Genomic DNA, 72,089 nt, shown 5'->3' with positions numbered 1-72,089 from the left:
AATGTTCCAGCAAAAACGGCTGATTTTCGACAAAAGAGATAACACCCCCCTATTACGTCATGCTTCAGAAATGTGGAAAATGGTCCGTTTTCAAATGTTTTATTTTTGAACGTCAGTTCACATTTGTAGGTGGATCATCAGTGTTAGAGCTAAAATTAGCATGTTTAAAGTGATTTTCATGCTTCCAGGGGCTCGGGAAGTGAAATAAATACCATTTGGAGGCATTTAATGTTCGAGCAAAAACGGCTGATTTTCGACAAAAGAGATAACACCCCCCCATTACGTCATGCTTCAGAAATGTGGAAAATGGTCCGTTTTCAAATGTTTTATTTTTGAACGTCAGTTCACATTTGTAGGTGGATCATCAGTGTTAGAGCTAAAATTAGCATGTTTAAAGTGATTTTCATGCTTCCAGGGGCCCAAAACACAAGATTTATGGAATGGTTAAAAGTGCATGAAAATGGCCAATTTACTCACTCTGAGTTCTCAAAAAGGGTTTCTTCACCCCGGGAAGTTAATTAAATACCATTTGGAGGCATTTAATGTTCGAGCAAAAACGGCTGATTTTCGACAAAAGAGATAACACCCCCCCATTACGTCATGCTTCAGAAATGTGGAAAATGGTCCGTTTTCAAATGTTTTATTTTTGAACGTCAGTTCACATTTGTAGGTGGATCATCAGTGTTAGAGCTAAAATTAGCATGTTTAAAGTGATTTTCATGCTTCCAGGGGCCCAAAACACAAGATTTATGGAATGGTTAAAAGTGCATGAAAATGGCCAATTTACTCACTCTGAGTTCTCAAAAAGGGTTTCTTCACCCCGGGAAGTTAATTAAATACCATTTGGAGGCATTTAATGTTCCAGCAAAAACGGCTGATTTTTGACAAAAGAGATAACACCCCCCCATTACGTCATGCTTCAGAAATGTGGAAAATGGTCCGTTTTCAAATGTTTTATTTTTGAACGTCAGTTCACATTTGTAGGTGGATCATCAGTGTTAGAGCTAAAATTAGCATGTTTAAAGTGATTTTCATGCTTCCAGGGGCTCGGGAAGTGAAATAAATACCATTTGGAGGCATTTAATGTTCGAGCAAAAACGGCTGATTTTCGACAAAAGAGATAACACCCCCCCATTACGTCATGCTTCAGAAATGTGGAAAATGGTCCGTTTTCAAATGTTTTATTTTTGAACGTCAGTTCACATTTGTAGGTGGATCATCAGTGTTAGAGCTAAAATTAGCATGTTTAAAGTGATTTTCATGCTTCCAGGGGCCCAAAACACAAGATTTATGGAATGGTTAAAAGTGCATGAAAATGGCCAATTTACTCACTCTGAGTTCTCAAAAAGGGTTTCTTCACCCCGGGAAGTTAATTAAATACCATTTGGAGGCATTTAATGTTCGAGCAAAAACGGCTGATTTTTGACAAAAGAGATAACACCCCCCATTACGTCATGCTTCAGAAATGTGGAAAATGGTCCGTTTTCAAATGTTTTATTTTTGAACGTCAGTTCACATTTGTAGGTGGATCATCAGTGTTAGAGCTAAAATTAGCATGTTTAAAGTGATTTTCATGCTTCCAGGGGCTCGGGAAGTGAAATAAATACCATTTGGAGGCATTTAATGTTCGAGCAAAAACGGCTGATTTTCGACAAAAGAGATAACACCCCCCCATTACGTCATGCTTCAGAAATGTGGAAAATGGTCCGTTTTCAAATGTTTTATTTTTGAACGTCAGTTCACATTTGTAGGTGGATCATCAGTGTTAGAGCTAAAATTAGCATGTTTAAAGTGATTTTCATGCTTCCAGGGGCCCAAAACACAAGATTTATGGAATGGTTAAAAGTGCATGAAAATGGCCAATTTACTCACTCTGAGTTCTCAAAAAGGGTTTCTTCACCCCGGGAAGTTAATTAAATACCATTTGGAGGCATTTAATGTTCGAGCAAAAACGGCTGATTTTCGACAAAAGAGATAACACCCCCCATTACGTCATGCTTCAGAAATGTGGAAAATGGTCCGTTTTCAAATGTTTTATTTTTGAACGTCAGTTCACATTTGTAGGTGGATCATCAGTGTTAGAGCTAAAATTAGCATGTTTAAAGTGATTTTCATGCTTCCAGGGGCCCAAAACACAAGATTTATGGAATGGTTAAAAGTGCATGAAAATGGCCAATTTACTCACTCTGAGTTCTCAAAAAGGGTTTCTTCACCCCGGGAAGTTAATTAAATACCATTTGGAGGCATTTAATGTTCGAGCAAAAACGGCTGATTTTCGACAAAAGAGATAACACCCCCCATTACGTCATGCTTCAGAAATGTGGAAAATGGTCCGTTTTCAAATGTTTTATTTTTGAACGTCAGTTCACATTTGTAGGTGGATCATCAGTGTTAGAGCTAAAATTAGCATGTTTAAAGTGATTTTCATGCTTCCAGGGGATCGGGAAGTGAAATAAATACCATTTGGAGGCATTTAATGTTCGAGCAAAAACGGCTGATTTTCGACAAAAGAGATAACACCCCCCCATTACGTCATGCTTCAGAAATGTGGAAAATGGTCCGTTTTCAAATGTTTTATTTTTGAACGTCAGTTCACATTTGTAGGTGGATCATCAGTGTTAGAGCTAAAATTAGCATGTTTAAAGTGATTTTCATGCTTCCAGGGGCTCGGGAAGTTAATTAAATACCATTTGGAGGCATTTAATGTTCCAGCAAAAACGGCTGATTTTCGACAAAAGAGATAACACCCCCCCATTACGTCATGCTTCAGAAATGTGGAAAATGGTCCGTTTTCAAATGTTTTATTTTTGAACGTCAGTTCACATTTGTAGGTGGATCATCAGTGTTAGAGCTAAAATTAGCATGTTTAAAGTGATTTTCATGCTTCCAGGGGCCCAAAACACAAGATTTATGGAATGGTTAAAAGTGCATGAAAATGGCCAATTTACTCACTCTGAGTTCTCAAAAAGGGTTTCTTCACCCCGGGAAGTTAATTAAATACCATTTGGAGGCATTTAATGTTCGAGCAAAAACGGCTGATTTTCGACAAAAGAGATAACACCCCCCATTACGTCATGCTTCAGAAATGTGGAAAATGGTCCGTTTTCAAATGTTTTATTTTTGAACGTCAGTTCACATTTGTAGGTGGATCATCAGTGTTAGAGCTAAAATTAGCATGTTTAAAGTGATTTTCATGCTTCCAGGGGCCCAAAACACAAGATTTATGGAATGGTTAAAAGTGCATGAAAATGGCCAATTTACTCACTCTGAGTTCTCAAAAAGGGTTTCTTCACCCCGGGAAGTTAATTAAATACCATTTGGAGGCATTTAATGTTCGAGCAAAAACGGCTGATTTTCGACAAAAGAGATAACACCCCCCATTACGTCATGCTTCAGAAATGTGGAAAATGGTCCGTTTTCAAATGTTTTATTTTTGAACGTCAGTTCACATTTGTAGGTGGATCATCAGTGTTAGAGCTAAAATTAGCATGTTTAAAGTGATTTTCATGCTTCCAGGGGCTCGGGAAGTGAAATAAATACCATTTGGAGGCATTTAATGTTCGAGCAAAAACGGCTGATTTTCGACAAAAGAGATAACACCCCCCCATTACGTCATGCTTCAGAAATGTGGAAAATGGTCCGTTTTCAAATGTTTTATTTTTGAACGTCAGTTCACATTTGTAGGTGGATCATCAGTGTTAGAGCTAAAATTAGCATGTTTAAAGTGATTTTCATGCTTCCAGGGGCTCGGGAAGTTAATTAAATACCATTTGGAGGCATTTAATGTTCCAGCAAAAACGGCTGATTTTCGACAAAAGAGATAACACCCCCCCATTACGTCATGCTTCAGAAATGTGGAAATGGTCCGTTTTCAAATGTTTTATTTTTGAACGTCAGTTCACATTTGTAGGTGGATCATCAGTGTTAGAGCTAAAATTAGCACGTTTAAAGTGATTTTCATGCTTCCAGGGGCTCGGGAAGTGAAATAAATACCATTTGGAGGCATTTAATGTTCGAGCAAAAACGGCTGATTTTCGACAAAAGAGATAACACCCCCCCATTACGTCATGCTTCAGAAATGTGGAAAATGGTCCGTTTTCAAATGTTTTATTTTTGAACGTCAGTTCACATTTGTAGGTGGATCATCAGTGTTAGAGCTAAAATTAGCATGTTTAAAGTGATTTTCATGCTTCCAGGGGCTCGGGAAGTTAATTAAATACCATTTGGAGGCATTTAATGTTCGAGCAAAAACGGCTGATTTTCGACAAAAGAGATAACACCCCCCCATTACGTCATGCTTCAGAAATGTGGAAAATGGTCCGTTTTCAAATGTTTTATTTTTGAACGTCAGTTCACATTTGTAGGTGGATCATCAGTGTTAGAGCTAAAATTAGCATGTTTAAAGTGATTTTCATGCTTCCAGGGACCCAAAACACAAGATTTATGGAATGGTTAAAAGTGCATGAAAATGGCCAATTTACTCACTCTGAGTTCTCAAAAAGGGTTTCTTCACCCCGGGAAGTTAATTAAATACCATTTGGAGGCATTTAATGTTCGAGCAAAAACGGCTGATTTTCGACAAAAGAGATAACACCCCCCCCATTACGTCATGCTTCAGAAATGTGGAAAATCGTCCGTTTTCAAATGTTTTATTTTTGAACGTCAGTTCACATTTGTAGGTGGATCATCAGTGTTAGAACTAAAATTAGCATGTTTAAAGTGATTTTCATGCTTCCAGGGGCTCGGGAAGTTAATTAAATACCATTTGGAGGCATTTAATGTTCGAGCAAAAACGGCTGATTTTCGACAAAAGAGATAACACCCCCCCATTACGTCATGCTTCAGAAATGTGGAAAATGGTCCGTTTTCAAATGTTTTATTTTTGAACGTCAGTTCACATTTGTAGGTGGATCATCAGTGTTAGAGCTAAAACTAGCATGTTTAAAGTGATTTTCATGCTTCCAGGGGCCCAAAACACAAGATTTATGGAATGGTTAAAAGTGCATGAAAATGGCCAATTTACTCACTCTGAGTTCTCAAAAAGGGTTTCTTCACCCCGGGAAGTTAATTAAATACCATTTGGAGGCATTTAATGTTCCAGCAAAAACGGCTGATTTTCGACAAAAGAGATAACACCCCCCCATTACGTCATGCTTCAGAAATGTGGAAAATGGTCCGTTTTCAAATGTTTTATTTTTGAACGTCAGTTCACATTTGTAGGTGGATCATCAGTGTTAGAGCTAAAATTAGCATGTTTAAAGTGATTTTCATGCTTCCAGGGGCTCGGGAAGTGAAATAAATACCATTTGGAGGCATTTAATGTTCGAGCAAAAACGGCTGATTTTCGACAAAAGAGATAACACCCCCCCATTACGTCATGCTTCAGAAATGTGGAAAATGGTCCGTTTTCAAATGTTTTATTTTTGAACGTCAGTTCACATTTGTAGGTGGATCATCAGTGTTAGAGCTAAAATTAGCATGTTTAAAGTGATTTTCATGCTTCCAGGGGCCCAAAACACAAGATTTATGGAATGGTTAAAAGTGCATGAAAATGGCCAATTTACTCACTCTGAGTTCTCAAAAAGGGTTTCTTCACCCCGGGAAGTTAATTAAATACCATTTGGAGGCATTTAATGTTCCAGCAAAAACGGCTGATTTTCGACAAAAGAGATAACACCCCCCCATTACGTCATGCTTCAAAAATGTGGAAAATGGTCCGTTTTCAAATGTTTTATTTTTGAACGTCAGTTCACATTTGTAGGTGGATCATCAGTGTTAGAGCTAAAATTAGCATGTTTAAAGTGATTTTCATGCTTCCAGGGGCTCGGGAAGTGAAATAAATACCATTTGGAGGCATTTAATGTTCGAGCAAAAACGGCTGATTTTCGACAAAAGAGATAACACCCCCCCATTACGTCATGCTTCAGAAATGTGGAAAATGGTCCGTTTTCAAATGTTTTATTTTTGAACGTCAGTTCACATTTGTAGGTGGATCATCAGTGTTAGAGCTAAAATTAGCACGTTTAAAGTGATTTTCATGCTTCCAGGGGCTCGGGAAGTGAAATAAATACCATTTGGAGGCATTTAATGTTCGAGCAAAAACGGCTGATTTTCGAAAAAAGAGATAACACCCCCCCATTACGTCATGCTTCAGAAATGTGGAAAATGGTCCGTTTTCAAATGTTTTATTTTTGAACGTCAGTTCACATTTGTAGGTGGATCATCAGTGTTAGAGCTAAAATTAGCATGTTTAAAGTGATTTTCATGCTTCCAGGGGCCCAAAACACAAGATTTATGGAATGGTTAAAAGTGCATGAAAATGGCCAATTTACTCACTCTGAGTTCTCAAAAAGGGTTTCTTCACCCCGGGAAGTTAATTAAATACCATTTGGAGGCATTTAATGTTCGAGCAAAAACGGCTGATTTTCGACAAAAGAGATAACACCCCCCCATTACGTCATGCTTCAGAAATGTGGAAAATGGTCCGTTTTCAAATGTTTTATTTTTGAACGTCAGTTCACATTTGTAGGTGGATCATCAGTGTTAGAGCTAAAATTAGCATGTTTAAAGTGATTTTCATGCTTCCAGGGGCTCGGGAAGTGAAATAAATACCATTTGGAGGCATTTAATGTTCGAGCAAAAACGGCTGATTTTCGACAAAAGAGATAACACCCCCCATTACGTCATGCTTCAGAAATGTGGAAAATGGTCCGTTTTCAAATGTTTTATTTTTGAACGTCAGTTCACATTTGTAGGTGGATCATCAGTGTTAGAGCTAAAATTAGCATGTTTAAAGTGATTTTCATGCTTCCAGGGGCCCAAAACACAAGATTTATGGAATGGTTAAAAGTGCATGAAAATGGCCAATTTACTCACTCTGAGTTCTCAAAAAGGGTTTCTTCACCCAGGGAAGTTAATTAAATACCATTTGGAGGCATTTAATGTTCCAGCAAAAACGGCTGATTTTCGACAAAAGAGATAACACCCCCCTATTACGTCATGCTTCAGAAATGTGGAAAATGGTCCGTTTTCAAATGTTTTATTTTTGAACGCCAGTTCACATTTGTAGGTGGATCATCAGTGTTAGAGCTAAAATTAGCATGTTTAAAGTGATTTTCATGCTTCCAGGGGCTCGGGAAGTGAAATAAATACCATTTGGAGGCATTTAATGTTCGAGCAAAAACGGCTGATTTTCGACAAAAGAGATAACACCCCCCCATTACGTCATGCTTCAGAAATGTGGAAAATGGTCCGTTTTCAAATGTTTTATTTTTGAACGTCAGTTCACATTTGTAGGTGGATCATCAGTGTTAGAGCTAAAATTAGCATGTTTAAAGTGATTTTCATGCTTCCAGGGGCCCAAAACACAAGATTTATGGAATGGTTAAAAGTGCATGAAAATGGCCAATTTACTCACTCTGAGTTCTCAAAAAGGGTTTCTTCACCCCGGGAAGTTAATTAAATACCATTTGGAGGCATTTAATGTTCGAGCAAAAACGGCTGATTTTCGACAAAAGAGATAACACCCCCCCATTACGTCATGCTTCAGAAATGTGGAAAATGGTCCGTTTTCAAATGTTTTATTTTTGAACGTCAGTTCACATTTGTAGGTGGATCATCAGTGTTAGAGCTAAAATTAGCATGTTTAAAGTGATTTTCATGCTTCCAGGGGCTCGGGAAGTTAATTAAATACCATTTGGAGGCATTTAATGTTCGAGCAAAAACGGCTGATTTTCGACAAAAGAGATAACACCCCCCATTACGTCATGCTTCAGAAATGTGGAAAATGGTCCGTTTTCAAATGTTTTATTTTTGAACGTCAGTTCACATTTGTAGGTGGATCATCAGTGTTAGAGCTAAAATTAGCATGTTTAAAGTGATTTTCATGCTTCCAGGGGCCCAAAACACAAGATTTATGGAATGGTTAAAAGTGCATGAAAATGGCCAATTTACTCACTCTGAGTTCTCAAAAAGGGTTTCTTCACCCCGGGAAGTTAATTAAATACCATTTGGAGGCATTTAATGTTCGAGCAAAAACGGCTGATTTTCGACAAAAGAGATAACACCCCCCCATTACGTCATGCTTCAGAAATGTGGAAAATGGTCCGTTTTCAAATGTTTTATTTTTGAACGTCAGTTCACATTTGTAGGTGGATCATCAGTGTTAGAGCTAAAATTAGCATGTTTAAAGTGATTTTCATGCTTCCAGGGGCCCAAAACACAAGATTTATGGAATGGTGTCAAGTGCATGAAAATGGCCAATTTACTCACTCTGAGTTCTCAAAAATGGTTTCTTCACCCCGGGAAGTTAATTAAATACCATTTGGAGGCATTTAATGTTCGAGCAAAAACGGCTGATTTTCGACAAAAGAGATACCCCCCCATTACGTCATGCTTCAGAAATGTGGAAAATGGTCCGTTTTCAAATGTTTTATTTTTGAACGTCAGTTCACATTTGTAGGTGGATCATCAGTGTTAGAGCTAAAATTAGCATGTTTAAAGTGATTTTCATGCTTCCAGGGGCCCAAAACACAAGATTTATGGAATGGTTAAAAGTGCATGAAAATGGCCAATTTACTCACTCTGAGTTCTCAAAAAGGGTTTCTTCACCCCGGGAAGTTAATTAAATACCATTTGGAGGCATTTAATGTTCGAGCAAAAACGGCTGATTTTCGACAAAAGAGATAACACCCCCCCATTACGTCATGCTTCAGAAATGTGGAAAATGGTCCGTTTTCAAATGTTTTATTTTTGAACGTCAGTTCACATTTGTAGGTGGATCATCAGTGTTAGAGCTAAAATTAGCATGTTTAAAGTGATTTTCATGCTTCCAGGGGCTCGGGAAGTTAATTAAATACCATTTGGAGGCATTTAATGTTCGAGCAAAAACGGCTGATTTTCGACAAAAGAGATAACACCCCCCCATTACGTCATGCTTCAGAAATATGGAAAATGGTCCGTTTTCAAATGTTTTATTTTTGAACGTCAGTTCACATTTGTAGGTGGATCATCAGTGTTAGAGCTAAAATTAGCATGTTTAAAGTGATTTTCATGCTTCCAGGGGCTCGGGAAGTTAATTAAATACCATTTGGAGGCATTTAATGTTCGAGCAAAAACAGCTGATTTTCGACAAAAGAGATAACACCCCCCCATTACGTCATGCTTCAGAAATGTGGAAAATGGTCCGTTTTCAAATGTTTTTTTTTTGAACGTCAGTTCACATTTGTAGGTGGATCATCAGTGTTAGAGCTAAAATTAGCATGTTTAAAGTGATTTTCATGCTTCCAGGGGCTCGGGAAGTGAAATAAATACCATTTGGAGGCATTTAATGTTCGAGCAAAAACGGCTGATTTTCGACAAAAGAGATAACACCCCCCCATTACGTCATGCTTCAGAAATGTGGAAAATGGTCCGTTTTCAAATGTTTTATTTTTGAACGTCAGTTCACATTTGTAGGTGGATCATCAGTGTTAGAGCTAAAATTAGCATGTTTAAAGTGATTTTCATGCTTCCAGGGGCTCGGGAAGTTAATTAAATACCATTTGGAGGCATTTAATGTTCGAGCAAAAACGGCTGATTTTCGACAAAAGAGATAACACCCCCCCATTACGTCATGCTTCAGAAATGTGGAAAATCGTCCGTTTTCAAATGTTTTATTTTTGAACGTCAGTTCACATTTGTAGGTGGATCATCAGTGTTAGAACTAAAATTAGCATGTTTAAAGTGATTTTCATGCTTCCAGGGGCTCGGGAAGTTAAATACCATTTGGAAGCATTTAATGTTCGAGCAAAAACGGCTGATTTTTGACAAAAGAGATAACACCCCCCCATTACGTCATGCTTCAGAAATGTGGAAAATGGTCCGTTTTCAAATGTTTTATTTTTGAACGTCAGTTCACATTTGTAGGTGGATCATCAGTGTTAGAGCTAAAATTAGCATGTTTAAAGTGATTTTCATGCTTCCAGGGGCCCAAAACACAAGATTTATGGAATGGTTAAAAGTGCATGAAAATGGCCAATTTACTCACTCTGAGTTCTCAAAAAGGGTTTCTTCACCCCGGGAAGTTAATTAAATACCATTTGGAGGCATTTAATGTTCGAGCAAAAACGGCTGATTTTCGACAAAAGAGATAACACCCCCCATTACGTCATGCTTCAGAAATGTGGAAAATGGTCCGTTTTCAAATGTTTTATTTTTGAACGTCAGTTCACATTTGTAGGTGGATCATCAGTGTTAGAGCTAAAATTAGCATGTTTAAAGTGATTTTCATGCTTCCAGGGGCTCGGGAAGTGAAATAAATACCATTTGGAGGCATTTAATGTTCGAGCAAAAACGGCTGATTTTCGACAAAAGAGATAACACCCCCCCATTACGTCATGCTTCAGAAATGTGGAAAATGGTCCGTTTTCAAATGTTTTATTTTTGAACGTCAGTTCACATTTGTAGGTGGATCATCAGTGTTAGAGCTAAAATTAGCATGTTTAAAGTGATTTTCATGCTTCCAGGGGCCCAAAACACAAGATTTATGGAATGGTTAAAAGTGCATGAAAGTGGCCAATTTACTCACTCTGAGTTCTCAAAAAGGGTTTCTTCACCCCGGGAAGTTAATTAAATACCATTTGGAGGCATTTAATGTTCCAGCAAAAACGGCTGATTTTCGACAAAAGAGATAACACCCCCCCATTACGTCATGCTTCAAAAATGTGGAAAATGGTCCGTTTTCAAATGTTTTATTTTTGAACGTCAGTTCACATTTGTAGGTGGATCATCAGTGTTAGAGCTAAAATTAGCATGTTTAAAGTGATTTTCATGCTTCCAGGGGCTCGGGAAGTGAAATAAATACCATTTGGAGGCATTTAATGTTCGAGCAAAAACGGCTGATTTTCGACAAAAGAGATAACACCCCCCCATTACGTCATGCTTCAGAAATGTGGAAAATGGTCCGTTTTCAAATGTTTTATTTTTGAAGGTCAGTTCACATTTGTAGGTGGATCATCAGTGTTAGAGCTAAAATTAGCATGTTTAAAGTGATTTTCATGCTTCCAGGGGCCCAAAACACAAGATTTATGGAATGGTTAAAAGTGCATGAAAATGGCCAATTTACTCACTCTGAGTTCTCAAAAAGGGTTTCTTCACCCCGGGAAGTTAATTAAATACCATTTGGAGGCATTTAATGTTCGAGCAAAAACGGCTGATTTTCGACAAAAGAGATAACACCCCCCCATTACGTCATGCTTCAGAAATGTGGAAAATGGTCCGTTTTCAAATGTTTTATTTTTGAACGTCAGTTCACATTTGTAGGTGGATCATCAGTGTTAGAGCTAAAATTAGCATGTTTAAAGTGATTTTCATGCTTCCAGGGGCTCGGGAAGTGAAATAAATACCATTTGGAGGCATTTAATGTTCGAGCAAAAACGGCTGATTTTCGACAAAAGAGATAACACCCCCCATTACGTCATGCTTCAGAAATGTGGAAAATGGTCCGTTTTCAAATGTTTTATTTTTGAACGTCAGTTCACATTTGTAGGTGGATCATCAGTGTTAGAGCTAAAATTAGCATGTTTAAAGTGATTTTCATGCTTCCAGGGGCCCAAAACACAAGATTTATGGAATGGTTAAAAGTGCATGAAAATGGCCAATTTACTCACTCTGAGTTCTCAAAAAGGGTTTCTTCACCCCGGGAAGTTAATTAAATACCATTTGGAGGCATTTAATGTTCCAGCAAAAACGGCTGATTTTCGACAAAAGAGATAACACCCCCCCATTACGTCATGCTTCAAAAATGTGGAAAATGGTCCGTTTTCAAATGTTTTATTTTTGAACGTCAGTTCACATTTGTAGGTGGATCATCAGTGTTAGAGCTAAAATTAGCATGTTTAAAGTGATTTTCATGCTTCCAGGGGCTCGGGAAGTGAAATAAATACCATTTGGAGGCATTTAATGTTCGAGCAAAAACGGCTGATTTTCGACAAAAGAGATAACACCCCCCATTACGTCATGCTTCAGAAATGTGGAAAATGGTCCGTTTTCAAATGTTTTATTTTTGAACGTCAGTTCACATTTGTAGGTGGATCATCAGTGTTAGAGCTAAAATTAGCATGTTTAAAGTGATTTTCATGCTTCCAGGGGCCCAAAACACAAGATTTATGGAATGGTTAAAAGTGCATGAAAATGGCCAATTTACTCACTCTGAGTTCTCAAAAAGGGTTTCTTCACCCCGGGAAGTTAATTAAATACCATTTGGAGGCATTTAATGTTCCAGCAAAAACGGCTGATTTTCGACAAAAGAGATAACACCCCCCCATTACGTCATGCTTCAAAAATGTGGAAAATGGTCCGTTTTCAAATGTTTTATTTTTGAACGTCAGTTCACATTTGTAGGTGGATCATCAGTGTTAGAGCTAAAATTAGCATGTTTAAAGTGATTTTCATGCTTCCAGGGGCTCGGGAAGTGAAATAAATACCATTTGGAGGCATTTAATGTTCGAGCAAAAACGGCTGATTTTCGACAAAAGAGATAACACCCCCCCATTACGTCATGCTTCAGAAATGTGGAAAATGGTCCGTTTTCAAATGTTTTATTTTTGAACGTCAGTTCACATTTGTAGGTGGATCATCAGTGTTAGAGCTAAAATTAGCACGTTTAAAGTGATTTTCATGCTTCCAGGGGCTCGGGAAGTGAAATAAATACCATTTGGAGGCATTTAATGTTCGAGCAAAAACGGCTGATTTTCGAAAAAAGAGATAACACCTCCCCATTACGTCATGCTTCAGAAATGTGGAAAATGGTCCGTTTTCAAATGTTTTATTTTTGAACGTCAGTTCACATTTGTAGGTGGATCATCAGTGTTAGAACTAAAATTAGCATGTTTAAAGTGATTTTCATGCTTCCAGGGGCTCGGGTAGTTAAATACCATTTGGAGGCATTTAATGTTCGAGCAAAAACGGCTGATTTTCGACAAAAGAGATAACACCCCCCCATTACGTCATGCTTCAGAAATGTGGAAAATGGTCCGTTTTCAAATGTTTTATTTTTGAAGGTCAGTTCACATTTGTAGGTGGATCATCAGTGTTAGAGCTAAAATTAGCATGTTTAAAGTGATTTTCATGCTTCCAGGGGCCCAAAACACAAGATTTATGGAATGGTTAAAAGTGCATGAAAATGGCCAATTTACTCACTCTGAGTTCTCAAAAAGGGTTTCTTCACCCCGGGAAGTTAATTAAATACCATTTGGAGGCATTTAATGTTCGAGCAAAAACGGCTGATTTTCGACAAAAGAGATAACACCCCCCCATTACGTCATGCTTCAGAAATGTGGAAAATGGTCCGTTTTCAAATGTTTTATTTTTGAACGTCAGTTCACATTTGTAGGTGGATCATCAGTGTTAGAGCTAAAATTAGCATGTTTAAAGTGATTTTCATGCTTCCAGGGGCTCGGGAAGTGAAATAAATACCATTTGGAGGCATTTAATGTTCGAGCAAAAACGGCTGATTTTCGACAAAAGAGATAACACCCCCCATTACGTCATGCTTCAGAAATGTGGAAAATGGTCCGTTTTCAAATGTTTTATTTTTGAACGTCAGTTCACATTTGTAGGTGGATCATCAGTGTTAGAGCTAAAATTAGCATGTTTAAAGTGATTTTCATGCTTCCAGGGGCCCAAAACACAAGATTTATGGAATGGTTAAAAGTGCATGAAAATGGCCAATTTACTCACTCTGAGTTCTCAAAAAGGGTTTCTTCACCCCGGGAAGTTAATTAAATACCATTTGGAGGCATTTAATGTTCCAGCAAAAACGGCTGATTTTCGACAAAAGAGATAACACCCCCCCATTACGTCATGCTTCAAAAATGTGGAAAATGGTCCGTTTTCAAATGTTTTATTTTTGAACGTCAGTTCACATTTGTAGGTGGATCATCAGTGTTAGAGCTAAAATTAGCATGTTTAAAGTGATTTTCATGCTTCCAGGGGCTCGGGAAGTGAAATAAATACCATTTGGAGGCATTTAATGTTCGAGCAAAAACGGCTGATTTTCGACAAAAGAGATAACACCCCCCATTACGTCATGCTTCAGAAATGTGGAAAATGGTCCGTTTTCAAATGTTTTATTTTTGAACGTCAGTTCACATTTGTAGGTGGATCATCAGTGTTAGAGCTAAAATTAGCATGTTTAAAGTGATTTTCATGCTTCCAGGGGCCCAAAACACAAGATTTATGGAATGGTTAAAAGTGCATGAAAATGGCCAATTTACTCACTCTGAGTTCTCAAAAAGGGTTTCTTCACCCCGGGAAGTTAATTAAATACCATTTGGAGGCATTTAATGTTCCAGCAAAAACGGCTGATTTTCGACAAAAGAGATAACACCCCCCCATTACGTCATGCTTCAAAAATGTGGAAAATGGTCCGTTTTCAAATGTTTTATTTTTGAACGTCAGTTCACATTTGTAGGTGGATCATCAGTGTTAGAGCTAAAATTAGCATGTTTAAAGTGATTTTCATGCTTCCAGGGGCTCGGGAAGTGAAATAAATACCATTTGGAGGCATTTAATGTTCGAGCAAAAACGGCTGATTTTCGACAAAAGAGATAACACCCCCCCATTACGTCATGCTTCAGAAATGTGGAAAATGGTCCGTTTTCAAATGTTTTATTTTTGAACGTCAGTTCACATTTGTAGGTGGATCATCAGTGTTAGAGCTAAAATTAGCATGTTTAAAGTGATTTTCATGCTTCCAGGGGCCCAAAACACAAGATTTATGGAATGGTTAAAAGTGCATGAAAATGGCCAATTTACTCACTCTGAGTTCTCAAAAAGGGTTTCTTCACCCCGGGAAGTTAATTAAATACCATTTGGAGGCATTTAATGTTCGAGCAAAAACGGCTGATTTTCGACAAAAGAGATAACACCCCCCCATTACGTCATGCTTCAGAAATGTGGAAAATGGTCCGTTTTCAAATGTTTTATTTTTGAACGTCAGTTCACATTTGTAGGTGGATCATCAGTGTTAGAGCTAAAATTAGCATGTTTAAAGTGATTTTCATGCTTCCAGGGGCTCGGGAAGTGAAATAAATACCATTTGGAGGCATTTAATGTTCGAGCAAAAACGGCTGATTTTCGACAAAAGAGATAACACCCCCCATTACGTCATGCTTCAGAAATGTGGAAAATGGTCCGTTTTCAAATGTTTTATTTTTGAACGTCAGTTCACATTTGTAGGTGGATCATCAGTGTTAGAGCTAAAATTAGCATGTTTAAAGTGATTTTCATGCTTCCAGGGGCCCAAAACACAAGATTTATGGAATGGTTAAAAGTGCATGAAAATGGCCAATTTACTCACTCTGAGTTCTCAAAAAGGGTTTCTTCACCCAGGGAAGTTAATTAAATACCATTTGGAGGCATTTAATGTTCCAGCAAAAACGGCTGATTTTCGACAAAAGAGATAACACCCCCCTATTACGTCATGCTTCAGAAATGTGGAAAATGGTCCGTTTTCAAATGTTTTATTTTTGAACGCCAGTTCACATTTGTAGGTGGATCATCAGTGTTAGAGCTAAAATTAGCATGTTTAAAGTGATTTTCATGCTTCCAGGGGCTCGGGAAGTGAAATAAATACCATTTGGAGGCATTTAATGTTCGAGCAAAAACGGCTGATTTTCGACAAAAGAGATAACACCCCCCCATTACGTCATGCTTCAGAAATGTGGAAAATGGTCCGTTTTCAAATGTTTTATTTTTGAACGTCAGTTCACATTTGTAGGTGGATCATCAGTGTTAGAGCTAAACTTAGCATGTTTAAAGTGATTTTCATGCTTCCAGGGGCCCAAAACACAAGATTTATGGAATGGTTAAAAGTGCATGAAAATGGCCAATTTACTCACTCTGAGTTCTCAAAAAGGGTTTCTTCACCCCGGGAAGTTAATTAAATACCATTTGGAGGCATTTAATGTTCGAGCAAAAACGGCTGATTTTCGACAAAAGAGATAACACCCCCCCATTACGTCATGCTTCAGAAATGTGGAAAATGGTCCGTTTTCAAATGTTTTATTTTTGAACGTCAGTTCACATTTGTAGGTGGATCATCAGTGTTAGAGCTAAAATTAGCATGTTTAAAGTGATTTTCATGCTTCCAGGGGCCCAAAACACAAGATTTATGGAATGGTGTCAAGTGCATGAAAATGGCCAATTTACTCACTCTGAGTTCTCAAAAATGGTTTCTTCACCCCGGGAAGTTAATTAAATACCATTTGGAGGCATTTAATGTTCGAGCAAAAACGGCTGATTTTCGACAAAAGAGATACCCCCCCATTACGTCATGCTTCAGAAATGTGGAAAATGGTCCGTTTTCAAATGTTTTATTTTTGAACGTCAGTTCACATTTGTAGGTGGATCATCAGTGTTAGAGCTAAAATTAGCATGTTTAAAGTGATTTTCATGCTTCCAGGGGCCCAAAACACAAGATTTATGGAATGGTTAAAAGTGCATGAAAATGGCCAATTTACTCACTCTGAGTTCTCAAAAAGGGTTTCTTCACCCCGGGAAGTTAATTAAATACCATTTGGAGGCATTTAATGTTCGAGCAAAAACGGCTGATTTTCGACAAAAGAGATAACACCCCCCCATTACGTCATGCTTCAGAAATGTGGAAAATGGTCCGTTTTCAAATGTTTTATTTTTGAACGTCAGTTCACATTTGTAGGTGGATCATCAGTGTTAGAGCTAAAATTAGCATGTTTAAAGTGATTTTCATGCTTCCAGGGGCTCGGGAAGTTAATTAAATACCATTTGGAGGCATTTAATGTTCGAGCAAAAACGGCTGATTTTCGACAAAAGAGATAACACCCCCCCATTACGTCATGCTTCAGAAATATGGAAAATGGTCCGTTTTCAAATGTTTTATTTTTGAACGTCAGTTCACATTTGTAGGTGGATCATCAGTGTTAGAGCTAAAATTAGCATGTTTAAAGTGATTTTCATGCTTCCAGGGGCTCGGGAAGTTAATTAAATACCATTTGGAGGCATTTAATGTTCGAGCAAAAACAGCTGATTTTCGACAAAAGAGATAACACCCCCCCATTACGTCATGCTTCAGAAATGTGGAAAATGGTCCGTTTTCAAATGTTTTATTTTTGAACGTCAGTTCACATTTGTAGGTGGATCATCAGTGTTAGAGCTAAAATTAGCATGTTTAAAGTGATTTTCATGCTTCCAGGGGCTCGGGAAGTGAAATAAATACCATTTGGAGGCATTTAATGTTCGAGCAAAAACGGCTGATTTTCGACAAAAGAGATAACACCCCCCCATTACGTCATGCTTCAGAAATGTGGAAAATGGTCCGTTTTCAAATGTTTTATTTTTGAACGTCAGTTCACATTTGTAGGTGGATCATCAGTGTTAGAGCTAAAATTAGCATGTTTAAAGTGATTTTCATGCTTCCAGGGGCTCGGGAAGTTAATTAAATACCATTTGGAGGCATTTAATGTTCGAGCAAAAACGGCTGATTTTCGACAAAAGAGATAACACCCCCCCATTACGTCATGCTTCAGAAATGTGGAAAATCGTCCGTTTTCAAATGTTTTATTTTTGAACGTCAGTTCACATTTGTAGGTGGATCATCAGTGTTAGAACTAAAATTAGCATGTTTAAAGTGATTTTCATGCTTCCAGGGGCTCGGGAAGTTAAATACCATTTGGAAGCATTTAATGTTCGAGCAAAAACGGCTGATTTTTGACAAAAGAGATAACACCCCCCCATTACGTCATGCTTCAGAAATGTGGAAAATGGTCCGTTTTCAAATGTTTTATTTTTGAACGTCAGTTCACATTTGTAGGTGGATCATCAGTGTTAGAGCTAAAATTAGCATGTTTAAAGTGATTTTCATGCTTCCAGGGGCCCAAAACACAAGATTTATGGAATGGTTAAAAGTGCATGAAAATGGCCAATTTACTCACTCTGAGTTCTCAAAAAGGGTTTCTTCACCCCGGGAAGTTAATTAAATACCATTTGGAGGCATTTAATGTTCGAGCAAAAACGGCTGATTTTCGACAAAAGAGATAACACCCCCCATTACGTCATGCTTCAGAAATGTGGAAAATGGTCCGTTTTCAAATGTTTTATTTTTGAACGTCAGTTCACATTTGTAGGTGGATCATCAGTGTTAGAGCTAAAATTAGCATGTTTAAAGTGATTTTCATGCTTCCAGGGGCTCGGGAAGTGAAATAAATACCATTTGGAGGCATTTAATGTTCGAGCAAAAACGGCTGATTTTCGACAAAAGAGATAACACCCCCCCATTACGTCATGCTTCAGAAATGTGGAAAATGGTCCGTTTTCAAATGTTTTATTTTTGAACGTCAGTTCACATTTGTAGGTGGATCATCAGTGTTAGAGCTAAAATTAGCATGTTTAAAGTGATTTTCATGCTTCCAGGGGCCCAAAACACAAGATTTATGGAATGGTTAAAAGTGCATGAAAATGGCCAATTTACTCACTCTGAGTTCTCAAAAAAGGGTTTCTTCAGCCCGGGAAGTTAATTAAATACCATTTGGAGGCATTTAATGTTCGAGCAAAAACGGCTGATTTTCGACAAAAGAGATAACACCCCCCATTACGTCATGCTTCAGAAATGTGGAAAATGGTCCGTTTTCAAATGTTTTATTTTTGAACGTCAGTTCACATTTGTAGGTGGATCATCAGTGTTAGAGCTAAAATTAGCATGTTTTAAAAGTGATTTTCATGCTTCCAGGGGCTCGGGAAGTGAAATAAATACCATTTGGAGGCATTTAATGTTCGAGCAAAAACGGCTGATTTTCGACAAAAGAGATAACACCCCCCCATTACGTCATGCTTCAGAAATGTGGAAAATGGTCCGTTTTCAAATGTTTTATTTTTGAACGTCAGTTCACATTTGTAGGTGGATCATCAGTGTTAGAGCTAAAATTAGCATGTTTAAAGTGATTTTCATGCTTCCAGGGGCTCGGGAAGTTAATTAAATACCATTTGGAGGCATTTAATGTTCGAGCAAAAACGGCTGATTTTCGACAAAAGAGATAACACCCCCCCATTACGTCATGCTTCAGAAATGTGGAAAATCGTCCGTTTTCAAATGTTTTATTTTTGAACGTCAGTTCACATTTGTAGGTGGATCATCAGTGTTAGAACTAAAATTAGCATGTTTAAAGTGATTTTCATGCTTCCAGGGGCTCGGGAAGTTAAATACCATTTGGAAGCATTTAATGTTCGAGCAAAAACGGCTGATTTTTGACAAAAGAGATAACACCCCCCCATTACGTCATGCTTCAGAAATGTGGAAAATGGTCCGTTTTCAAATGTTTTATTTTTGAACGTCAGTTCACATTTGTAGGTGGATCATCAGTGTTAGAGCTAAAATTAGCATGTTTAAAGTGATTTTCATGCTTCCAGGGGCCCAAAACACAAGATTTATGGAATGGTTAAAAGTGCATGAAAATGGCCAATTTACTCACTCTGAGTTCTCAAAAAGGGTTTCTTCACCCCGGGAAGTTAATTAAATACCATTTGGAGGCATTTAATGTTCGAGCAAAAACGGCTGATTTTCGACAAAAGAGATAACACCCCCCATTACGTCATGCTTCAGAAATGTGGAAAATGGTCCGTTTTCAAATGTTTTATTTTTGAACGTCAGTTCACATTTGTAGGTGGATCATCAGTGTTAGAGCTAAAATTAGCATGTTTAAAGTGATTTTCATGCTTCCAGGGGCTCGGGAAGTGAAATAAATACCATTTGGAGGCATTTAATGTTCGAGCAAAAACGGCTGATTTTCGACAAAAGAGATAACACCCCCCCATTACGTCATGCTTCAGAAATGTGGAAAATGGTCCGTTTTCAAATGTTTTATTTTTGAACGTCAGTTCACATTTGTAGGTGGATCATCAGTGTTAGAGCTAAAATTAGCATGTTTAAAGTGATTTTCATGCTTCCAGGGGCCCAAAACACAAGATTTATGGAATGGTTAAAAGTGCATGAAAATGGCCAATTTACTCACTCTGAGTTCTCAAAAAAGGGTTTCTTCAGCCCGGGAAGTTAATTAAATACCATTTGGAGGCATTTAATGTTCGAGCAAAAACGGCTGATTTTCGACAAAAGAGATAACACCCCCCATTACGTCATGCTTCAGAAATGTGGAAAATGGTCCGTTTTCAAATGTTTTATTTTTGAACGTCAGTTCACATTTGTAGGTGGATCATCAGTGTTAGAGCTAAAATTAGCATGTTTTAAAAGTGATTTTCATGCTTCCAGGGGCCCAAAACACAAGATTTATGGAATGGTTAAAAGTGCATGAAAATGGCCAATTTACTCACTCTGAGTTCTCAAAAAGGGTTTCTTCACCCCGGGAAGTTAATTAAATACCATTTGGAGGCATTTAATGTTCGAGCAAAAACGGCTGATTTTCGACAAAAGAGATAACACCCCCCATTACGTCATGCTTCAGAAATGTGGAAAATGGTCCGTTTTCAAATGTTTTATTTTTGAACGTCAGTTCACATTTGTAGGTGGATCATCAGTGTTAGAGCTAAAATTAGCACGTTTAAAGTGATTTTCATGCTTCCAGGGGCTCGGGAAGTGAAATAAATACCATTTGGAGGCATTTAATGTTCGAGCAAAAACGGCTGATTTTCGACAAAAGAGATAACACCCCCCCATTACGTCATGCTTCAGAAATGTGGAAAATGGTCCGTTTTCAAATGTTTTATTTTTGAATGTCAGTTCACATTTGTAGGTGGATCATCAGTGTTAGAGCTAAAATTAGCATGTTTAAAGTGATTTTCATGCTTCCAGGGGCTCGGGAAGTTAATTAAATACCATTTGGAGGCATTTAATGTTCGAGCAAAAACGGCTGATTTTCAACAAAAGAGATAACACCCCCCCCATTACGTCATGCTTCAGAAATGTGGAAAATGGTCCATTTTCAAATGTTTTATTTTTGAACGTCAGTTCACATTTGTAGGTGGATCATCAGTGTTAGAGCTAAAATTAGCATGTTTAAAGTGATTTTCATGCTTCCAGGGGCTCGGGAAGTTAATTAAATACCATTTGGAGGCATTTAATGTTCGAGCAAAAACGGCTGATTTTCGACAAAAGAGATAACACCCCCCCATTACGTCATGCTTCAGAAATGTGGAAAATGGTCCGTTTTCAAATGTTTTATTTTTGAACGTCAGTTCACATTTGTAGGTGGATCATCAGTGTTAGAGCTAAAATTAGCATGTTTAAAGTGATTTTCATGCTTCCAGGGGCCCAAAACACAAGATTTATGGAATGGTTAAAAGTGCATGAAAATGGCCAATTTACTCACTCTGAGTTCTCAAAAAGGGTTTCTTCACCCCGGGAAGTTAATTAAATACCATTTGGAGGCATTTAATGTTCGAGCAAAAACGGCTGATTTTCGACAAAAGAGATAACACCCCCCATTACGTCATGCTTCAGAAATGTGGAAAATGGTCCGTTTTCAAATGTTTTATTTTTGAACGTCAGTTCACATTTGTAGGTGGATCATCAGTGTTAGAGCTAAAATTAGCATGTTTAAAGTGATTTTCATGCTTCCAGGGGCTCGGGAAGTGAAATAAATACCATTTGGAGGCATTTAATGTTCGAGCAAAAACGGCTGATTTTCGACAAAAGAGATAACACCCCCCCATTACGTCATGCTTCAGAAATGTGGAAAATGGTCCGTTTTCAAATGTTTTATTTTTGAACGTCAGTTCACATTTGTAGGTGGATCATCAGTGTTAGAGCTAAAATTAGCATGTTTAAAGTGATTTTCATGCTTCCAGGGGCCCAAAACACAAGATTTATGGAATGGTTAAAAGTGCATTAAAATGGCCAATTTACTCACTCTGAGTTCTCAAAAAAGGGTTTCTTCAGCCCGGGAAGTTAATTAAATACCATTTGGAGGCATTTAATGTTCGAGCAAAAACGGCTGATTTTCGACAAAAGAGATAACACCCCCCATTACGTCATGCTTCAGAAATGTGGAAAATGGTCCGTTTTCAAATGTTTTATTTTTGAACGTCAGTTCACATTTGTAGGTGGATCATCAGTGTTAGAGCTAAAATTAGCATGTTTTAAAAGTGATTTTCATGCTTCCAGGGGCCCAAAACACAAGATTTATGGAATGGTTAAAAGTGCATGAAAATGGCCAATTTACTCACTCTGAGTTCTCAAAAAGGGTTTCTTCACCCCGGGAAGTTAATTAAATACCATTTGGAGGCATTTAATGTTCGAGCAAAAACGGCTGATTTTCGACAAAAGAGATAACACCCCCCATTACGTCATGCTTCAGAAATGTGGAAAATGGTCCGTTTTCAAATGTTTTATTTTTGAACGTCAGTTCACATTTGTAGGTGGATCATCAGTGTTAGAGCTAAAATTAGCACGTTTAAAGTGATTTTCATGCTTCCAGGGGCTCGGGAAGTGAAATAAATACCATTTGGAGGCATTTAATGTTCGAGCAAAAACGGCTGATTTTCGACAAAAGAGATAACACCCCCCCATTACGTCATGCTTCAGAAATGTGGAAAATGGTCCGTTTTCAAATGTTTTATTTTTGAACGTCAGTTCACATTTGTAGGTGGATCATCAGTGTTAGAGCTAAAATTAGCATGTTTAAAGTGATTTTCATGCTTCCAGGGGCCCAAAACACAAGATTTATGGAATGGTTAAAAGTGCATGAAAATGGCCAATTTACTCACTCTGAGTTCTCAAAAAGGGTTTCTTCACCCCGGGAAGTTAATTAAATACCATTTGGAGGCAATTAATGTTCGAGCAAAAACGGCTGATTTTCGACAAAAGAGATAACACCCCCCCATTACGTCATGCTTCAGAAATGTGGAAAATGGTCCGTTTTCAAATGTTTTATTTTTGAACGTCAGTTCACATTTGTAGGTGGATCATCAGTGTTAGAGCTAAAATTAGCATGTTTAAAGTGATTTTCATGCTTCCAGGGGCTCGGGAAGTTAATTAAATACCATTTGGAGGCATTTAATGTTCGAGCAAAAACGGCTGATTTTCGACAAAAGAGATAACACCCCCCCATTACGTCATGCTTCAGAAATATGGAAAATGGTCCGTTTTCAAATGTTTTATTTTTGAACGTCAGTTCACATTTGTAGGTGGATCATCAGTGTTAGAGCTAAAATTAGCATGTTTAAAGTGATTTTCATGCTTCCAGGGGCTCGGGAAGTTAATTAAATACCATTTGGAGGCATTTAATGTTCGAGCAAAAACAGCTGATTTTCGACAAAAGAGATAACACCCCCCCATTACGTCATGCTTCAGAAATGTGGAAAATGGTCCGTTTTCAAATGTTTTATTTTTGAACGTCAGTTCACATTTGTAGGTGGATCATCAGTGTTAGAGCTAAAATTAGCATGTTTAAAGTGATTTTCATGCTTCCAGGGGCTCGGGAAGTTAATTAAATACCATTTGGAGGCATTTAATGTTCGAGCAAAAACGGCTGATTTTCGACAAAAGAGATAACACCCCCCCATTACGTCATGCTTCTGAAATGTGGAAAATCGTCCGTTTTCAAATGTTTTATTTTTGAACGTCAGTTCACATTTGTAGGTGGATCATCAGTGTTAGAACTAAAATTAGCATGTTTAAAGTGATTTTCATGCTTCCAGGGGCTCGGGAAGTTAAATACCATTTGGAAGCATTTAATGTTCGAGCAAAAACGGCTGATTTTTGACAAAAGAGATAACACCCCCCCATTACGTCATGCTTCAGAAATGTGGAAAATGGTCCGTTTTCAAATGTTTTATTTTTGAACGTCAGTTCACATTTGTAGGTGGATCATCAGTGTTAGAGCTAAAATTAGCATGTTTAAAGTGATTTTCATGCTTCCAGGGGCCCAAAACACAAGATTTATGGAATGGTTAAAAGTGCATGAAAATGGCCAATTTACTCACTCTGAGTTCTCAAAAAGGGTTTCTTCACCCCGGGAAGTTAATTAAATACCATTTGGAGGCATTTAATGTTCGAGCAAAAACGGCTGATTTTCGACAAAAGAGATAACACCCCCCATTACGTCATGCTTCAGAAATGTGGAAAATGGTCCGTTTTCAAATGTTTTATTTTTGAACGTCAGTTCACATTTGTAGGTGGATCATCAGTGTTAGAGCTAAAATTAGCATGTTTAAAGTGATTTTCATGCTTCCAGGGGCTCGGGAAGTGAAATAAATACCATTTGGAGGCATTTAATGTTCGAGCAAAAACGGCTGATTTTCGACAAAAGAGATAACACCCCCCCATTACGTCATGCTTCAGAAATGTGGAAAATGGTCCGTTTTCAAATGTTTTATTTTTGAACGTCAGTTCACATTTGTAGGTGGATCATCAGTGTTAGAGCTAAAATTAGCATGTTTAAAGTGATTTTCATGCTTCCAGGGGCCCAAAACACAAGATTTATGGAATGGTTAAAAGTGCATGAAAATGGCCAATTTACTCACTCTGAGTTCTCAAAAAAGGGTTTCTTCAGCCCGGGAAGTTAATTAAATACCATTTGGAGGCATTTAATGTTCGAGCAAAAACGGCTGATTTTCGACAAAAGAGATAACACCCCCCATTACGTCATGCTTCAGAAATGTGGAAAATGGTCCGTTTTCAAATGTTTTATTTTTGAACGTCAGTTCACATTTGTAGGTGGATCATCAGTGTTAGAGCTAAAATTAGCATGTTTTAAAAGTGATTTTCATGCTTCCAGGGGCCCAAAACACAAGATTTATGGAATGGTTAAAAGTGCATGAAAATGGCCAATTTACTCACTCTGAGTTCTCAAAAAGGGTTTCTTCACCCCGGGAAGTTAATTAAATACCATTTGGAGGCATTTAATGTTCGAGCAAAAACGGCTGATTTTCGACAAAAGAGATAACACCCCCCATTACGTCATGCTTCAGAAATGTGGAAAATGGTCCGTTTTCAAATGTTTTATTTTTGAACGTCAGTTCACATTTGTAGGTGGATCATCAGTGTTAGAGCTAAAATTAGCACGTTTAAAGTGATTTTCATGCTTCCAGGGGCTCGGGAAGTGAAATAAATACCATTTGGAGGCATTTAATGTTCGAGCAAAAACGGCTGATTTTCGACAAAAGAGATAACACCCCCCCATTACGTCATGCTTCAGAAATGTGGAAAATGGTCCGTTTTCAAATGTTTTATTTTTGAACGTCAGTTCACATTTGTAGGTGGATCATCAGTGTTAGAGCTAAAATTAGCATGTTTAAAGTGATTTTCATGCTTCCAGGGGCTCGGGAAGTTAATTAAATACCATTTGGAGGCATTTAATGTTCGAGCAAAAACGGCTGATTTTCGACAAAAGAGATAACACCCCCCCCATTACGTCATGCTTCAGAAATGTGGAAAATGGTCCGTTTTCAAATGTTTTATTTTTGAACGTCAGTTCACATTTGTAGGTGGATCATCAGTGTTAGAGCTAAAATTAGCATGTTTAAAGTGATTTTCATGCTTCCAGGGGCTCGGGAAGTTAATTAAAAACCATTTGGAGGCATTTAATGTTCGAGCAAAAACGGCTGATTTTCGACAAAAGAGATAACACCCCCCCATTACGTCATGCTTCAGAAATGTGGAAAATGGTCCGTTTTCAAATGTTTTATTTTTGAACGTCAGTTCACATTTGTAGGTGGATCATCAGTGTTAGAGCTAAAATTAGCATGTTTAAAGTGATTTTCATGCTTCCAGGGGCCCAAAACACAAGATTTATGGAATGGTTAAAAGTGCATGAAAATGGCCAATTTACTCACTCTGAGTTCTCAAAAAGGGTTTCTTCACCCCGGGAAGTTAATTAAATACCATTTGGAGGCATTTAATGTTCGAGCAAAAACGGCTGATTTTCGACAAAAGAGATAACACCCCCCATTACGTCATGCTTCAGAAATGTGAAAAATGGTCCGTTTTCAAATGTTTTATTTTTGAACGTCAGTTCACATTTGTAGGTGGATCATCAGTGTTAGAGCTAAAATTAGCATGTTTAAAGTGATTTTCATGCTTCCAGGGGCTCGGGAAGTGAAATAAATACCATTTGGAGGCATTTAATGTTCGAGCAAAAACGGCTGATTTTCGACAAAAGAGATAACACCCCCCCATTACGTCATGCTTCAGAAATGTGGAAAATGGTCCGTTTTCAAATGTTTTATTTTTGAACGTCAGTTCACATTTGTAGGTGGATCATCAGTGTTAGAGCTAAAATTAGCATGTTTAAAGTGATTTTCATGCTTCCAGGGGCTCGGGAAGTTAATTAAATACCATTTGGAGGCATTTAATGTTCGAGCAAAAACGGCTGATTTTCGACAAAAGAGATAACACCCCCCCATTACGTCATGCTTCAGAAATGTGGAAAATGGTCCGTTTTCAAATGTTTTATTTTTGAACGTCAGTTCACATTTGTAGGTGGATCATCAGTGTTAGAGCTAAAATTAGCATGTTTAAAGTGATTTTCATGCTTCCAGGGGCTCGGGAAGTGAAATAAATACCATTTGGAGGCATTTAATGTTCGAGCAAAAACAGCTGATTTTCGACAAAAGAGATAACACCCCCCCATTACGTCATGCTTCAGAAATGTGGAAAATGGTCCGTTTTCAAATGTTTTATTTTTGAATGTCAGTTCACATTTGTAGGTGGATCATCAGTGTTAGAGCTAAAATTAGCATGTTTAAAGTGATTTTCATGCTTCCAGGGGCCCAAAACACAAGATTTATGGAATGGTTAAAAGTGCATGAAAATGGCCAATTTACTCACTCTGAGTTCTCAAAAAGGGTTTCTTCACCCCGGTAAGTTAATTAAATACCATTTGGAGGCATTTAATGTTCCAGCAAAAACGGCTGATTTTCGACAAAAGAGATAACACCCCCCCATTACGTCATGCTTCAGAAATGTGGAAAATGGTCCGTTTTCAAATGTTTTATTTTTGAACGTCAGTTCACATTTGTAGGTGGATCATCAGTGTTAGAGCTAAAATTAGCATGTTTAAAGTGATTTTCATGCTTCCAGGGACTCGGGAAGTGAAATAAATACCATTTGGAGGCATTTAATGTTCGAGCAAAAACGGCTGATTTTCGACAAACAAGATAAAACCCCCCCATTACGTCATGCTTCAGAAATGTGGAAAATGGTCCGTTTTCAAATGTTTTATTTTTGAACGTCAGTTCACATTTGTAGGTGGATCATCAGTGTTAGAGCTAAAATTAGCATGTTTAAAGTGATTTTCATGCTTCCAGGGGCCCAAAACACAAGATTTATGGAATGGTTAAAAGTGCATGAAAATGGCCAATTTACTCACTCTGAGTTCTCAAAAAGGGTTTCTTCACCCCGGGAAGTTAATTAAATACCATTTGGAGGCATTTAATGTTCGAGCAAAAACGGCTGATTTTCGACAAAAGAGATAACACCCCCCCCATTACGTCATGCTTCAGAAATGTGGAAAATGGTCCGTTTTCAAATGTTTTATTTTTGAACGTCAGTTCACATTTGTAGGTGGATCATCAGTGTTAGAGCTAAAATTAGCATGTTTAAAGTGATTTTCATGCTTCCAGGGGCCCAAAACACAAGATTTATGGAATGGTTAAAAGTGCATGAAAATGGCCAATTTACTCACTCTGAGTTCTCAAAAAGGGTTTCTTCACCCCGGGAAGTTAATTAAATACCATTTGGAGGCATTATATGTTCCAGCAAAAACGGCTGATTTTTGACAAAAGAGATAACACCCCCCCATTACGTCATGCTTCAGAAATGTGGAAAATGGTCCGTTTTCAAATGTTTTATTTTTGAACGTCAGTTCACATTTGTAGGTGGATCATCAGTGTTAGAGCTAAAATTAGCATGTTTAAAGTGATTTTCATGCTTCCAGGGGCTCGGGAAGTGAAATAAATACCATTTGGAGGCATTTAATGTTCGAGCAAAAACGGCTGATTTTCGACAAAAGAGATAACACCCCCCCATTACGTCATGCTTCAGAAATGTGGAAAATGGTCCGTTTTCAAATGTTTTATTTTTGAACGTCAGTTCACATTTGTAGGTGGATCATCAGTGTTAGAGCTAAAATTAGCATGTTTAAAGTGATTTTCATGCTTCCAGGGGCCCAAAACACAAGATTTATGGAATGGTTAAAAGTGCATGAAAATGGCCAATTTACTCACTCTGAGTTCTCAAAAAGGGTTTCTTCACCCCGGGAAGTTAATTAAATACCATTTGGAGGCATTTAATGTTCGAGCAAAAACGGCTGATTTTCGACAAAAGAGATAACACCCCCCCATTACGTCATGCTTCAGAAATATGGAAAATGGTCCGTTTTCAAATGTTTTATTTTTGAACGTCAGTTCACATTTGTAGGTGGATCATCAGTGTTAGAGCTAAAATTAGCATGTTTAAAGTGATTTTCATGCTTCCAGGGGCTCGGGAAGTGAAATAAATACCATTTGGAGGCATTTAATGTTCGAGCAAAAACGGCTGATTTTCGACAAAAGAGATAACACCCCCCCATTACGTCATGCTTCAGAAATGTGGAAAATGGTCCGTTTTCAAATGTTTTATTTTTGAACGTCAGTTCACATTTGTAGGTGGATCATCAGTGTTAGAGCTAAAATTAGCATGTTTAAAGTGATTTTCATGCTTCCAGGCGCCCAAAACACAAGATTTATGGAATGGTTAAAAGTGCATGAAAATGGCCAATTTACTCACTCTGAGTTCTCAAAAAGGGTTTCTTCACCCCGGGAAGTTAATTAAATACCATTTGGAGGCATTTAATGTTCGAGCAAAAACGGCTGATTTTCGACAAAAGAGATAACACCCCCCATTACGTCATGCTTCAGAAATGTGGAAAATGGTCCGTTTTCAAATGTTTTATTTTTGAACGTCAGTTCACATTTGTAGGTGGATCATCAGTGTTAGAGCTAAAATTAGCATGTTTAAAGTGATTTTCATGCTTCCAGGGGCTCGGGAAGTGAAATAAATACCATTTGGAGGCATTTAATGTTCGAGCAAAAACGGCTGATTTTCGACAAAAGAGATAACACCCCCCCATTACGTCATGCTTCAGAAATGTGGAAAATGGTCCGTTTTCAAATGTTTTATTTTTGAACGTCAGTTCACATTTGTAGGTGGATCATCAGTGTTAGAGCTAAAATTAGCATGTTTAAAGTGATTTTCATGCTTCCAGGGGCTCGGGAAGTTAATTAAATACCATTTGGAGGCATTTAATGTTCCAGCAAAAACGGCTGATTTTCGACAAAAGAGATAACACCCCCCCATTACGTCATGCTTCAGAAATGTGGAAATGGTCCGTTTTCAAATGTTTTATTTTTGAACGTCAGTTCACATTTGTAGGTGGATCATCAGTGTTAGAGCTAAAATTAGCACGTTTAAAGTGATTTTCATGCTTCCAGGGGCTCGGGAAGTGAAATAAATACCATTTGGAGGCATTTAATGTTCGAGCAAAAACGGCTGATTTTCGACAAAAGAGATAACACCCCCCCATTACGTCATGCTTCAGAAATGTGGAAAATGGTCCGTTTTCAAATGTTTTATTTTTGAACGTCAGTTCACATTTGTAGGTGGATCATCAGTGTTAGAGCTAAAATTAGCATGTTTAAAGTGATTTTCATGCTTCCAGGGGCTCGGGAAGTTAATTAAATACCATTTGGAGGCATTTAATGTTCGAGCAAAAACGGCTGATTTTCGACAAAAGAGATAACACCCCCCCATTACGTCATGCTTCAGAAATGTGGAAAATGGTCCGTTTTCAAATGTTTTATTTTTGAACGTCAGTTCACATTTGTAGGTGGATCATCAGTGTTAGAGCTAAAATTAGCATGTTTAAAGTGATTTTCATGCTTCCAGGGACCCAAAACACAAGATTTATGGAATGGTTAAAAGTGCATGAAAATGGCCAATTTACTCACTCTGAGTTCTCAAAAAGGGTTTCTTCACCCCGGGAAGTTAATTAAATACCATTTGGAGGCATTTAATGTTCGAGCAAAAACGGCTGATTTTCGACAAAAGAGATAACACCCCCCCATTACGTCATGCTTCAGAAATGTGGAAAATCGTCCATTTTCAAATGTTTTATTTTTGAACGTCAGTTCACATTTGTAGGTGGATCATCAGTGTTAGAGCTAAAATTAGCATGTTTAAAGTGATTTTCATGCTTCCAGGGGCTCGGGAAGTTAATTAAATACCATTTGGAGGCATTTAATGTTCGAGCAAAAACGGCTGATTTTCGACAAAAGAGATAACACCCCCCCATTACGTCATGCTTCAGAAATGTGGAAAATGGTCCGTTTTCAAATGTTTTATTTTTGAACGTCAGTTCACATTTGTAGGTGGATCATCAGTGTTAGAGCTAAAACTAGCATGTTTAAAGTGATTTTCATGCTTCCAGGGGCCCAAAACACAAGATTTATGGAATGGTTAAAAGTGCATGAAAATGGCCAATTTACTCACTCTGAGTTCTCAAAAAGGGTTTCTTCACCCCGGGAAGTTAATTAAATACCATTTGGAGGCATTTAATGTTCCAGCAAAAACGGCTGATTTTCGACAAAAGAGATAACACCCCCCCATTACGTCATGCTTCAGAAATGTGGAAAATGGTCCGTTTTCAAATGTTTTATTTTTGAACGTCAGTTCACATTTGTAGGTGGATCATCAGTGTTAGAGCTAAAATTAGCATGTTTAAAGTGATTTTCATGCTTCCAGGGGCTCGGGTAGTTAAATACCATTTGGAGGCATTTAATATTCGAGCAAAAACGGCTGATTTTCGACAAAAGAGATAACACCCCCCCATTACGTCATGCTTCAGAAATGTGGAAAATGGTCCGTTTTCAAATGTTTTATTTTTGAACGTCAGTTCACATTTGTAGGTGGATCATCAGTGTTAGAGCTAAAATTAGCATGTTTAAAGTGATTTTCATGCTTCCAGGGGCCCAAAACACAAGATTTATGGAATGGTTAAAAGTGCATGAAAATGGCCAATTTACTCACTCTGAGTTCTCAAAAAGGGTTTCTTCACCCAGGGAAGTTAATTAAATACCATTTGGAGGCATTTAATGTTCCAGCAAAAACGGCTGATTTTCGACAAAAGAGATAACACCCCCCCATTACGTCATGCTTCAGAAATGTGGAAAATGGTCCGTTTTCAAATGTTTTATTTTTGAACGTCAGTTCACATTTGTAGGTGGATCATCAGTGTTAGAGCTAAAATTAGCATGTTTAAAGTGATTTTCATGCTTCCAGGGGCTCGGGTAGTTAAATACCATTTGGAGGCATTTAATATTCGAGCAAAAACGGCTGATTTTCGACAAAAGAGATAACACCCCCCCATTACGTCATGCTTCAGAAATGTGGAAAATGGTCCGTTTTCAAATGTTTTATTTTTGAACGTCAGTTCACATTTGTAGGTGGATCATCAGTGTTAGAGCTAAAATTAGCATGTTTAAAGTGATTTTCATGCTTCCAGGGGCCCAAAACACAAGATTTATGGAATGGTTAAAAGTGCATGAAAATGGCCAATTTACTCACTCTGAGTTCTCAAAAAGGGTTTCTTCACCCAGGGAAGTTAATTAAATACCATTTGGAGGCATTTAATGTTCCAGCAAAAACGGCTGATTTTCGACAAAAGAGATAACACCCCCCCATTACGTCATGCTTCAGAAATGTGGAAAATGGTCCGTTTTCAAATGTTTTATTTTTGAACGTCAGTTCACATTTGTAGGTGGATCATCAGTGTTAGAGCTAAAATTAGCATGTTTAAAGTGATTTTCATGCTTCCAGGGGCTCGGGAAGTGAAATAAATACCATTTGGAGGCATTTAATGTTCGAGCAAAAACGGCTGATTTTCGACAAAAGAGATAACACCCCCCCATTACGTCATGCTTCAGAAATGTGGAAAATGGTCCGTTTTCAAATGTTTTATTTTTGAACGTCAGTTCACATTTGTAGGTGGATCATCAGTGTTAGAGCTAAAATTAGCATGTTTAAAGTGATTTTCATGCTTCCAGGGGCCCAAAACACAAGATTTATGGAATGGTTAAAAGTGCATGAAAATGGCCAATTTACTCACTCTGAGTTCTCAAAAAGGGTTTCTTCACCCCGGGAAGTTAATTAAATACCATTTGGAGGCATTTAATGTTCGAGCAAAAACGGCTGATTTTCGACAAAAGAGATAACACCCCCCCATTACGTCATGCTTCAGAAATGTGGAAAATGGTCCGTTTTCAAATGTTTTATTTTTGAACGTCAGTTCACATTTGTAGGTGGATCATCAGTGTTAGAGCTAAAATTAGCATGTTTAAAGTGATTTTCATGCTTCCAGGGGCCCAAAACACAAGATTTATGGAATGGTTAAAAGTGCATGAAAATGGCCAATTTACTCACTCTGAGTTCTCAAAAAGGGTTTCTTCACCCCGGGAAGTTAATTAAATACCATTTGGAGGCATTTAATGTTCGAGCAAAAACGGCTGATTTTCGACAAAAGAGATGACACCCCCCCATTACGTCATGCTTCAGAAATGTGGAAAATGGTCCGTTTTCAAATGTTTTATTTTTGAACGTCAGTTCACATTTGTAGGTGGATCATCAGTGTTAGAGCTAAAATTAGCATGTTTAAAGTGATTTTCATGCTTCCAGGGGCCCAAAACACAAGATTTATGGAATGGTTAAAAGTGCATGAAAATGGCCAATTTACTCACTCTGAGTTCTCAAAAAGGGTTTCTTCACCCAGGGAAGTTAATTAAATACCATTTGGAGGCATTTAATGTTCGAGCAAAAACGGCTGATTTTCGACAAAAGAGATAACACCCCCCCATTACGTCATGCTTCAGAAATGTAGAAAATGGTCCGTTTTCAAATGTTTTATTTTTGAACGTCAGTTCACATTTGTAGGTGGATCATCAGTGTTAGAGCTAAAATTAGCATGTTTAAAGTGATTTTCATGCTTCCAGGGGCTCGGGAAGTTAATTAAATACCATTTGGAGGCATTTAATGTTCGAGCAAAAACGGCTGATTTTCGACAAAAGAGATAACACCCCCCCATTACGTCATGCTTCAGAAATATGGAAAATGGTCCGTTTTCAAATGTTTTATTTTTGAACGTCAGTTCACATTTGTAGGTGGATCATCAGTGTTAGAGCTAAAATTAGCATGTTTAAAGTGATTTTCATGCTTCCAGGGGCTCGGGAAGTTAATTAAATACCATTTGGAGGCATTTAATGTTCGAGCAAAAACGGCTGATTTTCGACAAAAGAGATAACACCCCCCCATTACGTCATGCTTCAGAAATGTGGAAAATGGTCCGTTTTCAAATGTTTTATTTTTGAACGTCAGTTCACATTTGTAGGTGGATCATCAGTGTTAGAGCTAAAATTAGCATGTTTAAAGTGATTTTCATGCTTCCAGGGGCTCGGGAAGTGAAATAAATACCATTTGGAGGCATTTAATGTTCGAGCAAAAACGGCTGATTTTCGACAAAAGAGATAACACCCCCCCATTACGTCATGCTTCAGAAATGTGGAAAATGGTCCGTTTTCAAATGTTTTATTTTTGAACGTCAGTTCACATTTGTAGGTGGATCATCAGTGTTAGAGCTAAAATTAGCATGTTTAAAGTGATTTTCATGCTTCCAGGGGCTCGGGAAGTTAATTAAATACCATTTGGAGGCATTTAATGTTCGAGCAAAAACGGCTGATTTTCGACAAAAGAGATAACACCCCCCCATTACGTCATGCTTCAGAAATGTGGAAAATCGTCCGTTTTCAAATGTTTTATTTTTGAACGTCAGTTCACATTTGTAGGTGGATCATCAGTGTTAGAACTAAAATTAGCATGTTTAAAGTGATTTTCATGCTTCCAGGGGCTCGGGAAGTTAAATACCATTTGGAAGCATTTAATGTTCGAGCAAAAACGGCTGATTTTTGACAAAAGAGATAACACCCCCCCATTACGTCATGCTTCAGAAATGTGGAAAATGGTCCGTTTTCAAATGTTTTATTTTTGAACGTCAGTTCACATTTGTAGGTGGATCATCAGTGTTAGAGCTAAAATTAGCATGTTTAAAGTGATTTTCATGCTTCCAGGGGCCCAAAACACAAGATTTATGGAATGGTTAAAAGTGCATGAAAATGGCCAATTTACTCACTCTGAGTTCTCAAAAAGGGTTTCTTCACCCCGGGAAGTTAATTAAATACCATTTGGAGGCATTTAATGTTCGAGCAAAAACGGCTGATTTTCGACAAAAGAGATGACACCCCCCCATTACGTCATGCTTCAGAAATGTGGAAAATGGTCCGTTTTCAAATGTTTTATTTTTGAACGTCAGTTCACATTTGTAGGTGGATCATCAGTGTTAGAGCTAAAATTAGCATGTTTAAAGTGATTTTCATGCTTCCAGGGGCCCAAAACACAAGATTTATGGAATGGTTAAAAGTGCATGAAAATGGCCAATTTACTCACTCTGAGTTCTCAAAAAGGGTTTCTTCACCCAGGGAAGTTAATTAAATACCATTTGGAGGCATTTAATGTTCGAGCAAAAACGGCTGATTTTCGACAAAAGAGATAACACCCCCCCATTACGTCATGCTTCAGAAATGTAGAAAATGGTCCGTTTTCAAATGTTTTATTTTTGAACGTCAGTTCACATTTGTAGGTGGATCATCAGTGTTAGAGCTAAAATTAGCATGTTTAAAGTGATTTTCATGCTTCCAGGGGCTCGGGAAGTTAATTAAATACCATTTGGAGGCATTTAATGTTCGAGCAAAAACGGCTGATTTTCGACAAAAGAGATAACACCCCCCCATTACGTCATGCTTCAGAAATATGGAAAATGGTCCGTTTTCAAATGTTTTATTTTTGAACGTCAGTTCACATTTGTAGGTGGATCATCAGTGTTAGAGCTAAAATTAGCATGTTTAAAGTGATTTTCATGCTTCCAGGGGCTCGGGAAGTTAATTAAATACCATTTGGAGGCATTTAATGTTCGAGCAAAAACGGCTGATTTTCGACAAAAGAGATAACACCCCCCCATTACGTCATGCTTCAGAAATGTGGAAAATGGTCCGTTTTCAAATGTTTTATTTTTGAACGTCAGTTCACATTTGTAGGTGGATCATCAGTGTTAGAGCTAAAATTAGCATGTTTAAAGTGATTTTCATGCTTCCAGGGGCTCGGGAAGTGAAATAAATACCATTTGGAGGCATTTAATGTTCGAGCAAAAACGGCTGATTTTCGACAAAAGAGATAACACCCCCCCATTACGTCATGCTTCAGAAATGTGGAAAATGGTCCGTTTTCAAATGTTTTATTTTTGAACGTCAGTTCACATTTGTAGGTGGATCATCAGTGTTAGAGCTAAAATTAGCATGTTTAAAGTGATTTTCATGCTTCCAGGGGCTCGGGAAGTTAATTAAATACCATTTGGAGGCATTTAATGTTCGAGCAAAAACGGCTGATTTTCGACAAAAGAGATAACACCCCCCCATTACGTCATGCTTCAGAAATGTGGAAAATCGTCCGTTTTCAAATGTTTTATTTTTGAACGTCAGTTCACATTTGTAGGTGGATCATCAGTGTTAGAACTAAAATTAGCATGTTTAAAGTGATTTTCATGCTTCCAGGGGCTCGGGAAGTTAAATACCATTTGGAAGCATTTAATGTTCGAGCAAAAACGGCTGATTTTTGACAAAAGAGATAACACCCCCCCATTACGTCATGCTTCAGAAATGTGGAAAATGGTCCGTTTTCAAATGTTTTATTTTTGAACGTCAGTTCACATTTGTAGGTGGATCATCAGTGTTAGAGCTAAAATTAGCATGTTTAAAGTGATTTTCATGCTTCCAGGGGCCCAAAACACAAGATTTATGGAATGGTTAAAAGTGCATGAAAATGGCCAAATTACTCACTCTGAGTTCTCAAAAAGGGTTTCTTCACCCCGGGAAGTTAATTAAATACCATTTGGAGGCATTTAATGTTCGAGCAAAAACGGCTGATTTTCGACAAAAGAGATAACACCCCCCCATTACGTCATGCTTCAGAAATGTGGAAAATGGTCCGTTTTCAAATGTTTTATTTTTGAACGTCAGTTCACATTTGTAGGTGGATCATCAGTGTTAGAGCTAAAATTAGCATGTTTAAAGTGATTTTCATGCTTCCAGGGGCTCGGGAAGTGAAATAAATACCATTTGGAGGCATTTAATGTTCGAGCAAAAACGGCTGATTTTCGACAAAAGAGATAACACCCCCCATTACGTCATGCTTCAGAAATGTGGAAAATGGTCCGTTTTCAAATGTTTTATTTTTGAACGTCAGTTCACATTTGTAGGTGGATCATCAGTGTTAGAGCTAAAATTAGCATGTTTAAAGTGATTTTCATGCTTCCAGGGGCTCGGGAAGTGAAATAAATACCATTTGGAGGCATTTAATGTTCGAGCAAAAACGGCTGATTTTCGACAAAAGAGATAACACCCCCCCATTACGTCATGCTTCAGAAATGTGGAAAATGGTCCGTTTTCAAATGTTTTATTTTTGAACGTCAGTTCACATTTGTAGGTGGATCATCAGTGTTAGAGCTAAAATTAGCATGTTTAAAGTGATTTTCATGCTTCCAGGGGCCCAAAACACAAGATTTATGGAATGGTTAAAAGTGCATGAAAATGGCCAATTTACTCACTCTGAGTTCTCAAAAAGGGTTTCTTCACCCCGGGAAGTTAATTAAATACCATTTGGAGGCATTTAATGTTCGAGCAAAAACGGCTGATTTTCGACAAAAGAGATAACACCCCCCATTACGTCATGCTTCAGAAATGTGGAAAATGGTCCGTTTTCAAATGTTTTATTTTTGAACGTCAGTTCACATTTGTAGGTGGATCATCAGTGTTAGAGCTAAAATTAGCATGTTTAAAGTGATTTTCATGCTTCCAGGGGCTCGGGAAGTGAAATAAATACCATTTGGAGGCATTTAATGTTCGAGCAAAAACGGCTGATTTTCGACAAAAGAGATAACACCCCCCCATTACGTCATGCTTCAGAAATGTGGAAAATGGTCCGTTTTCAAATGTTTTATTTTTGAACGTCAGTTCACATTTGTAGGTGGATCATCAGTGTTAGAGCTAAAATTAGCATGTTTAAAGTGATTTTCATGCTTCCAGGGGCTCGGGAAGTTAATTAAATACCATTTGGAGGCATTTAATGTTCCAGCAAAAACGGCTGATTTTCGACAAAAGAGATAACACCCCCCCATTACGTCATGCTTCAGAAATGTGGAAATGGTCCGTTTTCAAATGTTTTATTTTTGAACGTCAGTTCACATTTGTAGGTGGATCATCAGTGTTAGAGCTAAAATTAGCACGTTTAAAGTGATTTTCATGCTTCCAGGGGCTCGGGAAGTGAAATAAATACCATTTGGAGGCATTTAATGTTCGAGCAAAAACGGCTGATTTTCGACAAAAGAGATAACACCCCCCCATTACGTCATGCTTCAGAAATGTGGAAAATCGTCCATTTTCAAATGTTTTATTTTTGAACGTCAGTTCACATTTGTAGGTGGATCATCAGTGTTAGAACTAAAATTAGCATGTTTAAAGTGATTTTCATGCTTCCAGGGGCTCGGGAAGTTAATTAAATACCATTTGGAGGCATTTAATGTTCGAGCAAAAACGGCTGATTTTCGACAAAAGAGATAACACCCCCCCATTACGTCATGCTTCAGAAATGTGGAAAATGGTCCGTTTTCAAATGTTTTATTTTTGAACGTCAGTTCACATTTGTAGGTGGATCATCAGTGTTAGAGATAAAACTAGCATGTTTAAAGTGATTTTCATGCTTCCAGGGGCCCAAAACACAAGATTTATGGAATGGTTAAAAGTGCATGAAAATGGCCAATTTACTCACTCTGAGTTCTCAAAAAGGGTTTCTTCACCCCGGGAAGTTAATTAAATACCATTTGGAGGCATTTAATGTTCCAGCAAAAACGGCTGATTTTCGACAAAAGAGATAACACCCCCCCATTACGTCATGCTTCAAAAATGTGGAAAATGGTCCGTTTTCAAATGTTTTATTTTTGAACGTCAGTTCACATTTGTAGGTGGATCATCAGTGTTAGAGCTAAAATTAGCATGTTTAAAGTGATTTTCATGCTTCCAGGGGCTCGGGAAGTGAAATAAATACCATTTGGAGGCATTTAATGTTCGAGCAAAAACGGCTGATTTTCGACAAAAGAGATAACACCCCCCCATTACGTCATGCTTCAGAAATGTGGAAAATGGTCCGTTTTCAAATGTTTTATTTTTGAACGTCAGTTCACATTTGTAGGTGGATCATCAGTGTTAGAGCTAAAATTAGCACGTTTAAAGTGATTTTCATGCTTCCAGGGGCTCGGGAAGTGAAATAAATACCATTTGGAGGCATTTAATGTTCGAGCAAAAACGGCTGATTTTCGAAAAAAGAGATAACACCCCCCCATTACGTCATGCTTCAGAAATGTGGAAAATGGTCCGTTTTCAAATGTTTTATTTTTGAACGTCAGTTCACATTTGTAGGTGGATCATCAGTGTTAGAGCTAAAATTAGCATGTTTAAAGTGATTTTCATGCTTCCAGGGGCTCGGGAAGTTAATTAAATACCATTTGGAGGCATTTAATGTTCGAGCAAAAACGGCTGATTTTCGACAAAAGAGATAACACCCCCCCATTACGTCATGCTTCAGAAATGTGGAAAATGGTCCGTTTTCAAATGTTTTATTTTTGAACGTCAGTTCACATTTGTAGGTGGATCATCAGTGTTAGAGCTAAAATTAGCATGTTTAAAGTGATTTTCATGCTTCCAGGGACCCAAAACACAAGATTTATGGAATGGTTAAAAGTGCATGAAAATGGCCAATTTACTCACTCTGAGTTCTCAAAAAGGGTTTCTTCACCCCGGGAAGTTAATTAAATACCATTTGGAGGCATTTAATGTTCGAGCAAAAACGGCTGATTTTCGACAAAAGAGATAACACCCCCCCATTACGTCATGCTTCAGAAATGTGGAAAATCGTCCGTTTTCAAATGTTTTATTTTTGAACGTCAGTTCACATTTGTAGGTGGATCATCAGTGTTAGAACTAAAATTAGCATGTTTAAAGTGATTTTCATGCTTCCAGGGGCTCGGGTAGTTAAATACCATTTGGAGGCATTTAATGTTCGAGCAAAAACGGCTGATTTTCGACAAAAGAGATAACACCTCCCCCATTACGTCATGCTTCAGAAATGTGGAAAATGGTCCGTTTTCAAATGTTTTATTTTTGAACGTCAGTTCACATTTGTAGGTGGATCATCAGTGTTAGAGCTAAAATTAGCATGTTTAAAGTGATTTTCATGCTTCCAGGGGCCCAAAACACAAGATTTATGGAATGGTTAAAAGTGCATGAAAATGGCCAATTTACTCACTCTGAGTTCTCAAAAAGGGTTTCTTCACCCAGGGAAGTTAATTAAATACCATTTGGAGGCATTTAATGTTCCAGCAAAAACGGCTGATTTTCGACAAAAGAGATAACACCCCCCCATTACGTCATGCTTCAGAAATGTGGAAAATGGTCCGTTTTCAAATGTTTTATTTTTGAACGTCAGTTCACATTTGTAGGTGGATCATCAGTGTTAGAGCTAAAATTAGCATGTTTAAAGTGATTTTCATGCTTCCAGGGGCTCGGGAAGTGAAATAAATACCATTTGGAGGCATTTAATGTTCGAGCAAAAACGGCTGATTTTCGACAAAAGAGATAACACCCCCCCATTACGTCATGCTTCAGAAATGTGGAAAATGGTCCGTTTTCAAATGTTTTATTTTTGAACGTCAGTTCACATTTGTAGGTGGATCATCAGTGTTAGAGCTAAAATTAGCATGTTTAAAGTGATTTTCATGCTTCCAGGGGCCCAAAACACAAGATTTATGGAATGGTTAAAAGTGCATGAAAATGGCCAATTTACTCACTCTGAGTTCTCAAAAAGGGTTTCTTCACCCCGGGAAGTTAATTAAATACCATTTGGAGGCATTTAATGTTCGAGCAAAAACGGCTGATTTTCGACAAAAGAGATAACACCCCCCCATTACGTCATGCTTCAGAAATGTGGAAAATGGTCCGTTTTCAAATGTTTTATTTTTGAACGTCAGTTCACATTTGTAGGTGGATCATCAGTGTTAGAGCTAAAATTAGCATGTTTAAAGTGATTTTCATGCTTCCAGGGGCCCAAAACACAAGATTTATGGAATGGTTAAAAGTGCATGAAAATGGCCAATTTACTCACTCTGAGTTCTCAAAAAGGGTTTCTTCACCCCGGGAAGTTAATTAAATACCATTTGGAGGCATTTAATGTTCGAGCAAAAACGGCTGATTTTCGACAAAAGAGATAACACCCCCCCATTACGTCATGCTTCAGAAATGTGGAAAATGGTCCGTTTTCAAATGTTTTATTTTTGAACGTCAGTTCACATTTGTAGGTGGATCATCAGTGTTAGAGCTAAAATTAGCATGTTTAAAGTGATTTTCATGCTTCCAGGGGCCCAAAACACAAGATTTATGGAATGGTTAAAAGTGCATGAAAATGGCCAATTTACTCACTCTGAGTTCTCAAAAAGGGTTTCTTCACCCCGGGAAGTTAATTAAATACCATTTGGAGGCATTTAATGTTCGAGCAAAAACGGCTGATTTTCGACAAAAGAGATAACACCCCCCCATTACGTCATGCTTCAGAAATGTAGAAAATGGTCCGTTTTCAAATGTTTTATTTTTGAACGTCAGTTCACATTTGTAGGTGGATCATCAGTGTTAGAGCTAAAATTAGCATGTTTAAAGTGATTTTTATGCTTCCAGGGGCTCGGGAAGTTAATTAAATACCATTTGGAGGCATTTAATGTTCGAGCAAAAACGGCTGATTTTCGACAAAAGAGATAACACCCCCCCATTACGTCATGCTTCAGAAATATGGAAAATGGTCCGTTTTCAAATGTTTTATTTTTGAACGTCAGTTCACATTTGTAGGTGGATCATCAGTGTTAGAGCTAAAATTAGCATGTTTAAAGTGATTTTCATGCTTCCAGGGGCTCGGGAAGTTAATTAAATACCATTTGGAGGCATTTAATGTTCGAGCAAAAACGGCTGATTTTCGACAAAAGAGATAACACCCCCCCATTACGTCATGCTTCAGAAATGTGGAAAATGGTCCGTTTTCAAATGTTTTATTTTTGAACGTCAGTTCACATTTGTAGGTGGATCATCAGTGTTAGAGCTAAAATTAGCATGTTTAAAGTGATTTTCATGCTTCCAGGGGCTCGGGAAGTGAAATAAATACCATTTGGAGGCATTTAATGTTCGAGCAAAAACGGCTGATTTTCGACAAAAGAGATAACACCCCCCCATTACGTCATGCTTCAGAAATGTGGAAAATGGTCCGTTTTCAAATGTTTTATTTTTGAACGTCAGTTCACATTTGTAGGTGGATCATCAGTGTTAGAGCTAAAATTAGCATGTTTAAAGTGATTTTCATGCTTCCAGGGGCTCGGGAAGTTAATTAAATACCATTTGGAGGCATTTAATGTTCGAGCAAAAACGGCTGATTTTCGACAAAAGAGATAACACCCCCCCATTACGTCATGCTTCAGAAATGTGGAAAATCGTCCGTTTTCAAATGTTTTATTTTTGAACGTCAGTTCACATTTGTAGGTGGATCATCAGTGTTAGAACTAAAATTAGCATGTTTAAAGTGATTTTCATGCTTCCAGGGGCTCGGGAAGTTAAATACCATTTGGAAGCATTTAATGTTCGAGCAAAAACGGCTGATTTTTGACAAAAGAGATAACACCCCCCCATTACGTCATGCTTCAGAAATGTGGAAAATGGTCCGTTTTCAAATGTTTTATTTTTGAACGTCAGTTCACATTTGTAGGTGGATCATCAGTGTTAGAGCTAAAATTAGCATGTTTAAAGTGATTTTCATGCTTCCAGGGGCCCAAAACACAAGATTTATGGAATGGTTAAAAGTGCATGAAAATGGCCAAATTACTCACTCTGAGTTCTCAAAAAGGGTTTCTTCACCCCGGGAAGTTAATTAAATACCATTTGGAGGCATTTAATGTTCGAGCAAAAACGGCTGATTTTCGACAAAAGAGATAACACCCCCCCATTACGTCATGCTTCAGAAATGTGGAAAATGGTCCGTTTTCAAATGTGTTATTTTTGAACGTCAGTTCACATTTGTAGGTGGATCATCAGTGTTAGAGCTAAAATTAGCATGTTTAAAGTGATTTTCATGCTTCCAGGGGCTCGGGAAGTGAAATAAATACCATTTGGAGGCATTTAATGTTCGAGCAAAAACGGCTGATTTTCGACAAAAGAGATAACACCCCCCATTACGTCATGCTTCAGAAATGTGGAAAATGGTCCGTTTTCAAATGTTTTATTTTTGAACGTCAGTTCACATTTGTAGGTGGATCATCAGTGTTAGAGCTAAAATTAGCATGTTTAAAGTGATTTTCATGCTTCCAGGGGCCCAAAACACAAGATTTATGGAATGGTTAAAAGTGCATGAAAATGGCCAATTTACTCACTCTGAGTTCTCAAAAAGGGTTTCTTCACCCCGGGAAGTTAATTAAATACCATTTGGAGGCATTTAATGTTCCAGCAAAAACGGCTGATTTTTGACAAAAGAGATAACACCCCCCCATTACGTCATGCTTCAGAAATGTGGAAAATGGTCCGTTTTCAAATATTTTATTTTTGAACGTCAGTTCACATTTGTAGGTGGATCATCAGTGTTAGAGCTAAAATTAGCATGTTTAAAGTGATTTTCATGCTTCCAGGGGCTCGGGAAGTGAAATAAATACCATTTGGAGGCATTTAATATTCGAGCAAAAACGGCTGATTTTCGACAAAAGAGATAACACCCCCCATTACGTCATGCTTCAGAAATGTGGAAAATGGTCCGTTTTCAAATGTTTTATTTTTGAACGTCAGTTCACATTTGTAGGTGGATCATCAGTGTTAGAGCTAAAATTAGCATGTTTAAAGTGATTTTCATGCTTCCAGGGGCCCAAAACACAAGATTTATGGAATGGTTAAAGGTGCATGAAAATGGCCAATTTACTCACTCTGAGTTCTCAAAAAGGGTTTCTTCACCCCGGGAAGTTAATTAAATACCATTTGGAGGCATTTAATGTTCCAGCAAAAACGGCTGATTTTCGACAAAAGAGATAACACCCCCCCATTACGTCATGCTTCAAAAATGTGGAAAATGGTCCGTTTTCAAATGTTTTATTTTTGAACGTCAGTTCACATTTGTAGGTGGATCATCAGTGTTAGAGCTAAAATTAGCATGTTTAAAGTGATTTTCATGCTTCCAGGGGCTCGGGAAGTGAAATAAATACCATTTGGAGGCATTTAATGTTCGAGCAAAAACGGCTGATTTTCGACAAAAGAGATAACACCCCCCCATTACGTCATGCTTCAGAAATGTGGAAAATGGTCCGTTTTCAAATGTTTTATTTTTGAACGTCAGTTCACATTTGTAGGTGGATCATCAGTGTTAGAGCTAAAATTAGCACGTTTAAAGTGATTTTCATGCTTCCAGGGGCTCGGGAAGTGAAATAAATACCATTTGGAGGCATTTAATGTTCGAGCAAAAACGGCTGATTTTCGAAAAAAGAGATAACACCCCCCCATCACGTCATGCTTCAGAAATGTGGAAAATGGTCCGTTTTCAAATGTTTTATTTTTGAACGTCAGTTCACATTTGTAGGTGGATCATCAGTGTTAGAGCTAAAATTAGCATGTTTAAAGTGATTTTCATGCTTCCAGGGGCTCGGGAAGTTAATTAAATACCATTTGGAGGCATTTAATGTTCGAGCAAAAACGGCTGATTTTCGACAAAAGAGATAACACCCCCCCATTACGTCATGCTTCAGAAATGTGGAAAATGGTCCGTTTTCAAATGTTTTATTTTTGAACGTCAGTTCACATTTGTAGGTGGATCATCAGTGTTAGAGCTAAAATTAGCATGTTTAAAGTGATTTTCATGCTTCCAGGGACCCAAAACACAAGATTTATGGAATGGTTAAAAGTGCATGAAAATGGCCAATTTACTCACTCTGAGTTCTCAAAAAGGGTTTCTTCACCCCGGGAAGTTAATTAAATACCATTTGGAGGCATTTAATGTTCGAGCAAAAACGGCTGATTTTCGACAAAAGAGATAACACCCCCCCATTACGTCATGCTTCAGAAATGTGGAAAATCGTCCGTTTTCAAATGTTTTATTTTTGAACGTCAGTTCACATTTGTAGGTGGATCATCAGTGTTAGAACTAAAATTAGCATGTTTAAAGTGATTTTCATGCTTCCAGGGGCTCGGGTAGTTAAATACCATTTGGAGGCATTTAATGTTCGAGCAAAAACGGCTGATTTTCGACAAAAGAGATAACACCCCCCCATTACGTCATGCTTCAGAAATGTGGAAAATGGTCCGTTTTCAAATGTTTTATTTTTGAACGTCAGTTCACATTTGTAGGTGGATCATCAGTGTTAGAGCTAAAATTAGCATGTTTAAAGTGATTTTCATGCTTCCAGGGGCCCAAAACACAAGATTTATGGAATGGTTAAAAGTGCATGAAAATGGCCAATTTACTCACTCTGAGTTCTCAAAAAGGGTTTCTTCACCCAGGGAAGTTAATTAAATACCATTTGGAGGCATTTAATGTTCCAGCAAAAACGGCTGATTTTCGACAAAAGAGATAACACCCCCCCATTACGTCATGCTTCAGAAATGTGGAAAATGGTCCGTTTTCAAATGTTTTATTTTTGAACGTCAGTTCACATTTGTAGGTGGATCATCAGTGTTAGAGCTAAAATTAGCATGTTTAAAGTGATTTTCATGCTTCCAGGGGCTCGGGAAGTGAAATAAATACCATTTGGAGGCATTTAATGTTCGAGCAAAAACGGCTGATTTTCGACAAAAGAGATAACACCCCCCCATTACGTCATGCTTCAGAAATGTGGAAAATGGTCCGTTTTCAAATGTTTTATTTTTGAACGTCAGTTCACATTTGTAGGTGGATCATCAGTGTTAGAGCTAAAATTAGCATGTTTAAAGTGATTTTCATGCTTCCAGGGGCCCAAAACACAAGATTTATGGAATGGTTAAAAGTGCATGAAAATGGCCAATTTACTCACTCTGAGTTCTCAAAAAGGGTTTCTTCACCCCGGGAAGTTAATTAAATACCATTTGGAGGCATTTAATGTTCGAGCAAAAACGGCTGATTTTCGACAAAAGAGATAACACCCCCCCATTACGTCATGCTTCAGAAATGTGGAAAATGGTCCGTTTTCAAATGTTTTATTTTTGAACGTCAGTTCACATTTGTAGGTGGATCATCAGTGTTAGAGCTAAAATTAGCATGTTTAAAGTGATTTTCATGCTTCCAGGGGCCCAAAACACAAGATTTATGGAATGGTTAAAAGTGCATGAAAATGGCCAATTTACTCACTCTGAGTTCTCAAAAAGGGTTTCTTCACCCCGGGAAGTTAATTAAATACCATTTGGAGGCATTTAATGTTCGAGCAAAAACGGCTGATTTTCGACAAAAGAGATAACACCCCCCCATTACGTCATGCTTCAGAAATGTGGAAAATGGTCCGTTTTCAAATGTTTTATTTTTGAACGTCAGTTCACATTTGTAGGTGGATCATCAGTGTTAGAGCTAAAATTAGCATGTTTAAAGTGATTTTCATGCTTCCAGGGGCCCAAAACACAAGATTTATGGAATGGTTAAAAGTGCATGAAAATGGCCAATTTACTCACTCTAAGTTCTCAAAAAGGGTTTCTTCACCCCGGGAAGTTAATTAAATACCATTTGGAGGCATTTAATGTTCGAGCAAAAACGGCTGATTTTCGACAAAAGAGATAACACCCCCCCATTACGTCATGCTTCAGAAATGTAGAAAATGGTCCGTTTTCAAATGTTTTATTTTTGAACGTCAGTTCACATTTGTAGGTGGATCATCAGTGTTAGAGCTAAAATTAGCATGTTTAAAGTGATTTTCATGCTTCCAGGGGCTCGGGAAGTTAATTAAATACCATTTGGAGGCATTTAATGTTCGAGCAAAAACGGCTGATTTTCGACAAAAGAGATAACACCCCCCCATTACGTCATGCTTCAGAAATATGGAAAATGGTCCGTTTTCAAATGTTTTATTTTTGAACGTCAGTTCACATTTGTAGGTGGATCATCAGTGTGAGAGCTAAAATTAGCATGTTTAAAGTGATTTTCATGCTTCCAGGGGCTCGGGAAGTTAATTAAATACCATTTGGAGGCATTTAATGTTCGAGCAAAAACGGCTGATTTTCGACAAAAGAGATAACACCCCCCCATTACGTCATGCTTCAGAAATGTGGAAAATGGTCCGTTTTCAAATGTTTTATTTTTGAACGTCAGTTCACATTTGTAGGTGGATCATCAGTGTTAGAGCTAAAATTAGCATGTTTAAAGTGATTTTCATGCTTCCAGGGGCTCGGGAAGTGAAATAAATACCATTTGGAGGCATTTAATGTTCGAGCAAAAACGGCTGATTTTCGACAAAAGAGATAACACCCCCCCATTACGTCATGCTTCAGAAATGTGGAAAATGGTCCGTTTTCAAATGTTTTATTTTTGAACGTCAGTTCACATTTGTAGGTGGATCATCAGTGTTAGAGCTAAAATTAGCATGTTTAACGTGATTTTCATGCTTCCAGGGGCTCGGGAAGTTAATTAAATACCATTTTGAGGCATTTAATGTTCGAGCAAAAACGGCTGATTTTCGACAAAAGAGATAACACCCCCCCATTACGTCATGCTTCAGAAATGTGGAAAATCGTCCGTTTTCAAATGTTTTATTTTTGAACGTCAGTTCACATTTGTAGGTGGATCATCAGTGTTAGAACTAAAATTAGCATGTTTAAAGTGATTTTCATGCTTCCAGGGGCTCGGGAAGTTAAATACCATTTGGAAGCATTTAATGTTCGAGCAAAAACGGCTGATTTTTGACAAAAGAGATAACACCCCCCCATTACGTCATGCTTCAGAAATGTGGAAAATGGTCCGTTTTCAAATGTTTTATTTTTGAACGTCAGTTCACATTTGTAGGTGGATCATCAGTGTTAGAGCTAAAATTAGCATGTTTAAAGTGATTTTCATGCTTCCAGGGGCCCAAAACACAAGATTTATGGAATGGTTAAAAGTGCATGAAAATGGCCAAATTACTCACTCTGAGTTCTCAAAAAGGGTTTCTTCACCCCGGGAAGTTAATTAAATACCATTTGGAGGCATTTAATGTTCGAGCAAAAACGGCTGATTTTCGACAAAAGAGATAACACCCCCCCATTACGTCATGCTTCAGAAATGTGGAAAATGGTCCGTTTTCAAATGTTTTATTTTTGAACATCAGTTCACATTTGTAGGTGGATCATCAGTGTTAGAGCTAAAATTAGCATGTTTAAAGTGATTTTCATGCTTCCAGGGGCTCGGGAAGTGAAATAAATACCATTTGGAGGCATTTAATGTTCGAGCAAAAACGGCTGATTTTCGACAAAAGAGATAACACCCCCCATTACGTCATGCTTCAGAAATGTGGAAAATGGTCCGTTTTCAAATGTTTTATTTTTGAACGTCAGTTCACATTTGTAGGTGGATCATCAGTGTTAGAGCTAAAATTAGCATGTTTAAAGTGATTTTCATGCTTCCAGGGGCCCAAAACACAAGATTTATGGAATGGTTAAAAGTGCATGAAAATGGCCAATTTACTCACTCTGAGTTCTCAAAAAGGGTTTCTTCACCCCGGGAAGTTAATTAAATACCATTTGGAGGCATTTAATGTTCCAGCAAAAACGGCTGATTTTTGACAAAAGAGATAACACCCCCCCATTACGTCATGCTTCAGAAATGTGGAAAATGGTCCGTTTTCAAATATTTTATTTTTGAACGTCAGTTCACATTTGTAGGTGGATCATCAGTGTTAGAGCTAAAATTAGCATGTTTAAAGTGATTTTCATGCTTCCAGGGGCTCGGGAAGTGAAATAAATACCATTTGGAGGCATTTAATATTCGAGCAAAAACGGCTGATTTTCGACAAAAGAGATAACACCCCCCCATTACGTCATGCTTCAGAAATGTGGAAAATGGTCCGTTTTCAAATGTTTTATTTTTGAACGTCAGTTCACATTTGTAGGTGGATCATCAGTGTTAGAGCTAAAATTAGCATGATTAAAGTGATTTTCATGCTTCCAGGGGCCCAAAACACAAGATTTATGGAATGGTTAAAAGTGCATGAAAATGGCCAATTTACTCACTCTGAGTTCTCAAAAAGGGTTTCTTCACCCCGGGAAGTTAATTAAATACCATTTGGAGGCATTTAATGTTCCAGCAAAAACGGCTGATTTTCGACAAAAGAGATAACACCCCCCCATTACGTCATGCTTCAAAAATGTGGAAAATGGTCCGTTTTCAAATGTTTTATTTTTGAACGTCAGTTCACATTTGTAGGTGGATCATCAGTGTTAGAGCTAAAATTAGCATGTTTAAAGTGATTTTCATGCTTCCAGGGGCTCGGGAAGTGAAATAAATACCATTTGGAGGCATTTAATGTTCGAGCAAAAACGGCTGATTTTCGACAAAAGAGATAACACCCCCCCATTACGTCATGCTTCAGAAATGTGGAAAATGGTCCGTTTTCAAATGTTTTATTTTTGAACGTCAGTTCACATTTGTAGGTGGATCATCAGTGTTAGAGCTAAAATTAGCACGTTTAAAGTGATTTTCATGCTTCCAGGGGCTCGGGAAGTGAAATAAATACCATTTGGAGGCATTTAATGTTCGAGCAAAAACGGCTGATTTTCGAAAAAAGAGATAACACCCCCCCATTACGTCATGCTTCAGAAATGTGGAAAATGGTCCGTTTTCAAATGTTTTATTTTTGAACGTCAGTTCACATTTGTAGGTGGATCATCAGTGTTAGAGCTAAAATTAGCATGTTTAAAGTGATTTTCATGCTTCCAGGGGCTCGGGAAGTTAATTAAATACCATTTGGAGGCATTTAATGTTCGAGCAAAAACGGCTGATTTTCGACAAAAGAGATAACACCCCCCCATTACGTCATGCTTCAGAAATGTGGAAAATGGTCCGTTTTCAAATGTTTTATTTTTGAACGTCAGTTCACATTTGTAGGTGGATCATCAGTGTTAGAGCTAAAATTAGCATGTTTAAAGTGATTTTCATGCTTCCAGGGACCCAAAACACAAGATTTATGGAATGGTTAAAAGTGCATGAAAATGGCCAATTTACTCACTCTGAGTTCTCAAAAAGGGTTTCTTCACCCCGGGAAGTTAATTAAATACCATTTGGAGGCATTTAATGTTCGAGCAAAAACGGCTGATTTTCGACAAAAGAGATAACACCCCCCCATTACGTCATGCTTCAGAAATGTGGAAAATCGTCCATTTTCAAATGTTTTATTTTTGAACGTCAGTTCACATTTGTAGGTGGATCATCAGTGTTAGAACTAAAATTAGCATGTTTAAAGTGATTTTCATGCTTCCAGGGGCTCGGGTAGTTAAATACCATTTGGAGGCATTTAATGTTCGAGCAAAAACGGCTGATTTTCGACAAAAGAGATAACACCCCCCCATTACGTCATGCTTCAGAAATGTGGAAAATGGTCCGTTTTCAAATGTTTTATTTTTGAACGTCAGTTCACATTTGTAGGTGGATCATCAGTGTTAGAACTAAAATTAGCATGTTTAAAGTGATTTTCATGCTTCCAGGGGCTCGGGAAGTTAATTAAATACCATTTAGAGGCATTTAATGTTCGAGCAAAAACGGCTGATTTTCGACAAAAGAGATAACACCCCCCCATTACGTCATGCTTCAGAAATGTGGAAAATGGTCCGTTTTCAAATGTTTTATTTTTGAACAACAGTTCACATTTGTAGGTGGATCATCAGTGTTAGAGCTAAAATTAGCATGTTTAAAGTGATTTTCATGCTTCCAGGGGCCCAAAACACAAGATTTATGGAATGGTTAAAAGTGCATGAAAATGGCCAATTTACTCACTCTGAGTTCTCAAAAAGGGTTTCTTCACCCAGGGAAGTTAATTAAATACCATTTGGAGGCATTTAATGTTCCAGCAAAAACGGCTGATTTTCGACAAAAGAGATAACACCCCCCCATTACGTCATGCTTCAGAAATGTGGAAAATGGTCCGTTTTCAAATGTTTTATTTTTGAACGTCAGTTCACATTTGTAGGTGGATCATCAGTGTTAGAGCTAAAATTAGCATGTTTAAAGTGATTTTCATGCTTCCAGGGGCTCGGGAAGTGAAATAAATACCATTTGGAGGCTTTTAATGTTCGAGCAAAAACGGCTGATTTTCGACAAAAGAGATAACACCCCCCCATTACGTCATGCTTCAGAAATGTGGAAAATGGTCCGTTTTCAAATGTTTTATTTTTGAACGTCAGTTCACATTTGTAGGTGGATCATCAGTGTTAGAGCTAAAATTAGCATGTTTAAAGTGATTTTCATGCTTCCAGGGGCCCAAAACACAAGATTTATGGAATGGTTAAAAGTGCATGAAAATGGCCAATTTACTCACTCTGAGTTCTCAAAAAGGGTTTCTTCACCCCGGGAAGTTAAGTAAATACCATTTGGAGGCATTTAATGTTCGAGCAAAAACGGCTGATTTTCGACAAAAGAGATAACACCCCCCCATTAGGTCATGCTTCAGAAATGTGGAAAATGGTCCGTTTTCAAATGTTTTATTTTTGAACGTCAGTTCACATTTGTAGGTGGATCATCAGTGTTAGAGCTAAAATTAGCATGTTTAAAGTGATTTTCATGCTTCCAGGGGCCCAAAACACAAGATTTATGGAATGGTTAAAAGTGCATGAAAATGGCCAATTTACTCACTCTGAGTTCTCAAAAAGGGTTTCTTCACCCCGGGAAGTTAATTAAATACCATTTGGAGGCATTTAATGTTCGAGCAAAAACGGCTGATTTTCGACAAAAGAGATAACACCCCCCCATTACGTCATGCTTCAGAAATGTAGAAAATGGTCCGTTTTCAAATGTTTTATTTTTGAACGTCAGTTCACATTTGTAGGTGGATCATCAGTGTTAGAGCTAAAATTAGCATGTTTAAAGTGATTTTCATGCTTCCAGGGGCTCGGGAAGTTAATTAAATACCATTTGGAGGCATTTAATGTTCGAGCAAAAACGGCTGATTTTCGACAAAAGAGATAACACCCCCCCATTACGTCATGCTTCAGAAATATGGAAAATGGTCCGTTTTCAAATGTTTTATTTTTGAACGTCAGTTCACATTTGTAGGTGGATCATCAGTGTTAGAGCTAAAATTAGCATGTTTAAAGTGATTTTCATGCTTCCAGGGGCTCGGGAAGTTAATTAAATACCATTTGGAGGCATTTAATGTTCGAGCAAAAACGGCTGATTTTCGACAAAAGAGATAACACCCCCCCATTACGTCATGCTTCAGAAATGTGGAAAATGGTCCGTTTTCAAATGTTTTATTTTTGAACGTCAGTTCACATTTGTAGGTGGATCATCAGTGTTAGAGCTAAAATTAGCATGTTTAAAGTGATTTTCATGCTTCCAGGGGCTCGGGAAGTGAAATAAATACCATTTGGAGGCATTTAATGTTCGAGCAAAAACGGCTGATTTTCGACAAAAGAGATAACACCCCCCCATTACGTCATGCTTCAGAAATGTGGAAAATGGTCCGTTTTCAAATGTTTTATTTTTGAACGTCAGTTCACATTTGTAGGTGGATCATCAGTGTTAGAGCTAAAATTAGCATGTTTAAAGTGATTTTCATGCTTCCAGGGGCTCGGGAAGTTAATTAAATACCATTTGGAGGCATTTAATGTTCGAGCAAAAACGGCTGATTTTCGACAAAAGAGATAACACCCCCCCATTACGTCATGCTTCAGAAATGTGGAAAATCGTCCGTTTTCAAATGTTTTATTTTTGAACGTCAGTTCACATTTGTAGGTGGATCATCAGTGTTAGAACTAAAATTAGCGTGTTTAAAGTGATTTTCATGCTTCCAGGGGCTCGGGAAGTTAAATACCATTTGGAAGCATTTAATGTTCGAGCAAAAACGGCTGATTTTTGACAAAAGAGATAACACCCCCCCATTACGTCATGCTTCAGAAATGTGGAAAATGGTCCGTTTTCAAATGTTTTATTTTTGAACGTCAGTTCACATTTGTAGGTGGATCATCAGTGTTAGAGCTAAAATTAGCATGTTTAAAGTGATTTTCATGCTTCCAGGGGCCCAAAACACAAGATTTATGGAATGGTTAAAAGTGCATGAAAATGGCCAAATTACTCACTCTGAGTTCTCAAAAAGGGTTTCTTCACCCCGGGAAGTTAATTAAATACCATTTGGAGGCATTTAATGTTCGAGCAAAAACGGCTGATTTTCGACAAAAGAGATAACACCCCCCCATTACGTCATGCTTCAGAAATGTGGAAAATGGTCCGTTTTCAAATGTTTTATTTTTGAACGTCAGTTCACATTTGTAGGTGGATCATCAGTGTTAGAGCTAAAATTAGCATGTTTAAAGTGATTTTCATGCTTCCAGGGGCTCGGGAAGTGAAATAAATACCATTTGGAGGCATTTAATGTTCGAGCAAAAACGGCTGATTTTCGACAAAAGAGATAACACCCCCCATTACGTCATGCTTCAGAAATGTGGAAAATGGTCCGTTTTCAAATGTTTTATTTTTGAACGTCAGTTCACATTTGTAGGTGGATCATCAGTGTTAGAGCTAAAATTAGCATGTTTAAAGTGATTTTCATGCTTCCAGGGGCCCAAAACACAAGATTTATGGAATGGTTAAAAGTGCATGAAAATGGCCAATTTACTCACTCTGAGTTCTCAAAAAGGGTTTCTTCACCCCGGGAAGTTAAATAAATACCATTTGGAGGCATTTAATGTTCCAGCAAAAACGGCTGATTTTTGACAAAAGAGATAACACCCCCCCATTACGTCATGCTTCAGAAATGTGGAAAATGGTCCGTTTTCAAATATTTTATTTTTGAACGTCAGTTCACATTTGTAGGTGGATCATCAGTGTTAGAGCTAAAATTAGCATGTTTAAAGTGATTTTCATGCTTCCAGGGGCTCGGGAAGTGAAATAAATACCATTTGGAGGCATTTAATATTCGAGCAAAAACGGCTGATTTTCGACAAAAGAGATAACACCCCCCCATTACGTCATGCTTCAGAAATGTGGAAAATGGTCCGTTTTCAAATGTTTTATTTTTGAACGTCAGTTCACATTTGTAGGTGGATCATCAGTGTTAGAGCTAAAATTAGCATGTTTAAAGTGATTTTCATGCTTCCAGGGGCCCAAAACACAAGATTTATGGAATGGTTAAAAGTGCATGAAAATGGCCAATTTACTCACTCTGAGTTCTCAAAAAGGGTTTCTTCACCCCGGGAAGTTAATTAAATACCATTTGGAGGCATTTAATGTTCCAGCAAAAACGGCTGATTTTCGACAAAAGAGATAACACCCCCCCATTACGTCATGCTTCAAAAATGTGGAAAATGGTCCGTTTTCAAATGTTTTATTTTTGAACGTCAGTTCACATTTGTAGGTGGATCATCAGTGTTAGAGCTAAAATTAGCACGTTTAAAGTGATTTTCATGCTTCCAGGGGCTCGGGAAGTGAAATAAATACCATTTGGAGGCATTTAATGTTCGAGCAAAAACGGCTGATTTTCGAAAAAAGAGATAACACCCCCCCATTACGTCATGCTTCAGAAATGTGGAAAATGGTCCGTTTTCAAATGTTTTATTTTTGAACGTCAGTTCACATTTGTAGGTGGATCATCAGTGTTAGAGCTAAAATTAGCATGTTTAAAGTGATTTTCATGCTTCCAGGGGCTCGGGAAGTTAATTAAATACCATTTGGAGGCATTTAATGTTCGAGCAAAAACGGCTGATTTTCGACAAAAGAGATAACACCCCCCCATTACGTCATGCTTCAGAAATGTGGAAAATGGTCCGTTTTCAAATGTTTTATTTTTGAACGTCAGTTCACATTTGTAGGTGGATCATCAGTGTTAGAGCTAAAATTAGCATGTTTAAAGTGATTTTCATGCTTCCAGGGACCCAAAACACAAGATTTATGGAATGGTTAAAAGTGCATGAAAATGGCCAATTTACTCACTCTGAGTTCTCAAAAAGGGTTTCTTCACCCCGGGAAGTTAATTAAATACCATTTGGAGGCATTTAATGTTCGAGCAAAAACGGCTGATTTTCGACAAAAGAGATAACACCCCCCCATTACGTCATGCTTCAGAAATGTGGAAAATCGTCCGTTTTCAAATGTTTTATTTTTGAACGTCAGTTCACATTTGTAGGTGGATCATCAGTGTTAGAACTAAAATTAGCATGTTTAAAGTGATTTTCATGCTTCCAGGGGCTCGGGTAGTTAAATACCATTTGGAGGCATTTAATGTTCGAGCAAAAACGGCTGATTTTCGACAAAAGAGATAACACCCCCCCATTACGTCATGCTTCAGAAATGTGGAAAATGGTCCGTTTTCAAATGTTTTATTTTTGAACGTCAGTTCACATTTGTAGGTGGATCATCAGTGTTAGAGCTAAAATTAGCATGTTTAAAGTGATTTTCATGCTTCCAGGGGCCCAAAACACAAGATTTATGGAATGGTTAAAAGTGCATGAAAATGGCCAATTTACTCACTCTGAGTTCTCAAAAAGGGTTTCTTCACCCAGGGAAGTTAATTAAATACCATTTGGAGGCATTTAATGTTCCAGCAAAAACGGCTGATTTTCGACAAAAGAGATAACACCCCCCCATTACGTCATGCTTCAGAAATGTGGAAAATGGTCCGTTTTCAAATGTTTTATTTTTGAACGTCAGTTCACATTTGTAGGTGGATCATCAGTGTTAGAGCTAAAATTAGCATGTTTAAAGTGATTTTCATGCTTCCAGGGGCTCGGGAAGTGAAATAAATACCATTTGGAGGCATTTAATGTTCGAGCAAAAACGGCTGATTTTCGACAAAAGAGATAACACCCCCCCATTACGTCATGCTTCAGAAATGTGGAAAATGGTCCGTTTTCAAATGTTTTATTTTTGAACGTCAGTTCACATTTGTAGGTGGATCATCAGTGTTAGAGCTAAAATTAGCATGTTTAAAGTGATTTTCATGCTTCCAGGGGCCCAAAACACAAGATTTATGGAATGGTTAAAAGTGCATGAAAATGGCCAATTTACTCACTCTGAGTTCTCAAAAAGGGTTTCTTCACCCCGGGAAGTTAATTAAATACCATTTGGAGGCATTTAATGTTCGAGCAAAAACGGCTGATTTTCGACAAAAGAGATAACACCCCCCCCATTACGTCATGCTTCAGAAATGTGGAAAATGGTCCGTTTTCAAATGTTTTATTTTTGAACGTCAGTTCACATTTGTAGGTGGATCATCAGTGTTAGAGCTAAAATTAGCATGTTTAAAGTGATTTTCATGCTTCCAGGGGCCCAAAACACAAGATTTATGGAATGGTTAAAAGTGCATGAAAATGGCCAATTTACTCACTCTGAGTTCTCAAAAAGGGTTTCTTCACCCCGGGAAGTTAATTAAATACCATTTGGAGGCATTTAATGTTCGAGCAAAAACGGCTGATTTTCGACAAAAGAGATAACACCCCCCCATTACGTCATGCTTCAGAAATGTGGAAAATGGTCCGTTTTCAAATGTTTTATTTTTGAACGTCAGTTCACATTTGTAGTTGGATCATCAGTGTTAGAGCTAAAATTAGCATGTTTAAAGTGATTTTCATGCTTCCAGGGGCCCAAAACACAAGATTTATGGAATGGTTAAAAGTGCATGAAAATGGCCAATTTACTCACTCTGAGTTCTCAAAAAGGGTTTCTTCACCCCGGGAAGTTAATTAAATACCATTTGGAGGCATTTAATGTTCGAGCAAAAACGGCTGATTTTCGACAAAAGAGATAACACCCCCCCATTACGTCATGCTTCAGAAATGTAGAAAATGGTCAGTTTTCAAATGTTTTATTTTTGAACGTCAGTTCACATTTGTAGGTGGATCATCAGTGTTAGAGCTAAAATTAGCATGTTTAAAGTGATTTTCATGCTTCCAGGGGCCCGGGAAGTTAATTAAATACCATTTGGAGGCATTTAATGTTCGAGCAAAAACGGCTGATTTTCGACAAAAGAGATAACACCCCCCCATTACGTCATGCTTCAGAAATATGGAAAATGGTCCGTTTTCAAATGTTTTATTTTTGAACGTCAGTTCACATTTGTAGGTGGATCATCAGTGTTAGAGCTAAAATAGCATGTTTAAAGTGATTTTCATGCTTCCAGGGGCTCGGGAAGTTAATTAAATACCATTTGGAGGCATTTAATGTTCGAGCAAAAACGGCTGATTTTCGACAAAAGAGATAACACCCCCCCATTACGTCATGCTTCAGAAATGTGGAAAATGGTCCGTTTTCAAATGTTTTATTTTTGAACGTCAGTTCACATTTGTAGGTGGATCATCAGTGTTAGAGCTAAAATTAGCATGTTTAAAGTGATTTTCATGCTTCCAGGGGCTCGGGAAGTGAAATAAATACCATTTGGAGGCATTTAATGTTCGAGCAAAAACGGCTGATTTTCGACAAAAGAGATAACACCCCCCCATTACGTCATGCTTCAGAAATGTGGAAAATAGTCCTTTTTCAAATGTTTTATTTTTGAACGTCAGTTCACATTTGTAGGTGGATCATCAGTGTTAGAGCTAAAATTAGCATGTTTAAAGTGATTTTCATGCTTCCAGGGGCCCAAAACACAAGATTTATGGAATGGTTAAAAGTGCATGAAAATGGCCAAATTACTCACTCTGAGTTCTCAAAAAGGGTTTCTTCACCCCGGGAAGTTAATTAAATACCATTTGGAGGCATTTAATGTTCGAGCAAAAACGGCTGATTTTCGACAAAAGAGATAACACCCCCCCATTACGTCATGCTTCAGAAATGTGGAAAATGGTCCGTTTTCAAATGTTTTATTTTTGAACGTCAGTTCACATTTGTAGGTGGATCATCAGTGTTAGAGCTAAAATTAGCATGTTTAAAGTGATTTTCATGCTTCCAGGGGCTCGGGAAGTGAAATAAATACCATTTGGAGGCATTTAATGTTCGAGCAAAAACGGCTGATTTTCGACAAAAGAGATAACACCCCCCATTACGTCATGCTTCAGAAATGTGGAAAATGGTCCGTTTTCAAATGTTTTATTTTTGAACGTCAGTTCACATTTGTAGGTGGATCATCAGTGTTAGAGCTAAAATTAGCATGTTTAAAGTGATTTTCATGCTTCCAGGGGCTCGGGAAGTGAAATAAATACCATTTGGAGGCATTTAATGTTCGAGCAAAAACGGCTGATTTTCGAAAAAAGAGATAACACCCCCCCATTACGTCATGCTTCAGAAATGTGGAAAATGGTCCGTTTTCAAATGTTTTATTTTTGAACGTCAGTTCACATTTGTAGGTGGATCATCAGTGTTAGAGCTAAAATTAGCATGTTTAAAGTGATTTTCATGCTTCCAGGGGCTCGGGAAGTTAATTAAATACCATTTGGAGGCATTTAATGTTCGAGCAAAAACGGCTGATTTTCGACAAAAGAGATAACACCCCCCCATTACGTCATGCTTCAGAAATGTGGAAAATGGTCCGTTTTCAAATGTTTTATTTTTGAACGTCAGTTCACATTTGTAGGTGGATCATCAGTGTTAGAGCTAAAATTAGCATGTTTAAAGTGATTTTCATGCTTCCAGGGACCCAAAACACAAGATTTATGGAATGGTTAAAAGTGCATGAAAATGGCCAATTTACTCACTCTGAGTTCTCAAAAAGGGTTTCTTCACCCCGGGAAGTTAATTAAATACCATTTGGAGGCATTTAATGTTCGAGCAAAAACGGCTGATTTTCGACAAAAGAGATAACACCCCCCCATTACGTCATGCTTCAGAAATGTGGAAAATCGTCCGTTTTCAAATGTTTTATTTTTGAACGTCAGTTCACATTTGTAGGTGGATCATCAGTGTTAGAACTAAAATTAGCATGTTTAAAGTGATTTTCATGCTTCCAGGGGCTCGGGTAGTTAAATACCATTTGGAGGCATTTAATGTTCGAGCAAAAACGGCTGATTTTCGACAAAAGAGATAACACCCCCCCATTACGTCATGCTTCAGAAATGTGGAAAATGGTCCGTTTTCAAATGTTTTATTTTTGAACGTCAGTTCACATTTGTAGGTGGATCATCAGTGTTAGAACTAAAATTAGCATGTTTAAAGTGATTTTCATGCTTCCAGGGGCTCGGGAAGTTAATTAAATACCATTTAGAGGCATTTAATGTTCGAGCAAAAACGGCTGATTTTCGACAAAAGAGATAACACCCCCCCATTACGTCATGCTTCAGAAATGTGGAAAATGGTCCGTTTTCAAATGTTTTATTTTTGAACAACAGTTCACATTTGTAGGTGGATCATCAGTGTTAGAGCTAAAATTAGCATGTTTAAAGTGATTTTCATGCTTCCAGGGGCCCAAAACACAAGATTTATGGAATGGTTAAAAGTGCATGAAAATGGCCAATTTACTCACTCTGAGTTCTCAAAAAGGGTTTCTTCACCCAGGGAAGTTAATTAAATACCATTTGGAGGCATTTAATGTTCCAGCAAAAACGGCTGATTTTCGACAAAAGAGATAACACCCCCCCATTACGTCATGCTTCAGAAATGTGGAAAATGGTCCGTTTTCAAATGTTTTATTTTTGAACGTCAGTTCACATTTGTAGGTGGATCATCAGTGTTAGAGCTAAAATTAGCATGTTTAAAGTGATTTTCATGCTTCCAGGGGCCCAAAACACAAGATTTATGGAATGGTTAAAAGTGCATGAAAATGGCCAATTTACTCACTCTGAGTTCTCAAAAAGGGTTTCTTCACCCCGGGAAGTTAATTAAATACCATTTGGAGGCATTTAATGTTCGAGCAAAAACGGCTGATTTTCGACAAAAGAGATAACACCCCCCCATTACGTCATGCTTCAGAAATGTGGAAAATGGTCCGTTTTCAAATGTTTTATTTTTGAACGTCAGTTCACATTTGTAGGTGGATCATCAGTGTTAGAGCTAAAATTAGCATGTTTAAAGTGATTTTCATGCTTCCAGGGGCCCAAAACACAAGATTTATGGAATGGTTAAAAGTGCATGAAAATGGCCAATTTACTCACTCTGAGTTCTCAAAAAGGGTTTCTTCACCCCGGGAAGTTAATTAAATACCATTTGGAGGCATTTAATGATCGAGCAAAAACGGCTGATTTTCGACAAAAGAGATAACACCCCCCCATTACGTCATGCTTCAGAAATGTAGAAAATGGTCCGTTTTCAAATGTTTTATTTTTGAACGTCAGTTCACATTTGTAGGTGGATCATCAGTGTTAGAGCTAAAATTAGCATGTTTAAAGTGATTTTCATGCTTCCAGGGGCTCGGGAAGTTAATTAAATACCATTTGGAGGCATTTAATGTTCGAGCAAAAACGGCTGATTTTCGACAAAAGAGATAACACCCCCCCATTACGTCATGCTTCAGAAATATGGAAAATGGTCCGTTTTCAAATGTTTTATTTTTGAACGTCAGTTCACATTTGTAGGTGGATCATCAGTGTTAGAGCTAAAATTAGCATGTTTAAAGTGATTTTCATGCTTCCAGGGGCTCGGGAAGTTAATTAAATACCATTTGGAGGCATTTAATGTTCGAGCAAAAACGGCTGATTTTCGACAAAAGAGATAACACCCCCCCATTACGTCATGCTTCAGAAATGTGGAAAATGGTCCGTTTTCAAATGTTTTATTTTTGAACGTCAGTTCACATTTGTAGGTGGATCATCAGTGTTAGAGCTAAAATTAGCATGTTTAAAGTGATTTTCATGCTTCCAGGGGCTCGGGAAGTGAAATAAATACCATTTGGAGGCATTTAATGTTCGAGCAAAAACGGCTGATTTTCGACAAAAGAGATAACACCCCCCCATTACGTCATGCTTCAGAAATTTGGAAAATGGTCCGTTTTCAAATGTTTTATTTTTGAACGTCAGTTCACATTTGTAGGTGGATCATCAGTGTTAGAGCTAAAATTAGCATGTTTAAAGTGATTTTCATGCTTCCAGGGGCTCGGGAAGTTAATTAAATACCATTTGGAGGCATTTAATGTTCGAGCAAAAACGGCTGATTTTCGACAAAAGAGATAACACCCCCCCATTACGTCATGCTTCAGAAATGTGGAAAATGGTCCGTTTTCAAATGTTTTATTTTTGAACGTCAGTTCACATTTGTAGGTGGATCATCAGTGTTAGAACTAAAATTAGCATGTTTAAAGTGATTTTCATGCTTCCAGGGGCTCGGGAAGTTAAATACCATTTGGAAGCATTTAATGTTCGAGCAAAAACGGCTGATTTTTGACAAAAGAGATAACACCCCCCCATTACGTCATGCTTCAGAAATGTGGAAAATGGTCCGTTTTCAAATGTTTTATTTTTGAACGTCAGTTCACATTTGTAGGTGGATCATCAGTGTTAGAGCTAAAATTAGCATGTTTAAAGTGATTTTCATGCTTCCAGGGGCCCAAAACACAAGATTTATGGAATGGTTAAAAGTGCATGAAAATGGCCAAATTACTCACTCTGAGTTCTCAAAAAGGGTTTCTTCACCCCGGGAAGTTAATTAAATACCATTTGGAGGCATTTAATGTTCGAGCAAAAACGGCTGATTTTCGACAAAAGAGATAACACCCCCCCATTACGTCATGCTTCAGAAATGTGGAAAATGGTCCGTTTTCAAATGTTTTATTTTTGAACGTCAGTTCACATTTGTAGGTGGATCATCAGTGTTAGAGCTAAAATTAGCATGTTTAAAGTGATTTTCATGCTTCCAGGGGCTCGGGAAGTGAAATAAATACCATTTGGAGGCATTTAATGTTCGAGCAAAAACGGCTGATTTTCGACAAAAGAGATAACACCCCCCATTACGTCATGCTTCAGAAATGTGGAAAATGGTCCGTTTTCAAATGTTTTATTTTTGAACGTCAGTTCACATTTGTAGGTGGATCATCAGTGTTAGAGCTAAAATTAGCATGTTTAAAGTGATTTTCATGCTTCCAGGGGCCCAAAACACAAGATTTATGGAATGGTTAAAAGTGCATGAAAATGGCCAATTTACTCACTCTGAGTTCTCAAAAAGGGTTTCTTCACCCCGGGAAGTTAATTAAATACCATTTGGAGGCATTTAATGTTCCAGCAAAAACGGCTGATTTTTGACAAAAGAGATAACACCCCCCCATTACGTCATGCTTCAGAAATGTGGAAAATGGTCCGTTTTCAAATATTTTATTTTTGAACGTCAGTTCACATTTGTAGGTGGATCATCAGTGTTAGAGCTAAAATTAGCATGTTTAAAGTGATTTTCATGCTTCCAGGGGCTCGGGAAGTGAAATAAATACCATTTGGAGGCATTTAATATTCGAGCAAAAACGGCTGATTTTCGACAAAAGAGATAACACCCCCCCATTACGTCATGCTTCAGAAATGTGGAAAATGGTCCGTTTTCAAATGTTTTATTTTTGAACGTCAGTTCACATTTGTAGGTGGATCATCAGTGTTAGAGCTAAAATTAGCATGTTTAAAGTGATTTTCATGCTTCCAGGGGCCCAAAACACAAGATTTATGGAATGGTTAAAAGTGCATGAAAATGGCCAATTTACTCACTCTGAGTTCTCAAAAAGGGTTTCTTCACCCCGGGAAGTTAATTAAATACCATTTGGAGGCATTTAATGTTCCAGCAAAAACGGCTGATTTTCGACAAAAGAGATAACACCCCCCCATTACGTCATGCTTCAAAAATGTGGAAAATGGTCCGTTTTCAAATGTTTTATTTTTGAACGTCAGTTCACATTTGTAGGTGGATCATCAGTGTTAGAGCTAAAATTAGCACGTTTAAAGTGATTTTCATGCTTCCAGGGGCTCGGGAAGTGAAATAAATACCATTTGGAGGCATTTAATGTTCGAGCAAAAACGGCTGATTTTCGAAAAAAGAGATAACACCCCCCCATTACGTCATGCTTCAGAAATGTGGAAAATGGTCCGTTTTCAAATGTTTTATTTTTGAACGTCAGTTCACATTTGTAGGTGGATCATCAGTGTTAGAGCTAAAATTAGCATGTTTAAAGTGATTTTCATGCTTCCAGGGGCTCGGGAAGTTAATTAAATACCATTTGGAGGCATTTAATGTTCGAGCAAAAACGGCTGATTTTCGACAAAAGAGATAACACCCCCCCATTACGTCATGCTTCAGAAATGTGGAAAATGGTCCGTTTTCAAATGTTTTATTTTTGAACGTCAGTTCACATTTGTAGGTGGATCATCAGTGTTAGAGCTAAAATTAGCATGTTTAAAGTGATTTTCATGCTTCCAGGGACCCAAAACACAAGATTTATGGAATGGTTAAAAGTGCATGAAAATGGCCAATTTACTCACTCTGAGTTCTCAAAAAGGGTTTCTTCACCCCGGGAAGTTAATTAAATACCATTTGGAGGCATTTAATGTTCGAGCAAAAACGGCTGATTTTCGACAAAAGAGATAACACCCCCCCATTACGTCATGCTTCAGAAATGTGGAAAATCGTCCGTTTTCAAATGTTTTATTTTTGAACGTCAGTTCACATTTGTAGGTGGATCATCAGTGTTAGAACTAAAATTAGCATGTTTAAAGTGATTTTCATGCTTCCAGGGGCTCGGGTAGTTAAATACCATTTGGAGGCATTTAATGTTCGAGCAAAAACGGCTGATTTTCGACAAAAGAGATAACACCCCCCCATTACGTCATGCTTCAGAAATGTGGAAAATGGTCCGTTTTCAAATGTTTTATTTTTGAACGTCAGTTCACATTTGTAGGTGGATCATCAGTGTTAGAGCTAAAATTAGCATGTTTAAAGTGATTTTCATGCTTCCAGGGGCCCAAAACACAAGATTTATGGAATGGTTAAAAGTGCATGAAAATGGCCAATTTACTCACTCTGAGTTCTCAAAAAGGGTTTCTTCACCCAGGGAAGTTAATTAAATACCATTTGGAGGCATTTAATGTTCCAGCAAAAACGGCTGATTTTCGACAAAAGAGATAACACCCCCCCATTACGTCATGCTTCAGAAATGTGGAAAATGGTCCGTTTTCAAATGTTTTATTTTTGAACGTCAGTTCACATTTGTAGGTGGATCATCAGTGTTAGAGCTAAAATTAGCATGTTTAAAGTGATTTTCATGCTTCCAGGGGCTCGGGAAGTGAAATAAATACCATTTGGAGGCATTTAATGTTCGAGCAAAAACGGCTGATTTTCGACAAAAGAGATAACACCCCCCCATTACGTCATGCTTCAGAAATGTGGAAAATGGTCCGTTTTCAAATGTTTTATTTTTGAACGTCAGTTCACATTTGTAGGTGGATCATCAGTGTTAGAGCTAAAATTAGCATGTTTAAAGTGATTTTCATGCTTCCAGGGGCCCAAAACACAAGATTTATGGAATGGTTAAAAGTGCATGAAAATGGCCAATTTACTCACTCTGAGTTCTCAAAAAGGGTTTCTTCACCCCGGGAAGTTAATTAAATACCATTTGGAGGCATTTAATGTTCGAGCAAAAACGGCTGATTTTCGACAAAAGAGATAACACCCCCCCATTACGTCATGCTTCAGAAATGTGGAAAATGGTCCGTTTTCAAATGTTTTATTTTTGAACGTCAGTTCACATTTGTAGGTGGATCATCAGTGTTAGAGCTAAAATTAGCATGTTTAAAGTGATTTTCATGCTTCCAGGGGCCCAAAACACAAGATTTATGGAATGGTTAAAAGTGCATGAAAATGGCCAATTTACTCACTCTGAGTTCTCAAAAAGGGTTTCTTCACCCCGGGAAGTTAATTAAATACCATTTGGAGGCATTTAATGTTCGAGCAAAAACGGCTGATTTTCGACAAAAGAGATAACACCCCCCCATTACGTCATGCTTCAGAAATGTGGAAAATGGTCCGTTTTCAAATGTTTTATTTTTGAACGTCAGTTCACATTTGTAGGTGGATCATCAGTGTTAGAGCTAAAATTAGCATGTTTAAAGTGATTTTCATGCTTCCAGGGGCCCAAAACACAAGATTTATGGAATGGTTAAAAGTGCATGAAAATGGCCAATTTACTCACTCTGAGTTCTCAAAAAGGGTTTCTTCACCCCGGGAAGTTAATTAAATACCATTTGGAGGCATTTAATGTTCGAGCAAAAACGGCTGATTTTCGACAAAAGAGATAACACCCCCCCATTACGTCATGCTTCAGAAATGTAGAAAATGGTCAGTTTTCAAATGTTTTATTTTTGAACGTCAGTTCACATTTGTAGGTGGATCATCAGTGTTAGAGCTAAAATTAGCATGTTTAAAGTGATTTTCATGCTTCCAGGGGCTCGGGAAGTTAATTAAATACCATTTGGAGGCATTTAATGTTCGAGCAAAAACGGCTGATTTTCGACAAAAGAGATAACACCCCCCCATTACGTCATGCTTCAGAAATATGGAAAATGGTCCGTTTTCAAATGTTTTATTTTTGAACGTCAGTTCACATTTGTAGGTGGATCATCAGTGTTAGAGCTAAAATTAGCATGTTTAAAGTGATTTTCATGCTTCCAGGGGCTCGGGAAGTTAATTAAATACCATTTGGAGGCATTTAATGTTCGAGCAAAAACGGCTGATTTTCGACAAAAGAGATAACACCCCCCCATTACGTCATGCTTCAGAAATGTGGAAAATGGTCCGTTTTCAAATGTTTTATTTTTGAACGTCAGTTCACATTTGTAGGTGGATCATCAGTGTTAGAGCTAAAATTAGCATGTTTAAAGTGATTTTCATGCTTCCAGGGGCTCGGGAAGTGAAATAAATACCATTTGGAGGCATTTAATGTTCGAGCAAAAACGGCTGATTTTCGACAAAAGAGATAACACCCCCCCATTACGTCATGCTTCAGAAATGTGGAAAATGGTCCTTTTTCAAATGTTTTATATTTGAACGTCAGTTCACATTTGTAGGTGGATCATCAGTGTTAGAGCTAAAATTAGCATGTTTAAAGTGATTTTCATGCTTCCAGGGGCCCAAAACACAAGATTTATGGAATGGTTAAAAGTGCATGAAAATGGCCAAATTACTCACTCTGAGTTCTCAAAAAGGGTTTCTTCACCCCGGGAAGTTAATTAAATACCATTTGGAGGCATTTAATGTTCGAGCAAAAACGGCTGATTTTCGACAAAAGAGATAACACCCCCCCATTACGTCATGCTTCAGAAATGTGGAAAATGGTCCGTTTTCAAATGTTTTATTTTTGAACGTCAGTTCACATTTGTAGGTGGATCATCAGTGTTAGAGCTAAAATTAGCATGTTTAAAGTGATTTTCATGCTTCCAGGGGCTCGGGAAGTGAAATAAATACCATTTGGAGGCATTTAATGTTCGAGCAAAAACGGCTGATTTTCGACAAAAGAGATAACACCCCCCATTACGTCATGCTTCAGAAATGTGGAAAATGGTCCGTTTTCAAATGTTTTATTTTTGAACGTCAGTTCACATTTGTAGGTGGATCATCAGTGTTAGAGCTAAAATTAGCATGTTTAAAGTGATTTTCATGCTTCCAGGGGCCCAAAACACAAGATTTATGGAATGGTTAAAAGTGCATGAAAATGGCCAATTTACTCACTCTGAGTTCTCAAAAAGGGTTTCTTCACCCCGGGAAGTTAATTAAATACCATTTGGAGGCATTTAATGTTCCAGCAAAAACGGCTGATTTTTGACAAAAGAGATAACACCCCCCCATTACGTCATGCTTCAGAAATGTGGAAAATGGTCCGTTTTCAAATATTTTATTTTTGAACGTCAGTTCACATTTGTAGGTGGATCATCAGTGTTAGAGCTAAAATTAGCATGTTTAAAGTGATTTTCATGCTTCCAGGGGCTCGGGAAGTGAAATAAATACCATTTGGAGGCATTTAATGTTCGAGCAAAAACGGCTGATTTTCGACAAAATAGATAACACCCCCCCATTACGTCATGCTTCAGAAATGTGGAAAATGGTCCGTTTTCAAATGTTTTATTTTTGAACGTCAGTTCACATTTGTAGGTGGATCATCAGTGTTAGAGCTAAAATTAGCATGTTTAAAGTGATTTTCATGCTTCCAGGGGCCCAAAACACAAGATTTATGGAATGGTTAAAAGTGCATGAAAATGGCCAATTTACTCACTCTGAGTTCTCAAAAAGGGTTTCTTCACCCCGGGAAGTTAATTAAATACCATTTGGAGGCATTTAATGTTCGAGCAAAAACGGCTGATTTTCGACAAAAGAGATAACACCCCCCCATTACGTCATGCTTCAGAAATGTGGAAAATGGTCCGTTTTCAAATGTTTTATTTTTGAACGTCAGTTCACATTTGTAGGTGGATCATCAGTGTTAGAGCTAAAATTAGCATGTTTAAAGTGATTTTCATGCTTCCAGGGGCTCGGGAAGTGAAATAAATACCATTTGGAGGCATTTAATGTTCGAGCAAAAACGGCTGATTTTCGACAAAAGAGATAACACCCCCCATTACGTCATGCTTCAGAAATGTGGAAAATGGTCCGTTTTCAAATGTTTTATTTTTGAACGTCAGTTCACATTTGTAGGTGGATCATCAGTGTTAGAGCTAAAATTAGCATGTTTAAAGTGATTTTCATGCTTCCAGGGGCCCAAAACACAAGATTTATGGAATGGTTAAAAGTGCATGAAAATGGCCAATTTACTCACTCTGAGTTCTCAAAAAGGGTTTCTTCACCCAGGGAAGTTAATTAAATACCATTTGGAGGCATTTAATGTTCCAGCAAAAACGGCTGATTTTCGACAAAAGAGATAACACCCCCCCATTACGTCATGCTTCAGAAATGTGGAAAATGGTCCGTTTTCAAATGTTTTATTTTTGAACGTCAGTTCACATTTGTAGGTGGATCATCAGTGTTAGAGCTAAAATTAGCATGTTTAAAGTGATTTTCATGCTTCCAGGGGCTCGGGAAGTGAAATAAATACCATTTGGAGGCATTTAATGTTCGAGCAAAAACGGCTGATTTTCGACAAAAGAGATAACACCCCCCCATTACGTCATGCTTCAGAAATGTGGAAAATGGTCCGTTTTCAAATGTTTTATTTTTGAACGTCAGTTCACATTTGTAGGTGGATCATCAGTGTTAGAGCTAAAATTAGCATGTTTAAAGTGATTTTCATGCTTCCAGGGGCCCAAAACACAAGATTTATGGAATGGTTAAAAGTGCATGAAAATGGCCAATTTACTCACTCTGAGTTCTCAAAAAGGGTTTCTTCACCCCGGGAAGTTAATTAAATACCATTTGGAGGCATTTAATGTTCGAGCAAAAACGGCTGATTTTCGACAAAAGAGATAACACCCCCCCATTACGTCATGCTTCAGAAATGTGGAAAATGGTCCGTTTTTAAATGTTTTATTTTTGAACGTCAGTTCACATTTGTAGGTGGATCATCAGTGTTAGAGCTAAAATTAGCATGTTTAAAGTGATTTTCATGCTTCCAGGGGCCCAAAACACAAGATTTATGGAATGGTTAAAAGTGCATGAAAATGGCCAATTTACTCACTCTGAGTTCTCAAAAAGGGTTTCTTCACCCCGGGAAGTTAATTAAATACCATTTGGAGGCATTTAATGTTCGAGCAAAAACGGCTGATTTTCGACAAAAGAGATAACACCCCCCCATTACGTCATGCTTCAGAAATGTGGAAAATGGTCCGCTTTCAAATGTTTTATTTTTGAACGTCAGTTCACATTTGTAGGTGGATCATCAGTGTTAGAGCTAAAATTAGCATGTTTAAAGTGATTTTCATGCTTCCAGGGGCCCAAAACACAAGATTTATGGAATGGTTAAAAGTGCATGAAAATGGCCAATTTACTCACTCTGAGTTCTCAAAAAGGGTTTCTTCACCCCGGGAAGTTAATTAAATACCATTTGGAGGCATTTAATGTTCGAGCAAAAACGGCTGATTTTCGACAAAAGAGATAACACCCCCCCATTACGTCATGCTTCAGAAATGTGGAAAATGGTCCGTTTTCAAATGTTTTATTTTTGAACGTCAGTTCACATTTGTAGGTGGATCATCAGTGTTAGAGCTAAAATTAGCATGTTTAAAGTGATTTTCATGCTTCCAGGGGCTCGGGAAGTTAATTAAATACCATTTGGAGGCATTTAATGTTCGAGCAAAAACGGCTGATTTTCGACAAAAGAGATAACACCCCCCCATTACGTCATGCTTCAGAAATATGGAAAATGGTCCGTTTTCAAATGTTTTATTTTTGAACGTCAGTTCACATTTGTAGGTGGATCATCAGTGTTAGAGCTAAAATTAGCATGTTTAAAGTGATTTTCATGCTTCCAGGGGCTCGGGAAGTTAATTAAATACCATTTGGAGGCATTTAATGTTCGAGCAAAAACGGCTGATTTTCGACAAAAGAGATAACACCCCCCCATTACGTCATGCTTCAGAAATGTGGAAAATGGTCCGTTTTCAAATGTTTTATTTTTGAACGTCAGTTCACATTTGTAGGTGGATCATCAGTGTTAGAGCTAAAATTAGCATGTTTAAAGTGATTTTCATGCTTCCAGGGGCTCGGGAAGTTAATTAAATACCATTTGGAGGCATTTAATGTTCGAGCAAAAACGGCTGATTTTCGACAAAAGAGATAACACCCCCCCATTACGTCATGCTTCAGAAATGTGGAAAATCGTCCGTTTTCAAATGTTTTATTTTTGAACGTCAGTTCACATTTGTAGGTGGATCATCAGTGTTAGAACTAAAATTAGCATGTTTAAAGTGATTTTCATGCTTCCAGGGGCTCGGGAAGTTAAATACCATTTGGAAGCATTTAATGTTCGAGCAAAAACGGCTGATATTTGACAAAAGAGATAACACCCCCCCATTACGTCATGCTTCAGAAATGTGGAAAATGGTCCGTTTTCAAATGTTTTATTTTTGAACGTCAGTTCACATTTGTAGGTGGATCATCAGTGTTAGAGCTAAAATTAGCATGTTTAAAGTGATTTTCATGCTTCCAGGGGCCAAAACACAAGATTTATGGAATGGTTAAAAGTGCATGAAAATGGCCAATTTACTCACTCTGAGTTCTCAAAAAGGGTTTCTTCACCCCGGGAAGTTAATTAAATACCATTTGGAGGCATTTAATGTTCGAGCAAAAACGGCTGATTTTCGACAAAAGAGATAACACCCCCCCATTACGTCATGCTTCAGAAATGTGGAAAATGGTCCGTTTTCAAATGTTTTATTTTTGAACGTCAGTTCACATTTGTAGGTGGATCATCAGTGTTAGAGCTAAAATTAGCATGTTTAAAGTGATTTTCATGCTTCCAGGGGCTCGGGAAGTGAAATAAATACCATTTGGAGGCATTTAATGTTCGAGCAAAAACGGCTGATTTTCGACAAAAGAGATAACACCCCCCATTACGTCATGCTTCAGAAATGTGGAAAATGGTCCGTTTTCAAATGTTTTATTTTTGAACGTCAGTTCACATTTGTAGGTGGATCATCAGTGTTAGAGCTAAAATTAGCATGTTGAAAGTGATTTTCATGCTTCCAGGGGCCCAAAACACAAGATTTATGGAATGGTTAAAAGTGCATGAAAATGGCCAATTTACTCACTCTGAGTTCTCAAAAAGGGTTTCTTCACCCCGGGAAGTTAATTAAATACCATTTGGAGGCATTTAATGTTCCAGCAAAAACGGCTGATTTTTGACAAAAGAGATAACACCCCCCCATTACGTCATGCTTCAGAAATGTGGAAAATGGTCCGTTTTCAAATGTTTTATTTTTGAACGTCAGTTCACATTTGTAGGTGGATCATCAGTGTTAGAGCTAAAATTAGCATGTTTAAAGTGATTTTCATGCTTCCAGGGGCTCGGGAAGTGAAATAAATACCATTTGGAGGCATTTAATGTTCGAGCAAAAACGGCTGATTTTCGACAAAAGAGATAACACCCCCCCATTACGTCATGCTTCAGAAATGTGGAAAATGGTCCGTTTTCAAATGTTTTATTTTTGAACGTCAGTTCACATTTGTAGGTGGATCATCAGTGTTAGAGCTAAAATTAGCATGTTTAAAGTGATTTTCATGCTTCCAGGGGCCCAAAACACAAGATTTATGGAATGGTTAAAAGTGCATGAAAATGGCCAATTTACTCACTCTGAGTTCTCAAAAAGGGTTTCTTCACCCCGGGAAGTTAATTAAATACCATTTGGAGGCATTTAATGTTCGAGCAAAAACGGCTGATTTTTGACAAAAGAGATAACACCCCCCCATTACGTCATGCTTCAGAAATGTGGAAAATGGTCCGTTTTCAAATGTTTTATTTTTGAACGTCAGTTCACATTTGTAGGTGGATCATCAGTGTTAGAGCTAAAATTAGCATGTTTAAAGTGATTTTCATGCTTCCAGGGGCTCGGGAAGTTAATTAAATACCATTTGGAGGCATTTAATGTTCGAGCAAAAACAGCTGATTTTCGACAAAAGAGATAACACCCCCCCATTACGTCATGCTTCAGAAATGTGGAAAATGGTCCGTTTTCAAATGTTTTATTTTTGAACGTCAGTTCACATTTGTAGGTGGATCATCAGTGTTAGAGCTAAAATTAGCATGTTTAAAGTGATTTTCATGCTTCCAGGGGCCCAAAACACAAGATTTATGGAATGGTTAAAAGTGCATGAAAATGGCCAATTTACTCACTCTGAGTTCTCAAAAAGGGTTTCTTCACCCCGGGAAGTTAATTAAATACCATTTGGAGGCATTTAATGTTCGAGCAAAAACGGCTGATTTTTGACAAAAGAGATAACACCCCCCCATTACGTCATGCTTCAGAAATGTGGAAAATGGTCCGTTTTCAAATGTTTTATTTTTGAACGTCAGTTCACATTTGTAGGTGGATCATCAGTGTTAGAGCTAAAATTAGCATGTTTAAAGTGATTTTCATGCTTCCAGGGGCTCGGGAAGTTAATTAAATACCATTTGGAGGCATTTAATGTTCGAGCAAAAACAGCTGATTTTCGACAAAAGAGATAACACCCCCCCATTACGTCATGCTTCAGAAATGTGGAAAATGGTCCGTTTTCAAATGTTTTATTTTTGAACGTCAGTTCACATTTGTAGGTGGATCATCAGTGTTAGAGCTAAAATTAGCATGTTTAAAGTGATTTTCATGCTTCCAGGGGCCCAAAACACAAGATTTATGGAATGGTTAAAAGTGCATGAAAATGGCCAATTTACTCACTCTGAGTTCTCAAAAAGGGTTTCTTCACCCCGGGAAGTTAATTAAATACCATTTGGAGGCATTTAATGTTCGAGCAAAAACGGCTGATTTTCGACAAAAGAGATAACACCCCCCCATTACGTCATGCTTCAGAAATGTGGAAAATGGTCCGTTTTCAAATGTTTTATTTTTGAACGTCAGTTCACATTTGTAGGTGGATCATCAGTGTTAGAGCTAAAATTAGCATGTTTAAAGTGATTTTCATGCTTCCAGGGGCTCGGGAAGTGAAATAAATACCATTTGGAGGCATTTAATGTTCGAGCAAAAACGGCTGATTTTCGACAAAAGAGATAACACCCCCCATTACGTCATGCTTCAGAAATGTGGAAAATGGTCCGTTTTCAAATGTTTTATTTTTGAACGTCAGTTCACATTTGTAGGTGGATCATCAGTGTTAGAGCTAAAATTAGCATGTTTAAAGTGATTTTCATGCTTCCAGGGGCCCAAAACACAAGATTTATGGAATGGTTAAAAGTGCATGAAAATGGCCAATTTACTCACTCTGAGTT

This window comes from Lissotriton vulgaris, unplaced genomic scaffold, assembly GCF_964263255.1.
Source record: "Lissotriton vulgaris unplaced genomic scaffold, aLisVul1.2 SCAFFOLD_1163, whole genome shotgun sequence".
Classification (NCBI taxonomy): Eukaryota; Metazoa; Chordata; class Amphibia; order Caudata; family Salamandridae; genus Lissotriton; species Lissotriton vulgaris.
Note: the sequence above shows the minus strand (reverse complement) of the source record.